Source organism: Nelumbo lutea, chromosome 5 (genome assembly GCF_056320005.1).
Source record: "Nelumbo lutea isolate HS-2025 chromosome 5, American lotus-T2T, whole genome shotgun sequence".
NCBI lineage: Eukaryota > Viridiplantae > Streptophyta > Magnoliopsida > Proteales > Nelumbonaceae > Nelumbo > Nelumbo lutea.
Window position 1 is genome coordinate 33,973,213 of NC_142688.1, and position 72,089 is coordinate 34,045,301.

Genomic DNA, 72,089 nt, shown 5'->3' on the forward strand with positions numbered 1-72,089 from the left:
ACAGCTCATAGGGGTGGGCCCACCCTTATCTGGACACATCAAGCCAACTCACTGCCAGCTTATCTTATCCCTTATCTTATCTTATCCTTATCTTATTTTATCTTCTTAAGTAAGAGTTATAAGTTTTAGTTTGAGTAGGAAATTAGGAGTTTTAGTTTAAGTTGGATTACCCTAGCTTAGCCAAATCCAACAAGGAATTCTCTTCTGTAATCTCCTATTTAAGGAGCAACGAATTGAAATAATGCATTCAGTTTTCACAGTCAAGAAAGAGAGTAAGGAGAGTTCGGGTGATTTTTTTAACAAATCACCCACGCGATTGCCGCAATAGGGTCTGCACGCAAGAGAAGGCGCAAGGAAAAGCAGAGCTTTCGCACTATGGCCGACCCGTTACGGGATCCTACGTGCGGGACCATAACAAATTGGTATCAGAGCCAAACGTCACGAGCGATATGGAGCAGCTATCTGTCAGGGTCAACGAACTGGGACATAGGTGAGCAGAAACCAGCATGGAGGTTCGTGAAGTCAGGGAAGACGTCCGGGAGATGCGACGCCTACTGGAAGCATTCCTCCCCAACAAAGAAATGAGTTCTGAGGGAATCAACAACACCAACAGACACCGTCCGGACTAGGCAGAGGCATCCAGTGAACAACAGATCGCTGCCCCTACAGCCACAGTTATTTCCAAGGACCAACGCATGGAGGATGAAACTGTAAAGTCTCCTCCTTTGGCCGGGGACGATGTGACGAACATTATAGTAGAACCTGTAGAATGCGCTCCTTTGACGAAGACAGGTGGGATTGGCGATGTTGTTGGGGCTTTACCGAAGGCCTTGGCTCGGCGTGGACATAAAGTTATGGTTGCGGCACCACAGTATGGTAACTATGCAAAAATCCAAGAAACAGGAGTGCGCAAGAGATGTAAGGTGGAGGGGCAGGATATAGAGGTAACTTTCTTCCAAGCTTATTTTGATGGCATGGATTTTGTGTTCATGGACAGCCCTACGTCTCGCAATATTGAGGAAAATATATATGGGGGAGGCCGAGAGGATATTTTAAAACGCATGGGTCTGTTCGGTAAGGCTGCTCTTGGGGTTCTCTTCTGTAAGTATACCCGATGCATTCCTGTGATCCACAACATAGCACACCAGGGCCATGGTCCAGTACGCGATTTGTGTTATGTGGATCTTCCACAAAACTACTTCTAACTATATGACCCAGGAGGTGGGGAACACTTCAATGTCCTTGCGGCTGGATTGAGTGCAACAGATCGTGTAGTCACTGTAAGCCATGGTTATGCCTGGGAACTGGAAACTAAAAAAGGTGGTTGGGGTCTGCATCAAATAATCCAGCTTTATGCACTGAGGTACGGGGCAGTCCCTGTTGTTCTTACTGTTGGTGGATTGAGAAATAGTATGCAGCCATTTGATCCATTCGTAGAGTCCCAAGCCATGTATCCGGAATACGAGCTTGAGGACAAGCTCGGAGTTCGGGAGGGGTGTAATGTTATGGTCACACCGCCTGGCAGCGCCGCACAGCAACACGCACCGTCAGTCAGCAGCGCGCACCGCACACACCACACGGCAGCGGCACCATGGCGCGTAACACGCACCGCTAGGCAGTGCGGTAGCACGCACCGCGCACACGCCCGACACCGCACGACAGTGGCACCATGAGCTGCGTGCACGCACCGCGCGACAACGACACCATGAGCCGCCCGCATGCACTCGGCAGCAGTAGCAGAGCGGGGCCCACATGACAGCTCATAAGGGTGGGCCCACCCTTATCTAGACACGTCAAGCCAACGCCGCCAGCTTATCTTATCCCTTATCCCTTATCCCTAATCTTATATTATCCTTATCTTATTTTATCTTCTTAAGTAAGAGTTATGAGTTTGAGTTTGAGTAGGAAATTATGAGTTTTAGTTTAAGTTGGATTACCCTAGATTAGCTGAATCCAAAAAGGAATTCTCTTCTGTAATCTCCTATTTAAGGTGCAACGAATTGAAATAAAGCATTTAGTTTTCGCAATTAAGAAAGAGAGTAAGGAGAGTTCGGGTGATTTTTTGAAAAAATCACCCACGCGATTGCCGCAATAGGGTCTACACGTAAGAGAAGGTGCAAGGAAAAGCAGAGCTTTCGCACCGTGGCCAACCCGTGATGGGATTCTACGCACGGGACTATAACACCGGGTGGGACACCAACTTTATAAATTGATACTTGGGTGTTTGCCTATATATCACGATGTGCCACATGTCGCAATTTCACTGGAGGGCTAAATCTACCATCATCATGTATATTAGGCAACACACTAGAGGATACATGGCGTCGGCCAAGGGTACCCCTGCCATTCCACACTCCTCCAAGGGCAATAGGGCAACTCTCATGACGAGTGATTACGGAGAATTTATTACAGTCACACATTCTCGGTGCATTTACTCCCAGCACACCTATGAACGGGACGTGGTCAGCCGATGCCTCTTTGGCTCCTCTCTACGTGATCACTGATTCACAATCTACAGGACGAGTACAATTACTCATTGCTCATTACTCCGCTTCCGGGCTATTCTAACTATAAAAGGCATCACAACTCAACGTACACCCGCACATACTCAAGCTAGCATGTACACTCCTAATACACTCCTAATGTGATCTTGGCTAATTTTACTATCAGTCTTCACCCCTAGGGAAGGTATCGGGGCCTTTGACGCTATTTCACTCTTAACAGGTGGGACCCGCAGTCTTTAAACCTTGGAAATTATTAAGCTACTCTCGACTCCAAATTTGGTAGCAATAATAATCTATTTAAAAATTCATGAAAAAATTACTTAACATGTATTTTAGATATTTTCCTTAGAAGGAAAAAGATGTTGAACACCTTCAATTTTCCCTTATAGCTGTCTTTGGTTTGAAGGAAAGGAAAGAAAAGGTAGAAAAACCTATACATGGTTTGTAATGATTTCCCTATCTTTTCCTTTAAATCAAACATAGTCTATGTATGTATAATGTCAAAAAGACATTGCCCTAAAGGTTTCCCTACCTATACATGGTTTGTATGTATGTATTTATATATGTATAATGACAAAAAGATATTATCCTAAAATGGTTTGTCAATTTTAATGAAAATCCATTTAATTGGTTACAACTATAATAATTTTAGCTTTTTCATAAAATATATATCACTCTTAATTTAATTAGAAAACTAAGAAAAGTTTCTTCATGTTTTTCTAGTACATAAGCAAAAACTAATGAGACAAGATGTGGGAAATGAACTTCGAGGTTGAAAAGACTAGTGATAATTATCCGGAGTGGCCATACATTTTTCTTTTAATTTTTGCATAAATCATTTTAGACTTTCAGTTTTATTATATTCTTAGACCTAAGTACCTAAGTGATGATAATTATTTAAATATTCTCCACTTCAACTGGTATTTTTCAAAGAGCATAGTTGGAGGTGGGTGTCATAATAAAAGCAAGCTGTGCCCTCTTTAGCTCCCAATTAATTGTAGGAGACTGAGATATCTTGATTCCTTAAGACTTGTATAAGTAATGATTTATCACCATCTTATCTGTAAATTATATTAAAAGTTTTAGAAGAATCTTATTTTATCATTTACATGAATATATGCTTGGAAATTGAATAATTGCAATCTCATCATCAAGTTGATTCTGGATGTATGTAGTCTGTCAAGGGGGCCCGTGCACTACAAGTCATAGCTTTTGTGATAAGACCACCATTATTGCTACATTATCTTTTCTCTCTACGTAACACTTGACATTTGGATGACATTTGCACTATTTGGTCATATTTTCCTTTCTTTTCATTTCTCAAGTTTGATAGAAAGTCCAAACCAAACACAACCTTGATCATAGACTTCATTGAAGGGAACAAAAAAAAAAAAAAGTAATAAGTTGAGGAAGGAATGTGCATTGTGATGTGGCCCATGTGGGTACATACCAATATACCATCATAGTAGTTGCTTGCTAGATCAATCTTCCACTTCTTATTGAAGCAGGTCTGGATTAAGAAGACTCCTAAAAAAGAAGGGATGATATTTTCAACTTTTACTGTTTGTTTGATTTTTATTTATTTTTTCAATGGTGGAATTAATTCTTGTCTCAATGGTTCCCTTTCGATAATTCCTATTCAATTATAAATACACATTTCCTAATTAAGGGGCCGTTTGATAATGGTTGAAGTTAATGAATTGAACGACTTATTGTTTTGTTTCTTAGTGACTAAGTCATTAAGCAAATTGTTCCTTAATGGCTAAAATAATATATAGAGTTGGCTTAAAGAATTTAAAATTAATTTTAATTTATATGTCTAAATATTTTATTGTATGACCTTATGTCCACTAAAAGGCATGGAACCAAAAGTCATCCAGTTCTACATGCCAATTCAATATTGCTATCAAACAGACCCTGAAACTTGAAGACGCATGCCTTCCATTTAAAGTGATCCCCTCTGCAATATCAGTGTCGGTGGTATGCCTTGTACTGGAATTCTCTTCTGAACTCAAGAATGATGAAAGTTGAATCTCTTTTCTATTGCCAGAAACAAAAGGCGGAGGGAGGAAAGTAGATCTTGTTTTAGCATCTGGTGGCGAGCTAGTTTTAACCATTGATTTGATAAAAAGTAATAACCATACACCTTGGAACATACCAGTAAGAAAATTACCCATTCCCCAAATGTATGGTTTTGTTTTTATTTTTATTTATTTATTTTTTAATTTTGGTTGTATTTGATTGCAGTGTAATTTTATTTGTATTAATACAAATTATGGGAATGTAAATGAAAATAATGCAGATTTTGGTTTAATTTTGTTTTGGGTTTTACTTTATTCTGCTGTCTTATTTTACTTCATTTGTACTGTGATCAAATAAAATAAGATAAATTTTTGAAAAACAAATCAAAATTTGCATTGAAATCATTTGCACTATCATGGCTTTGCATCAATGCAAATAAATTTGCAAAGCAACCAAACACAACCTTTTGATAGGGTATGATTTTGTTTTACTATCACGTTAGAAAAACTTAAATTATGATGCCGATAAATCTTTTTAGAAAGATCTTCCAACAGCCTAGATAGCCAAAAGGGCATATTAAGTTTTTGGGGTCTTATCTTTAAAGACAACGACCGTTTGGCAGGTGGTTTAGTCTACCAAGCTTTTAAAAATGCATTTATAGGCTATTTATCATGAAAAAAGACCAAAAACTTCATTTGAAACTTTCTGAAATTTGGCATTTTCAATCCTTTTCAGTTCTTTCCATGCATGTATCTACTGGTCTCACCAGCTTTTTGTTACCAAATGGAAAAAGAAAACCACACGGAAAGGCTTGCCAAACATGGCCTATATAAGTTATATTTATTTAGGTATATATGCATATGTAAGTATGCATGTATTATCTATAAATATGTGTGTATCTGTGTGTAGGGGGGGTGTCAATCAGGCTGGATTTGGTCTAGTATGAATTCATTACAAATGGACTAGGTCCAATCCAATCCGATGGATACTCTAGACCATTTTGGACTAGTCCAATTCAATGTTTGAACCATCCAATCTGTTCAATTGGTTTTAATTTAGATTGGTTCCAACCCATACTTGGTCGTTTGACACTTGTATTCTAATCTTCCATCAATAGACTGGGTATTGGTTCAATTTGACCCAATCCAATATAAATCTATTAAGGATGGACCAGGTCCAATCCAATCTAATAATAATTTGGACCATTAAGTCTAGACTGGTCCAATTCAATATATCTTATTGGTCTGTCCAATTCGTCCAAATCAAAATAATGTAGTCTCTATATATTTTTTAGACTAAAATTAAACCTGGATAAGTACTTGTGTATTTTTACTGGCTAAGTTGATTATGCTTAACAAATTAAGAAAAAGCGAGTTTAAGTTCTTCAAATGACATTTTAATGATTTTTTTTAATGTATAGTGAATAAATCTAATCAAGTTTGTATTCAAAATAAATTAGATTTGAATGTAACTTGAACTTTCTATTTTATCAGATTTGGATATATTCCTAGGTCCACTCAATGTATAATTTATTTCACTATTTATGGTTGATGAAGATAGAAGTAATTAGGACACATCTTCACTGGCTAATCAACTACAATCCGCTTCCCTGTCAAAATTGTTGCCATATAGAGCAAATATTTATTTTGTACAACCTCTTTATTTTGTATTTATATTATCTTTCCATAAGAAGATTGTATAGCTATAGGTAGAGATAAATCAGCCTTAAATCTCTGTAAATCAGTATAGCTGTAGGTAGAGATGAATCAGCATTAAATCTATATAAATCAATATAGCTGTAGGTAGAGACAAATCAGCCTTTAATTACTATATATTCAAGGAAATCAGAATGAAAAGGCATTGAGCCATTCAATCAAAATTCTGTCGAAGGAAAAGTTATCATGGTATCAGAGCCATTGTCTTAGAGTTTTGGAATTTCTGGTTATTCTTGGGTGACATTGGAATTTCAGGCCACCATAGGTTGCAAGTTCCATCTGGGTAATTTTCTTTAGAAATCTCATGTATTTTGGTAATTTCTTTCCGGTCATATTTTGGGTTGCTTATCTCTCTATATTTGTCTTATTTTCTACTGAAAATGGCTGGTAACCACTCTGAATTTTGTGTTAAATTTATAGGAAAAAATTATTTGGCATGGGAATTTCAATTCTGTTTATATGTTATTGGAAAAGAGTTATGGGGACATATTAATGGTACTACTCCAGCTCTAGCAGATGCTACTAAATTAGCTGAATGGAAAATCAAAGATGCTAGGGTGATGTCTTGGATTACCGGGTCATGTGGTTCTAAAATTGTTCTCAATTTACGCCCCTATAGAAGTGCTCAAACCATGTGGGAATATTTGAAAAAGGTTTATAATCAAACAAATTCAGCTAGGAGATTTCAATTGGAGTGTGAAATTGTAGATTATACACAGGGGAGTCTCTCTATTCAAGATTACTATTCTGGTTTTCAAAATTTATGGGCTGAATTTTCTGATATAGTGTGTGTTGTAGTGTCTAAAGTTTCTCTTACTGATGTATTGGCTATTTATGAAATTAGCAAGCGTGATCAGTTTCTGATGAAGCTACATTCAGATTTTGAAAATGCTCATTCTAATTTGATGAATCGTCATCCTCCCCTACCTTGGATGTGTGCTTCAGTGAATTGCTTTGTGAGGAACAACGTCTTCTTACACAAACCACTTTTGAACAGGAGAAAATGACTACAACACACATGGCATTTTCGGTTCACGAAAAAAGCAAGGGTAAAGATATGAGTAAGGTTCAGTGTTTTAATTGCAAGAATTATGGGCATATTGCAACAAATTGTACCCAGAAATTTTGCAATTATTGCAAAAAGCATGGGCACATCATCAAAGATTGTTTAACTCGCCCTCAAAATCATCAAAACACTGCTTTTCAAGCAACAGTTGGCAATTCTTCTACGGATCAGATTCAAACTGGGCCCTCAACTATGTCAGTAGTCAATCAAAACGCTCAATCCATTGTTCTTACTCCTGAAATGGTGCAACAAATGATAGTTTTAGCCCTCTCAGCTCTGAGACTCCAAGGTAATGGTAATTCTTTATCTAAGTCTTGGCTTGTTGATTCTGCCGCATCAAATCACATGACTAGTTCTGCTAATTTGCTACAAAATGTCCAGTCCTATCATGGTTCAGAAAATATTCTAGTTGCTAATGAAAATTATTTGCCCATTACTGGTGTTGGTGATATTACTCTGGTTTTCAACAATGCTCTTATATCACTTGGACTTTCTGATAATCTTCTTTCAGTTGGCCAATTAGTAGAAAATAACTATAATGTCCATTTTTCTCGTTATGGTTGTTGTGTGCAGGATCAGGAATTGGGGACGGTGATCGCTAAGGGGCCTAAAGTCGGACGTTTATTTTCTTTGCACATTTCCATTCCTAGTAATGTTTCTTTTGCATGTTCTATTGTTAGTAATAAAAATGAGGTGTGGCATAAATGTTTGGGACACCCCAATTCTACTATATTGTCTTGTTGAATTCTGGTTTATTAGGCAATAATGATAAAATTTCAAGCCTTTCATTTGATTGTTCAACTTGTAAATTGGGAAAAAGTAAAATTCTTCCTTTTCCTCTTCCCGGTAGTCATGCAGATAAATGCTTTGATATTATTCATAGTGATGTATGGGGGATTACACATGTTATCTCTCATGCACATTATAAGTATTTTGTGACATTTATTGATGACTATAGTCAATTTACTTGGATTTATTTTCTTCATTCCAAATCTGATGTTTTTTCAGTCTTCAAGACTTTTGTTGCACATGTTGAAACTCAATTTTCTACTGTGATTAAAGTTCTTCGATCTGATTCTAGTGGAGAATACATGTCTCATGTACTTCATGATTTTTTAAATGAAAAAAGGTATTCTCTCACAACGTTCTTGTCCACACACACCTCAACCAAATGGTATGACAGAGAGAAAGAATCGTCATCCCTTAGAAGTTGCTCGTACTTTGTTACTTGAGTCTTCCGTTCCTCCTCAGTTCTGGGTAGAAGCTTTATCTACAGCAGTTTATCTTATTAATAGACTGCCTTCTCAAACTCTGAACCTTGAGTCTCCTTATTTTCGTTTTTATCAACAACATCCTCAGTATGGGCATTTACATACATTTGGCTGTGTTTGTTTCGTTCATTTGCCTCCTCTAGAACGTCATAAACTTTCTACTCAATCTATTAAATGTGCATTTATGGGATATAGTACAAATCATAAAGGTTTGTTTGTTATGGTTCCTCTTCTAAGAAGCTTTGTGTTTCTCACAATGTTGTTTTCTTTGATAATCAGTTTTTCTTTCCAGCTTGTGATCAGGCATTCTTCGATATTGCTATTCTTCCTAACTTTGATGAATCGTCTTCTTCTCCACCGCCCCTTCCGACTCCAGATCTGTCACCTGATCTTGCTCTGGCTATCTTGAGATGCTCCACTAGAGTCTCCCATCCTCCTAATTGGTATGGCTCCTATCATACATCCTTTAATGCTGCTTTATCCTCTATTTCGGTTCCATCTTCTTACTCCCAGGCAGTTAAGCATGAGTGTTGGCAACAAGCAATGCAAGAAGAACTTTGAGCTCTTCAGGATAATCATACATGGGATATTGTTCCATGTCCACCCAAAGTTAAACCTATTGGGTGTAAGTGGGTTTACTCAGTGAAACTTCGCTCTGATGGGACTCTAGGGTGCTATAAGGCTAGGTTGGTTGCTCTTGGTAATCGACAGGAGTATGGGGTGGACAATGAGGAGACATATGCTCCGGTGGCTAAAATGACTACTGTGCGAACAATCCTTGCCATTGCTGCTTCACAGGGTTGGCTACTTAAACAAATGGATGTCAAAAATGCTTTTCTCCATGGTGATCTCAAAGAAGATATCTACATAACACCTCCTCTTGATTTGTTTTCCTCATCTACTTTGGAAGTTTGTAAGTTGAATTGCTCATTGTATGGTTTAAAACAAGCTCCCTGTGCATGGTTTGAGAAGTTCAGATCTACCTTGCTACAGTTTAAATTTGTGCAAAGTCAATTTGACTCTTCTCTATTCCTTCATAAAACTTCTAGTGGAATTGTCCTTCTTTTGGTCTATGTTGGTGACATAGTTATAACAGGAACATATTCTTTATTGATTACTCAGCTTCAATAGCGTCTTCAAGAGTCCTTTCATATGAAGGATCTTGGCCACCTTACATATTTCTTGGGATTGAAAGTTCAATCTAACTCCTCTGATATATTTCTCAATCAGCATAAATATACTCAAGATTTAGTTGCATTGGCTGGTCTTTAGGATTCTTCATTGGTTGATACTCTTCTCGAAATGAATGTCAAGTACCACTCGGATGAGGGAGAGCTACTTACTGATCCATCTTTGTATTGACAATTAGTGGGTAGCTTAAACTACCTGACTATTACCAGACCTGACATCTCCTTTGCTGTCAAGCAAGTTAGTCAGTTTATGCACTCTCCCCGTTATCTTCACTTGGCTGCAGTTCGTCGCATCATAAGATATCTTCGGGGTACTCCATGTCGTGGTTTATTTTTTCCCGTTGGGTCTTCTTTGCGCCTTAGTGCTTTTAGCAATGCCGATTGGGCTGGCTGCCCAAATACTCGCCGCTCTGTTACAGGTTGGTGTATGTTTCTTGGGGATTCTTTGATCTCATGGAAGAGTAAGAAACAAGATCGGGTCTCTAAATCTTCTACTGAATCTGAATATCAGGCTATGTCTGTTGCCTGCTCTGAGATTACTTGGCTTCAAGGATTGCTGACTGAGATTGGATTTCCTCAATCTAATCCCACTCCTCTACATGCAGATAATACCAGTGCTATTCAAATTGCTACTAATCCAGTCTACCATGAGCGCACCAAGCACATTGAAGTTGACTGTCATTATATTCGAGATGCTGTAAATACTCGAGTTATTTCTCTTCCACATGTTTCCACAGCTTTGCAAATTTTCGATGTATTTACCAAGTCTCTTACTCGACATCGCCATCAATTTCTTCTTGGAAAATTGATGCTTCTTGATCAACCAGCATCAATTTGAGGGGGGATGTTGCCATATAGAGCAAACATTTATTTTGTACAGCCCCTTTATTTTGTATTCATATTATCTTTCCATAAGAATATTGTATAGCTAGTTGTAGGTAGAGATAAATCAGCCTTAAATCTCTGTAAATCAGCATAGTTGTAGGTAGAGATAAATCAGCCTTAAATCTTTGTAAATCAGTATAGCTGTAGGTAGAAACAAATCAGTCTTTAATTACTGTATATTCAGCTATATATTCAAAGAAATCAGAATGAAAAGGATAACACATGAATATATGATACTAGATCTCCTATACTTAGGCTTTCATGCTAAATTGTACATTAATCAATGAGAATCCAAAATAATTTACCGGGTGATTTTGATTGGTTAAAGTAAAACTCTAAAATGTGAGAGTAGCTATTGATTCCTAAGTACAAGAGCTTAACCAATCAAAACCATCTGCTGAATTTTGAGAAATTATCATTGGTTAGTGTACGACTTAGCATAAAAGCCTAAGCGTAGGAGATTCAGATTGAATATATATAGCATCATCTGTGAGGTTGACAAACAAAAAAATTGGTTAAGTGATGAATCCGTGGAGCTTATAAAGGTATTTTAATGATTTTACAGGTTTCCTTTCAATCAATTTCTGTCTTTCAGGTTTGGTCTTTAAATATCACATAACACCATGTACTTTTTGTATTGGGTTAAATAAACAACATAAAGTACTTAATATTCAAAATAACAAATTATAAAAGTCATTTCCAAAAATCTAATTTTAAATTGTCCCGTTGGTTTTGTCTTGTGACTGAAGTAAAAAATTATGCTTTTTTATCAGCTATCTTTATTCTATTAATTTGTTGAAGATGGATCCAAAACTGAAATTGTTCACACAATTACCATATACATTAATTAACTAATTAAGATGATATTATGATGAAGCTTCATTTACTTATACCATTATTTTTTTTCTTTAAGTTATGTCTTTTATATTGGCAAGAATCCAATTCATGACGTATCCATGCAACTAGCATTTGATCACAAGTAGCCCAAATATATATATTTTTTCGCAACTTCAAATTTTCAATAGATCTTCATTGCACCACAAACATCATAAGTAGATATTATTTCCAGCATAGCCAAGTAGTTGTCTTTGAGAAAATAGTTTTTACTTTTTTTTTTTAAATTATTTTTTTAAAGATGGGTCATCTACATCTGATATGATATCCTTTTGGGATGATCTCATCTCTCTATCCATACGTAGCTAAATTCAACAGAACAGTTTGCCTAGAGCTATATCTATTTTGCTTTGCTTCGATTAGCTACTTCTTCTTATGATGTTTAAGTGGAAGCTTTCCATCGAATATTCAATTCCAGAAAGCACTTTAATATGACAAGGGATCAGATGAGAAAAACAAACTCTTGAGGATGATTTTCTTTTCTTTTCTTTCCTACTTAATTAATTCTATATTTTATTTTAATTAAGGGATTGAAATTAAGTTGTCTTCAATCTTGAACTCAAGATAAACTCACTCGATGTGTTGCTACAGTTCCCTTGAACCATTCAAACAGAGATTATGACCACAGTATTTCATTGTCTGAGCATGAGAATAATAAATGAGATCCATTCAACCCAGGTAGATTTTAATTTAATGTTGACCAAACCTGTAAAACGTTTCGAGTTGAATTCTTGCGGGAACCGAACAGAAATCAGGTTCTTCTTTTCTGGTACAAAAAGATCAGGTCCTCTAGAATGATCAATGAATTGACTTAGACATGTTCTGAACCTTACAGCAGTACCAACCAGAACAGCAGAACCCACTCCAACAAATAATTGTTTTACCAAATGATCAACCGAGAAGAGGCTGTAATTGGTGAGACCCGTAGTATCTTTTCTCAGGTTATTGGCCCTGTACACTATGCACTGCCACCGCACTAAAGGACACAAGCTTTACAAAACAAAAAAGGGGGATTCATTTCAGGTACGGAGTCCATTTATCTGTTGGTTCTTAGAACATGATGAAGATTCATGGTGGGTTTCTCAGTGTATGTGGGTACCACTTTTTTTAATTCTGTTTTCTTCTTCTTCTTCATCTTTTCTTCTTTCAGGAAAAAATGGGCCACCAAAGCTGGATTGTTGCTGAAAGTTCTGAAAACATGTATTAATGATCAGGAATAATAAGTTGCTTAATGGGTTTTGCTCGGTCATCAGCATGGTTGCCAGTTATACTCAATATAGGAGCTACCCAAAGGGATATTCCCCTTTTGGAAATAATCTGGTGAATCACCTGTAAACCATCACTGTAAAATCATTCTCTTCCCAATCCAGGTTTCTCTTACCCTCCTTTTCTTTCTCTGGTTCTTTCTTCTTTGAATTAATAAAAGAATAATCTCCAGCTCAGTGCAACCCACCAAAGCAATAGGTCTGCAAAAAGGGTGGGTTCTTGTTGTTTCCACTGGCTTAAACAATACAAGATATTTTATGTAGGACTCTTGTTTTTTACTTGAATTATTTGTGTGATTTTGATGGGCCACATTTTTTCTTTATGCTTTTTTTTTCTTGTTAGGTAAGTAAGATTTTAGTTAGGCTAGATCTTATCCAATAAATATAAAATTAAGTGGGCATTTAAAAAAGTGTTGCTTTTGGCTGAACTTTATACAAGTTTAACTGTTTAAGTACTTCTTGTCCATTACAATCCCCCCAAAAATTTCAGGTTGATTCTTTATCTTCTTGAGTGGGACAAAATATTTACATCCTAAGAAAGAGGTAAATGATGTCATAGTCACTCAAGCTAAGGCTTGGATGACTGTTATTGTGCAGGCCACGGGAGCCATGACATCAGTATACATCTTTTCCTCTCTAAATGTTCCAATTAAAAAAGAACATGTTGTATGGAATTGCACTTAGGATATCTCTTTCATTTTTTGTTCTCTTCTTTCTTTTTTCAATATATGGTAGTTGAAGTGGCGGGATTTAGGGTTCCATGTGATCTGTCATTTCATCTCTTGTTCACTTGCCAAATTTTAGCATAGAGAAGGCCTCTGCCGTGGACGACAAGGTCCTTTTCTTTGGTCCAGATCTCCTGTACTTAACACCTTATACTAAGGCGTATGCACAGGGGAGGGGGTTGATCGGTCAAACTCTCACTGGAAGAACTTTTACCACTCAGAACCATCCCCTTGAATTAATCCTGCAAAATTGATGAATTTCAAATCCTTTGGGGTTGGATGGGTGTCATTTGAATTCCATGGAACTTGTGACTTTGCAGAATTTGTTCCATTTCCACTCATGAAATTCAAGCTGAATGACCCAAAAAACAGTTTGAATGCTTGGAGTTCCAATCTCCTCACAGAATGGTCCTCACAGCACATTGCAGAGGCACATCAGGAGCCTCTCCCATACTTGTATGTTTTCATTCATGGGGAGATTGCAAGTGCTGTGAGGAGGAAATCTGGATTGGAATGTATGATCCTATTTAGGGATTGCTTAGTCCAGAAGAAAAAAAGGAGAAAGAAACTCATATCCAATCTAGAGATTGACTAATTTCTAAACTATGTTGTACTATGCTTTTGGGAGGGCAAGTTCTAACTTCTTAGCTGAGAGTTTTGAGACCCATTAATGGTGGGTCCAAGTTCTCCCAGTGAATTATTGCCCTTTTAATCTTTTATTCAGATTCAAGGTCGACTCTGTTGCTACCTTGCTTCTGACCATGCAAGTATCCTTCTAGTGGCCATCAAAGGGCTAACTTGCTGCAGATCATTTGTCTAGACCTTCACGTTCCTCATTGGTCCTTACTGTTCACACTAGTGCCTTCTTCCTTCTTATTTTTTTGCTAATAAGTTCTTCATTAGGAGGATGGAATGATGATAATTAAAACAACACTAAATTGTTATTTAGATGCTTTCCTTTAGGCAGTTGATGTGGTAGGACCAAAGGATCCACAATTTCTAACTACTCTCTTCTTCACCTGCCATTTTCATTTATTAGAAAGCTTTACCACATGGCCAAGGTAGAGTCTCTTTACCTTTTCCGCTTCTCATTAAAAACTGGTGAAAAGAACGAACACCTTAACAGGCTCCAGTTACATGGAGAAGTCCATATTTAGAAAGGCATAACTGTGATAGGGTGTACCTAATGATCCTGACTGGACAGGGAAGCCCTAAACAGTGATATGTTGTTTCTATTGTAGGAGGCTGAACTCAGTAATGGGGCTGAGGTGGAAGAAAAAATTGTCCACGTGGCTAATATGGAGGGCTATGAATCAAACCAATGATTTTGATTGACCACTTAATCCTTGTAAGAGAGAGAGAGAGAGAGAGAGAGAGAGAGAGAGGGTGAGAATAACCAAATATATGAGCACATGCCAATGTTTTTTGCTGAATATTAAGTAATCCAATTTTCCTCCAAGAGTAGAAGAAAATGCCCTTTTATATTCATACTTAGCAGCCTAGTGGTACAAAAAGCCTGTAAGGTTCACACTATTTATTGTGAAAGACTAAATCAAAAGGTGGTCCCTCTCCTACCACAAGGGCTGATATTGATTGCTGTACAAAGTAGAATTCCTTTATACATAATGTGAAGCATCAATCCAACAATAATAAATAGAGAGCCCCAACCCATCCCCTATTTATATGCATATCATCACTCTCCACTTCTCAAGAAATGAGTGGGCAAAAGATGATAGATAGATACCACACACACACCTCCTTGTTTGCTTTTTCTTCGATGATGGCATTGAATTACCATGTCCCCACCCTCTCCACTTTTTATTTGTTTTCTCAAATATTCTATTGTTCATGTACTCATTTATGTTCACTTTCATTCTACAGTCATGGGGTATGTGAGAATACCCATGTACTAATGCTGCTTCATTCTTCTTGAATCATGTGAGGTCGGTGAGTGTGAATTTTTATTTTTTTTGCCAGGCAAAAGAGGTCAATCTAATGAGATTGTACCAGTAAGTTGTCTCTGATCATTAATTTACTTGTTTTATTTTATTTTTACTATTATTAATATTATTCTACTCTCTCCTCTCAATAAAATTGAAGCCATGCTTCAGATAATATTCCTAATAGTAATACCCACATTTTGATCTTAGTAATAAATTAAGCTTTACAGCTTACAAGCATTTGAGAGTCAACATAAACAGAGAGAAAGAGGATCAGACCACTCAGCTAAGCTATTACTGCAAAGAAAAGTGCAGACCAAGTGGGGAGTACAATCATCTCACCCAATGGAAGATGCCCTAGGTAATGAACTGCATGTTGGAATTGATCTATACATGCAAGGTTCCAAGATAGTAGGGTTTAGTGAGCAGTCTGTTTGGGTCGGGTGACATACAAACCAGGTTAGGACCCGCCAACCAGAGACCCGGAAACCAATAATTAGCAAGTCCCATTTGACAGGCCAATCTAGAATTCTGCATAATGAGAAGAAATGCCCAGGTCCAGATAGTTCAACGACTCGTTGGGCCCGGAGCTGCAGGGGGCCTGACATATTGATTGTTTGTGCAATTTAAGAACAATGACAAGGTCCAAGGGCCACCAGCATGCCCATTGGGCAGCTTTGTTGGGGTACCCATTCCCATTCCCATGGCCATCACATAGCATGCATGGATGCACTAAATTTATATGGGAAGCCCAACCCAGATGCATGATTCATGGGGACATGCACAGCTTGGTCCAAGTTATTTTATAAGGGAGATAATGGCATTCAAGATGGGTGGGAGTGGTTTCATTATTTTGATGTAAATGATAAAGTTTGGTATATATTGTAGTAGTTTAAGAGAATTACTTCATTGCTTACCTAAGTCTGCAGAGAAAGAGAAGAAATACAAAAGGAAAAAAACAAGCAAAAAATTACTATCTACCAGCTAAAAAAAAAAGAAAAGAAAAAAGAACCTTAAGCTAGAGGTCAATTGCAATCTGTTTGAATAAAGAGGCTGATTGCAGAGTCGTCAGGTTGATTGATGTTTAAAAGATAAAAAGGAAAATCACTCAGATTATTTCATAAAAAAATACCACCATTTTCATTCCCACTTTAGTCTCTCCATTAAATGTTGTGTTTATAAAAGATTTCTTCATGACTTGGGCCATTGGAAAAGACTTGAATTCAATTGTTGATTAATTTAGATGCCAGTGTTGGGCTTGGGTTTTTCTCATGATCAGATTTGGTGCATTTTGGCAAAAAAATTGGTTGATGTTTAGGACTATTCCAGTGAAAAAGAAAGAACAATCTCAAACCCTAATTCAAAACATATATTTGTCAAGTTTCCAAGCTGCAGGTCCCTGAATTTAATGCCTAAGCAAACATGGTGTGACCCATGAAAAGATCCAACACTGTCTTGTTTGCCATCGTTCCTAGTTCTTAATTTCTTTTATTCAAATTAAAGGAATCAAATCACAAGAAAACATGAGAGAACTCCTGTAACTAATTTGCTGTTGATTTCATATGGTTTGAAATTATGGAATATGCAATAAGGGACAGATCCAGCTGTCATTCATGGAACATCATGAAATGACCATGAAACATGGATTTGTGTTGAAAAAGTGAATGTGTTGTGTGAAAGAATGTGCCTTTCAATCAACCATATACATGGCAGGTAGCACCCTATATATTCTTTTCCAATAGCTCCAAAGTTTTCTGTACTTGTTCCTTCACCTAAACCCCAGCTGTTGATGTTGTCACTTGTCACGTAATAATAGATCGCTCTTCAATCAGGCTAGGCATTTCATCGAGAATTAGACCTGCAACTTGGATTGGCTTGGGCTGGGTGACTCAGAACGGCCTGGTCATTCTAGATTCTACTCAAATCACCCCAGTTAAGGTTTCTGAACTGGGTCTGGCCGTCTGGGTAGTGGGTATGATCTTCTTTAGCTTTCAGCATTTTCTCACAATAGACATGATTCAAGTAATACGTACAATGATACAAATATATGCATTTATGCTTCAATGAAATGCATCTGCAACTCAACTTCTGCCATTAATTTGAGCTTGGACTGACACAAGCCCGATGGGTTTTCAGTTGATTTTGTATTCGTTTCTTCTACTGAATGATCGATTTCGAATGGCTAAAATTAATGTGACCAAAGTGAATTTTTAGGCAGTGAAGATCGTAGGATGCGGAGTGAAGGGTGTCAATTGGACTGGATTTGGTCTAATCCGATCCGGTCCAATGTGAGTCTATTATAAATGCAATCCAATTCAATGAATGTTTTGGACCAATTTGGATCAGTTTAATTTAATGCTTGGACCATTCAATCTGTTCAAATTCATTTTGATTTTAGATTGGTTTCAATCCAAACCCAATCTATTAACACATATTCTTATCTTATATCAATGGATTAGATATTGGCTTAATCCAACCCAATTCAATATAAATTTGCTATGAACGGGTCAGGTCCAATCCAATCTAATAAATATTTTGGACTAGATTGGTCCAATCCAATATGTCTTGTTAGTCTGTCCAATCCGTCCAAAATGATTTTGGTTTGGACCTCGTCCAATCCAAAACTGATCCATTGACACCTAGTGATTAGAGGGTGTTTTATAGTGTGGATGAGAAATTTGTGGGTGTAGACTGGTCCACACTACACCCTGTGGTAGGGATCAATCCACACCACACCATAGTTCACGGCAACTGTGGACAAATTGTGTGGACTAGACCAGTACACACCCCCAGTGGCATACTGTAGGCGTTGTGTGGACCAGACCACACCATATTTTTTGATTCCATGTATCTCATATACATTTATGAATGATTTATACTAACATTTTAAAAAATGACTCAGACATGGAACTATTTTGACCATTGGTTTCTAGGTCAATGATCCAACCGTCCAGTTCGAACAACGGGTCGGCGGTTCAACCGCTTGGGTCAAACGGGTTGTTGACTTTTTCAACAATTTTTGGCCAAAAACCGGGTTTGGGGTAAACGAAACTGCTTGCCTAGATGGTTCCTAGGCCGAACGGTCCAACCATTTGGATCAATGGCAGTTTAAAAATCTTGATATACACATTTAATCATAAATATTTAATTTTTGCATTTTATATGATAAATATATTAAAAAATGCATCAGTGAATTAATATTAACTAATAAATATTAATTTTTTATAAAAATATTAGTAAAATAATTAGATTTAAAAAAAAAGTATTTTAAATATTTAAAACATATTATTTTATTAATAAAAACATTAAAATTTTAAAAATTAAATAAAATAATTAATATTTTATTGATAAAAGTATTAAAATGTGAAACACACATTAGGGTTTCAGACTTTGAAGGAGAGTGTGAAGCAGGAAATCAAAAATAGAATATGGACGGGCCTTAACCACAAATTTATGTCATGGATGACCGCTACAATGAGCCGAACAGGTATTCATCCCATGCAAAGAACCAAAACTACTAAATGAACACGATATGGAACACCACCCAAATGGTGAGCCTTGAGGAAATTAATATCCACATGTCCAAATGGCCAAATACACTCCCTAACCCGAGGAAGCTTGGTTTTTTGCGTATAATTTGAAACGGATTTCAACTCTTTTTACGGGGGGAACGTCAGGCCGCATACCAAGAAATCTGTTTGAATAAGCCCTTGCTTTTGGAGCTTTGGCTGTGGAAAACAGAATCAAGCTAAAACGACGTTTTCAATGGTAAGAGTTAATTTTCAAAACATTATAAAATGAAGTCAAAACACTTTTAGACGAACAAAGTTTAAGACCTGTTTGGAAGGGCTGAGTTGAAGATACAGCTAAGCTGACTCAGCTACATTAAAGGTTTGAAGTGATTAGGATAAACTATTCAAAAGGGTTGAAGCGGACAGCCCCTCAAGTGATTGACAGCCGGCGGATATGGGCTCTTTGGATTTTTCACCAAATATAGATTAGATTGTCTGTGTGGGTCCCCTTCTGAAAGCCAAACGCCGCTGAGCTTCAGGCCTCTCAAAGGGGCATTAAAAAAAGGTTTGTACTTTTTGGGTTTTGAAATAGGACGCAAATATATCCAATCCAAATTTGATTTCAAATGTGGATTCAGTTTCATTAAGAGTGACTCGAATTCAATAAAATGGAGGTGGCTCCATATTCTCTCATCTGTATAACAAATTTTTGGATGAATGGCAATGCTTATAGTTTTATTATATATATATATTTCGTATCAAGTTCAAAATATAGATACAGGGTGTACCGATACTGTTTTTTTTTTTTTTTATTTTTTTTCGAATCTGGTTCAGAGGGGCCGGTCTACCCGCCAAACCACTTGTCGACTCGAAACACCCATGTAGGGGCAAATAGGAAGGCTCCAATACAATATGAATCAGCCTGGATGAATTGCAATATCAAAAGTTAATTTTCAATTAAAAATTAAAAGTTAATTTTTGATATTACAATATCAAAAAAAAAAAAATAATTTTCAATTTATTTTGTTGATGAATTGCAATATCAGAAGTTATTTTTAGTTCATTTTATGAATAACATATAAAATTTAATCATTTTTCATTTATATAATTCAATATCTGATTATAATCTGAATTCAATTTGAATCCAATGGATAAGATCCTATTTGAATTCAACCTGTATATGAAATTTGGGTCTACCCATATTTGATCCAATTCAATCCATTGACAACCATACTTTGAATGTAGAAATCCTAAAACTTATCCAAACACAACCCCAAGATTTTGCAAATTGCCATGTTCCTTTTTTTGGTTGATAGTAGGAATCAAATTTGTCTCTATTAGAGCAAATCAGCTAACATAAGCCACCCCTCAGTAGGAAGTCTACCAAAACAGTATTATATGGGAAGAGATGAACTGTGAGCTGGTGGTATACAATTAAGACATTTTTCTAAAGGCTATTATGCACAATGCAAAATCTTATATATTATATTTCTTAACTTTCCTTCTATTTGCATTATATATATTTGTATTTATATTGCCACCAAATTAAGCTTAAGCTTTTTTTTCTAAAATTTTATTTGACTGCAAATTAATTATTTAATTGAATTTTCTTTTGATTAGAATTGTCCTTGGGTCAATGGTGTGTGGTTGGTGGCTGAAAACAATGTTTTGTCAAGGGAATTTATAAATCTCAAAATTGACGTTCACACGAATAAAAAGTCTTCATTACGATATTACCAACAATACATTAATTCGTCGCATACTTGCATGATCTTAATTAAATTTAAACTAATATGGTGGTGTTTGGTTTAGGAAAAAGCAATTGCAATGGTCTGATGATTTTTATAAAAATAGCAATGTTTGGAGGTGTTTTAATTCCATTGCCGTTTTCTGAGAAAACGGTACCATGTTGGAGCCACATCATTGCAATGGTTGCCTAATGCAAAAGAAAAAAAAAATAATAATAAAATGACTTTCTTTGAGAATCAATGCAATGCATTTTTTTTTTTCCATTTTTTGAGAAAACAGTTAACCAAACAAAATATTTAACATGGAATTTGAATTGCTGATGTGGCTCCAAAGTAGTGGCAATAGAATCAAACTCCTTAATTATGTCTCACTGTGTATCTGCTACTCACAAATTGTTTTTACATCCATACCCACATAACACTACCACTGCGTATTGGTTTCCATGAATGACGAGAGATATTGTGGATGCTCAGCTGTAATTACTCGTGGGTAGGGATGTGGGAACGAACCCCTTATATCTAATAGGGGTAACCAAACCATAGACATTTTTTAAAATCAAAATGGTCCTATCGGTTTTTATAATACTCCAAACTGAAATCAAACCGGTACCGCTGGTTGACTGGTTTCAGTTCTTTGGATAAATTATTATATATTATAAATAGATAATTGTAAATATAATATATGTATCACATAAATAATACGTGACATAAATTAAAATATATAGAATATATAAATATATATATCGATCAATTCACTTAACCGTTGATTTTTTTTCTAGGTTAATTCAAAAATATCGAACCAAAACCAAACTGATTAATTTAATTAATCGCATGTTTTTCAATTCAATTTTTTTGGTTTTTTTATGAGCACCCCTAATATCCATGTATAACATATAACCAGGACAGCTTCCTTTGTTGACTTTGTTGACTTGTTCAGAGAGAGAGAGTTGTTCTAGCTTCTTGGGATTCAGTTTGGATCATATAGTAAGTGGGCTCTAATGGGCTCTAACATGAAGCCCAACCAGGTTTGTACATGGTGAATCAACCTTAAATCCCCGGACTCAAACCAGCCCATCGACGACTGACGATTGCTAAGTGGCAACTGGGCAAGGACCTAGAGTTAGGGCCATCCCATGCAATAAATCCTATGTTTTCTTTTTTAATAAATCCTATGGTTCTTTCCCACACAGTCACACACAACAGTGAATAGTGTCCTCTTTTTTTTTTTTTGTCCTTTGTGTGAGGAACATTTGGCAAGTAAAGGGAGTCTAGGGTCCAGTACCATCTAATGAGCCCTCTAGGCACTAGGCACAAGCCCACGAACTTTTGTCTTTATATAAAGAGTAAAGAGTAAAAGACACTAACTAAGAAACAGCATCTTTTGACCACTTAAGAATATTAGAAAAGTGAACAGACTTGAAAATAAAGGAACTGGAACTGATATAACAGCTCAAGAGTGTCGGGACATAACTGGATTTATTCACCAAAAGAAAAAACTAAAGCCATTCGGGCCGGGTCCGACCTAGAGAAAGAGAAACAAGCTTGGGCTCACTGTCTGGCCCTGGACTGGACCTAAGCTAGTATAGGGCAGGCCTGCAGGGTGGGCTGGACAGGCTTTTTACTTACCAGGCCAAGCTCAAGCAGACCGCAGAGCCCACACCATTGCCCTATCCCAATTCCCAAGTTTGTCACGGCAACTAGGGACAATCGCGGTACGAAAGAAAATGTAGAAGAGCCTTTTTTTGGTGTGGTACTCTAGTATACCAGAAAAGCTTGTGCCTGGTGCATTGGAAGTTATGTTGTTGTTTGTAGTTTGTATTTCAGTATTTGTACCAGCTTTATTACCCAAAGTCCCTTCTCAGAGTTAAACAGCTTTTGTCTTCCCTCTGTAAAACGATTCAAATCATTAATTTAAAAACCAAAAGTGCCCCCACGTATTTGGCATCTGGACACTCGGGAAGTGTTTCATGTCCATAGCCAGTGATATTATGGAGTCTATCATGTCATCATGTGGAACTTTGGAACCCCACCATGACTGATACTCAGCCCTGTTTGTTTGCAGTGCAAATCAAACAAAAATTATGCACCCGATCAGTTTTGCATCCATTTGTTTCTAACTATGATTTATATTTTTTATTGGTATAAAATTTGAATTTTTTTTTATTTCATTTGCACTCACTAGCACTGCAGATTTTGTATTCTAAAAACTGATGCAAATTTTGTATCACCTTACTCTTATCTCGTTTTTCTTTCATATAGAAGAGGGAGCACATCATCTTATTTCTTGTTGGGGCCTCACAACAACTACCATAGTATCAAATAACAAGTTATTTGAAATAGCAACAACGAAAAATCTAATAGAAACAAAAATGGTAGAATTCAAGCAAAGACGGATAAAGACAAGCACCACAAAGACAAAAAATTTACGTGGTTCGACCTTATTGCTTACATGCACGGGAGAAATGAAATCTGTTCTTTACTATGAAAGAAAACTGAAACAATACAAGTACTTTGCAGCTTGCGGCCCAAATCAACCCTTATCCCTTGTATACCCATTTTCCCTTTTTTCTCAATCCGAAGAATAAAACAAGAGAAAAAACATATTCTCTCACCAATAGCACTTTGTATTTTTTCTTTCACACATTTTCTTCCAAAAAACCTTAATCCTATATACAAAAAAAAGCTTTTATATGTAAAACTTATTTAATCTAAAGAGAGACCACACCAACCGTTAAATTAAAATTAATCCAAGGATTGTAAAATAAGACAATCCCAACACTTTCTACCTTTTTTTTGATAAGTATCTTGCTTCCTATCTCACTCCCAAACAATAGCCCTCTTGTACCTCCATTTTCTTTCATGTAAAGTGGGCACAATTTAATTAATCCTATTTCAACTTACTTCCTAGTTTACTTCTCACAAATGAAATTTGCACCGCAAACAAATTAAGTCTTCTTGCTGCATTTTCATATACAAATAAAAGTGAGAAGGGAAATGTTGTAAGGAACCAAAAAGATATTTTAGAAGAGATGCTTAGATTTCATTTTCCTTGGAAATTCTATCATATGGATGTTGGATTTTTTTTTCAGCTATGAGAATCCAGGGGATCCAAATTGGATTCAATATTTGACTGATATGTATATTTTACTTTTGTCATGTATTTAGTTATATCAAAGGATGCAAATGAATTGGATTAAATTTGAATTAAGGTATATTTGAATTGATCTGATAGGATTTGATTTGAATTTGAATCGTATAGTAAGTTGGATCTTCGGATTTGATCTGACCTGACTTGTTTTCTTTAAAAATTAATAAATTATTAAAAGAAAATTAAAATATACTAATTTAAATAAAATAAAAATAAAAAATACAAGTATTTCTTTTTATTTTTATCATATAACATATATATATATATATGCATTATTTTATATTTATAAATAATAATACATATCAGAGTAAATCTTCTTGAATCGGATAGGGGGTGATCCGAATCCAATCCAATTTCTGATTGGATCATATTATCAGATCCGATCCAAAGATCTGGACAGGAGTGATTCGAATTTGACCAAATAGGATCAAATCTCGGATCTAATAAGAATTCGGTAAATCTGTACAAAACCAGTATAAATATCCAAAATTATATATCCTAATCTAATCAGATCAATCAATACCCAAATTTTAGTTTTAAATCTGAATCAATCAGTAACCGAAAGGATATGCAAATCCATTATCCATCACGAATGAATGGGATGTTGTCATTCCAATCAGATAAATTCATATCCGATCATTTGAAGATACATTGCTACCTTGCTGATTGGCGAAGCTGTATTGATGAAAAGGTAGGAGCATGCCCCCCGGTAGTAGAGTAGTTGTAAGAAATAACCAATTTTGTTCACATGGTTTAACGATATTATTACATTGGCCGGAGTGATGAACCAATTTCTCAACCTCTTTTTTCTTTTTCTGTCAAGACAAACCATGTTGCAATAAGGAAAAGAATTCGTTGTTGCCCATCAAAAAGAAATTAAGAAAGATAATTTGTTGAAATTCCAGCAGGTACAATGGGTACGTCTTGTCATGAACTGGACCAGAGGTCCAATTTCAGATGGCCCTCATCCACAAACACATTTCCTGTGAGTCTGTGACCCCCCGATTGGTTTTGAACATGTACACTGGCTGACTGGCGTATTCAAAAATCACTTGGGTCTCAGGTCGGACGGAGTCGAAAAAAATGTGTTCTCATCCACAACCAGGCAGCCATTGTGAAAATCTCTCTCTCTCTCTTTGCAATTGATAGAGAGATCGAAGAACTTGCGTGTTCAATTAGTCCTCGATCCATTTGTATTCCTCAGTTGGTGGGCCTAAAACGGGTAACGTCCTTTCATCTGTTTTTTATTTTGAAGCCCACGTCCTTTCATCTATGGGGTTTATCAAGTAAGACTTTTTGATTTGAGCTTTGGGAAGTGTACTTTTGTCATTTAAATTAAAATTAAAAAATAAAAATAAATGAACGAGCACACGACCAACCAGGAATCCAGAAATACCATATCCAAAAAAATAGGAAAATTATGGTGATGACTTCAAATATGTAAATCACTAACGCTGCATTTAGAGGTGTAAAACGGGCTCTGCTGGTCCGGTCCGCCCCTGTAAAGTGTGGGTCGGGTTGATCTGTGAGCTGTGCTTTGGGTCAGATTGGGCTGTGAATTGGGCCAAAGTTTTTTTTTTTTTTTAATTTTAATTTTATATGAATTTTGGTATGTACAATTGCTTATATATACAATAATTAAATAAAGTAGTATACGGACTTAATCTATTAGGCACAATATAGTAATCACATTCAATAAGCATTTATAATTATTTTGACAATAGTTAGAAGTGGTTTTTAATCTTTTTCATGTGTAGGCTGGAGGCATTTTAGGGGATAGATGTCAAAAAATTTTTTAAGTGCTCATTGAATGTGCTTACAGCAATGTACCTACCTAATCCAGATTGCTTAAAATGCCCCTACAACATTGAATTTTTATTTGCAAAAAGGGAGATAAATCCTTAAAATAAGGAATGCCAAATGCAGCCATCTTCTTATATAATTATATCAATGAGCTTTGATAAAGTCAAATCATCATCATCATCATCATCCTTGCCTTGTTCCAATTAGATGGGGTTTGCTTCATGGGTATTTTTTCATTAATATATTGTTTTTAAAGTCATATCCACTATTAAATCATTTTTCACTAATTTTACCTATCTACTTTTTGTGTATCCTGAATTCTTCTAGCTCTTTCAATGTGTGAGAAATCAATTCAACTGGTGCAATTGGTGATCTTCTGTGCATGTGTCTAAACCATCTTAGTATATTTTCTTTCATTTTATCATATATTGAAGCTTTTCTTAGGCTATTATAAATAATCGCATTTCTAATCCTACTCTTTCTAGTTTTCACTTTTTTTTTGACATGTTCTAATTTTTACTTATTCATCTTAGCATTTGCATTTTTGTCACATTCATTTTTTAAACATATTATTTCTTAATTACCCAACACTCAGCTTTATAATATAATTGGCCTTACAAGTTTTTATAAAATCAAATAATAAAAAATATAAATGAAATTAACCTTCTACAAAATAAAGCAAGAGTAGCTAAGCTAAAGAAAGGATATCTATAAGAAAACCAAAACTTCAAATTCATGCCATCGGTGGGGTAGCCCGATAAATGAAATTAACCTTCAAATACCATCAACACCATAACCATGGTTGGAATGATAGCTTTAGAACCATGGTTGGAATGTGATGTGGGGTAGCCCGGCCCAGGCCACGAGCACCAGACTTGGGGCCGTGATTTGACACGACGGGGGCTACCCTGCTCCCCTCATACGGAGCCAACAGCAGAGCACCCAGCGTCTCCGCAATGGCCACTAACTGCCCTCCTATGCCTCCATTTCCACCTACCTCACTGCAGCTCAAGTATAAATACAAGGTGCCCCACCAGGTAAAGGATCCCTTGAATTCTAGTTCTAACTCTACTCCTAAGAGAAGGACTGAATTCCTGGGAGCCTAATGCCTATGAGTGCCCTCTTCCAAGCCCTCTTTGGCACCAAATCCAATTCCTTTTGCTCTCATACTAACTTGACCATTGGAGCCTTTGTCTCGGGTTCCCACATGAGGTTTCTGACACTTCTTGTCTTGCAGAATCTCAGATTTCAAGAGACTTCACCACTTAGTCAACAGCCCTTAGCCATAATCCCTCGGTTCCTATAGTATTCAAAGGGAATAATCCGCCTCGACCTCAACGTACCCCCTTTGAATTCTCATAGCCTTCGGCTAATCTTCAGAGCTCAAGAGAGAATTTACCTTGTTGCCCTCGGCCAAACCAGGTAGCAAAAGAATGAATTGAGAAGGAGACGACGAGAACTCTATAATTCTAAAATAAGCGTTGGCGGGCTGAGTGAATAAAATTCACACTTGCACTTGTTTGGTGTGTATTTATTTTTATATTTATATTTAGTTTGTGTTTTATTACAATTGATGAGATCACAGATTTGAGTCAGGTAATCGTGCATTGGGCACATTAAGGGTAATTCATTTTACTCTCCTTTCTACGCCCAATAATAGGGATCACTAAATAATATGAATGCTCTCACTAATCACCAATCAATTCATAGTTGAGGCATACCTACGAGATAGCCAGTGACAGTGAGCCCTCAACCATAGCCCAAACTGTTTGTATGGAAAATGAAAAAGAAGATAAGGCTCAGTTTCAAAAGAGTATAAATACAAATATATATAGTGTAAATACATACAAAATGATACAAAAATGCAAGGTTTTGCACTCTATATATTTGTATTTGTACTCCCAAATTGAGCCTATGATTGTGTTTGGTTTAAAGGAAAAAGTAAGGAAAAGAAGGGAAAGTTAAGGAAATGTTTACAAACCTTGTATAAGTTTCTCTTCCTTTTCATTCAAACCAAATATAACCTAAAATAAAAATCGATGAATGAACAAGGTCCCATATTTTGTGATGGTTCGAAAATTTCAAAGTGGCTGAAATGGGTTTGGCCGTGAAGAGAAGCTCCTTGCTTGCTTGATCTGATTTGCTGATCTGTTGGTAAGGTCTATTACTAGAGGTGATCATAGGCTGGGCCTAGGTTTGCACCAAGTCCAGAAATTCTAAAGTCAGGTTTGGGCCCAATTCGGCCTGGGCCTAGGCCTGAAATGTAAGCCTCAACCCGGTCCTAAAATTTCTGTCTGATCAAGCCGGTATAATCATTTGGTGGTAGCAATGAACCAGGCCAGACTTGGGCTAATCATTTTCACTTTTCAACCCGGGCCCATGCTATAACCCTTCTTGCACTTGCAAAGCCTGGCCCAGCCCATGTTCACCCCTAGGCCTCCTAAATGGCCCAGAGCTACAAATTAAAGAACATGGCGTACAAGCCTACCCTCGATCTTAGTGGGCAAGTTAGTTGGGTCCCAATTAAATAAATTACACGTGGAAGATTTCCAAGTCATTTATGATTGATTAAGGACCCATTTGAGAGAGCTGAGCGGTAAATTCAGCTAAGCTGGTTCAGCAGTTTTCAAGTGCTCTGGATAAACTATTCTAATAGCTTCTAAGAGGCTGATGAAGCAAATGATGTTTCTCTTTTTAATTGATTATCTATATAGGGCCCACCCACCTCCGAAGCCAGAAGCCGTTGTACTTTAGTCCTCCCAAACGGACTCAAAACAGCCTTACTAGCAGGTCATTGGCTCATCTTTTCCAGGCCCAGTAGAAAGGGATGTATGGGTGTTATGTTGGTGGCAACATTTTAAGAACCGATCAGGAATCGGAACCATTTTGGCCATTTGTTTATGGGTTAGTGGTTTGATCATCTGGTTCGAATAGATGGTTCATTTTAACTTAAAAAATAAAAAATGGTCAAAAATTATTGTCCAAGTTGAATAGGTTGACGGTTTGCCCGCCTAGGTCAATGGGTCACTGAATAAGTCAATGAGTTTTAGCCAAAAACCGAGTTGAAGGTGAAATGAAATCAGTTGTTTGGATGATTTCTAGGCTGAACAATGGTTCCAAAAAACTGGTTGGTGGGATGTGGGAGTAGACCTGGCAATTGGGTTGGGTAGGTCGGGTTCGGGTTGAGTCAAGATGCTTTGAGTTGGGTCAGCTAATAATGCTAGACCTTAACCCTAAAATGTTTGGGTTAGGATTGACCCATAGGTCATTTTGAGTCATCCCTAAAAGTAACTGAACTTTTAAAAAATAAAGAAAAATACCAAAAATTAAAGAAATTGACCTTGAAATTCTCAACATAAAATAAAAAAACTTAACATTCAACAATTCAAAGAGTAAACGATAAAGAGTAAAGACTAAAGGGTGAAAACTTATAACAATAGGTAAATAGCTCCAATTAGACCTAACAATTGGATCAACAAGTCCATGACCCAACCTGATCCAATTCAATTTTTTTTATAGATTGGATTGAGTCAGATCATTCTCAAATTCAGGTAACTAGATATGATTCATGTGTAAATTTCTCAAAATGAGAGAATCTTAAAAAATAGGACTTACTCCCCACCTCAGGTTTATAGAAATAGCCTGGGACATCTGAACATGTATATAAAATAGTAAAATACATGGATTTGGCTTCATCTTAGAGAGATCATAGGGGTAATAAGACCTTTAGGTGGACTAAATGGAAAAGCACCTACCCTCTATATCATATCAAAGTTAACTTTGATGCCTCAAAGGGTAAGGATGGTTGTACGTCGATTGGTTGTGTTGTTGGAAACAGGTTGGGTGAAGCGGTCCAATGGAGAGCTAGAGTTGTTGGAGGTTACGATCAATGTAGGTATGTAGCATTAGCTTGAGCAGTTAGGGAGGCCCTTCTTCCTTCTTCTGAGTGCAGTTCAAAGCCTCAGCCCTCAGGCTGTCTCAGTTTGGAAGGAGTAGGAGTAGAGTATAAAATCTTGTATTTTATATTATTTTGTATGCATTTATACTGTATGTATTTGTATTTTTACTCCTTTCAAACTGAGCATCAAGCAACGTGTGGATTGAAGAATATTCAAAGTTTGTTGTTGATTGCTTCTTCCAGAGATCTTCCCCTCCATGGAACATAGAGAATTCTGTCATTAAAGATTGTCCAAGTATTGTTAGAGGGAGGGAATGAGGGTCAAATTTTCTCATGAATATAGGGAAACCAATAGTGTTGCGTAGTGATTATGGTTTTCAAACCTTGTTGACTCGCATGTTTGAATCATTTGGCCTGAAAACCATTCAGACAACTGGTTTTATTTCATTCTTAACCCGTTGTTTGACCAAAAACCATTGACTTGGTCAGCAACTCACTGACCTAGGCAATTGAACTATTGACTTGTTTGATCCAGAATTATTTTTTTTTAATTTTTATTTTTTAAATTAAAACAGACTGTCCATTTAAACCAGACAGTTGAACCACTGACCTAAAAACTGATGGTCAAAATGATTTCGATTCCAAGTCAGTTTTTAAAACGTTGGTAGTGACTAGCAAATGAGGCTGAGTGTGGCCTCATTGGCTACTCCTGTGTTGTGTGGCCTCTCTCTTTTCTTTACCAAATATAAATAAGCAGCACCGTCCTTACGTATACTTAATGTTTTGGATGTATATATTATTTATCCTATCCACGTGGTAATTCTTGGAAGCATTTAGATAGTTTTTTTTTGTTTAATTTGTTTGGTAAGATTTATTCTTTAATTTTGGAGATTAAGTTCGATTTGATTTATAATTAAACAACAGTACATTTTAAGGTCTTGAACCTTTGTGTGTGTGTGCGTGTTTTTTTTTTTTTGTTTTCTTTAAACAAAATCTAAGTTGAAAGACCCTTGTGACATTTTCAATTGGGCAAAGCCAAATTGATTCGAGCTCAAACATTATATTAGGGTTATGTATTGTTAGATAAACTTGTATTACTTTTATCTATTAACGTTTATTATAGACTAGTAATTAAGCACGTGTATTGCTTAATAAAAATAATTTTTATTTTAACAATTGTTTTTATTTAATATGATTCATATATAACATTATTTAGAAATGTTCCCAAATGTTTTCAACAAAATTCTGTATTTTTTTCGGTTTTGTGTCCTATCTTTTTTTTTTTAAATATTTATTATTCAATTCATCATGAGTTTCTTTGAAAAGTTGGATTATTGACCCACCATCAAGATAAGAAAATATCTTTGATTTCATATTAGTTTTAAATTATATATTTCATCTACATTATATAAATAGTTTTTGCTTATCACACTTAATTTTTATTTAACATAATTATATAATTTTTTATATATTCTTTTGATTACTTGTACTTTTTTATTTTTTAAAGGTTTTTATTTTATTGTTATACCATCAATGACCTAAACCACTAACACACCACTCAAAAAGGAAAATAGTTTGATTTCTACATTGAAATTAAATATTATATTACATTTCCATCATTGATAAAATTATTTCTTATGTATAATACTTATTTGTTCAAATAATGAATGTATAATATTAGAGATGTATCCAATATTTTATTTTTTTATAAACATATAACATTATATACGTAACCAAAATTTCTCTACTTTTTTTATTTTTGTGATTATTTGTATTTTTCTATTTTTAAAAATTTTATATTTTGATCATGACATCATTTCATTTCTAGTTTGATTTTAAATTTGACATTCCATTTTCATCATTAATAAAAATATTCCTTACGTTTCATACTTATTTTTTTTAGTATAATGAATATACAATATTAGAGATATGTCCAATTTTTATTTTTTATTTTATTTTTGTATTATAATTTTATTTATTATAATTTTTTATTATTTAATTATGCCATTATTTATTAACCCATTTGACCCCAAATGGTTGAATTGCTTACCTACCATCGAAGGGAAGAAAATCATTTTTTAAATTAATTTTCAAAATATTTATTTTTACATTATGAAAACTAATGTTGTGGATTTAATTAGTAGAATTTAATGATGAGAAAAAAATATCTTAAATATAGGATTTAATGAGAGAATATACATTATATATGAGATTTAATGAGAGATAATAGGAAAATAGTCTTATTTTCAATTGGTTTTAAATTTTATATTCCATTTCCATCATTAATAAAAATATTTTTTATTTATAATACTTATTATTATTTAATATGCCGAATATATGATGTAAAAAATGTTACTATTTTTAATTTTTTTACACTTTATCTATTTTTGAATTTTATTATTTAATTGTAGCAATATGAATTGACCAATTTGACCAAAATGCTTTAATTTCTTAAGACCATATGAAAACACTATTTTTTTTTTTCTAGATAGGTTTTCAAAGTATAAATTTTTGTGTTAATGGGATTATTAATTTATTATGTATGGATTTAATTAATAGAATTTAATTATGAGAAGAAACAAAAATGCCTTATATGATTCAATAAAGGTGAATGCAAGTTAATATGTACCCTAAGTACTGGATTTAATGAAAGGCAATTGAATGTATTGAGAATCTTAAAATTAACTCTTTTCAACTCATTTAATATCAATAATTGATTATCTTATTTGCCCTTATCTTTATTAATAAATTTAAATATGGAGAGTTAAATTTTGTCCTTAGAAAATTGCAGAAATATTCTCGAGGCTATTTATATTTTTTAAAGTAGTATAGATATACATTTGCCCTAAAAAATAAGAAAAAAATTAGAATAAGCATTTCGGAGAAAAAACAACCAAGTGGGTGTAATAGCTCCATATTTAACTTTATATTTTTAAAAGTTGAAAAAAAATCATAAAATTTTAAAGAGTTAGGAAGCAAATGAGGGGTCCGACGTGGATAACTACATTTTAAAATAGTATAGAGATGTAGTCGTAGATTATTTGAGTTGATGATCCGAACTACTTAGATTTCTTTTGGTAAACGAACTGGATTCTTGATGAGATTTAATGATCTGAACTAATTAGATTTGATTCTTAATTAGAGGACGTGAGATAACCTGAGTTGTAATGCTAGAGTGGGATCCATGAATGCATGCTGATACTGGTGGTGTGGTCATTTTCCTCTCTGTGGACGGTGGATCGAGCATCTATTCCCACTACCCGAGTTCCCTGTGTCGCTTCCCTTCCGAAGAAGTCAGCAATCTCTATCCCAAATTAGGGTTCTTCTATTTCTAGTTAATTTGCTATTCTTTCTATTTCTAAATGGCGCTGGCCCTAGTGGAGCATAAAACACGGAAAACGAAATTGGATTGCATGTCTCATTTGCGTATATATATATATATATATATATATATATATATATATATATATATATATATATATGTTTCTTTGAAAAGGAGTATAGCTGGAAAACCATAACAAAATTCCATCTGAATACTTCACCATAAAAAAGAAAAGAACAATTCAACTCAACTCAACTCATTGGGAACCACAGAGCACTCCAAAGTAGCACAAATTTGGTATAAAGAATTGTATGTATGTGAATAACTGGTATCAAGGTTTTGGGATCACTTTGTACTATTTAAACAGCTGCCACCACTTCTGCTGCAATTCATGATTTAACTTTCTTTTCTTCTTCTTGTTGGTGGCAACTTATTCCTGGTAAGATGAATGCACTTAGTGGACATAGTACTGTAAAGAAGACAAGCACCAAAGAACTGTACCTGTGATGAGTTGACATATATCGTATATCTATATATGCTGCATCAGGCGTTGCTCCCCAAAGGGGACATGCCACTGTTTTTTTCAAAATTCAGTTGATGTGAGTTCTTTATCTACTTACCAACCTTGGATATTTCTTCAAACCACATGTAATGTAAGAAGGGCAAATAACATCAATGGAGGGGAGGTTCAGTTCTTGCAAAACTGTCTTCACACAGTTCTCACAGCCCTTTTCAGCCATGCATTAGGAACATCTCCATATTTGTATATTTTTTATTTATGGGGAGATATTTCTAATACACAGATAAAAAATAGCTGTGAGAAAGAATGCGAACACAATTTTGTAAGCACCAAATCCAATTTCACATCAAAGATGGAGCCAAAGCATTTGGGTCACTAGACTAGCTTCTTATGACCCTAGTTTTGGCTTAGGCTAAAATTAAGCTCAGGTTTAGCTTCCTATGAGGCCTTACAAAACTCCATTACAACAAGGCTTTATTTATTTATTTATCATTAAACTAGCTTATATAAAAACCAAAACATTTATACAAATCCATGGATAGAAAAAGCTTAAGAAGATTTTGCTTTTTTGAGTTAAAAACATGTGCTTCCCTAGTAAAAATCCAATGTCCATATACAAAAGTAACAAAGCAGAGATTTCCTAGCATCATTAATCAGTTCCAACAAGCTTGATAAGTGTATATATACAAAGTTACAGCTGAATTGGATAAACATATAAGCTCATTTTGGAAAGAATACAAATACAAATATGCATAGTATAAATATATACAAAATAACATAAAATATAAGGCTTTGCACTCCAATCTGAGCCATATATACACATGTCAATACATCTTTGATTTATTATATGCATTTTAGAAAGCCCAAGTTACTGCTAGAAGAAACTGATCTAAGTACCCATTGACCCCAATTTAAGGGCAGAAGCTTTTTCTTTCTTTGATAGATTCTCTCTATGCAGCCTGGGGCATGCAACCTTTATGAACATAAAATAAGTTTGGTAAAAAATAAAGTAACCCAACAAAAGCTAGGGTCCAGGGTACGTGGCCACTGCTGTCATGTCCATGCCACTATCAAAGGATCATTTTTCTATAATATTGTCACCAATTTTCATTTCACCATCATCATCAGCATATCATAAAATATATAATTTGCATTCACCAGTCTTGCTAGACATCAGGATTGTAGCTAGATGATGGATGGAAAGAAGCCTTATTTGGTCGCCATTCTCATACAATCGATATATGCTGTCACCTATATTCTATCAAAGGCTGCATTCAACGGAGGTATGAATTGCTTTGTGTTCACCTTCTATAGACAGGCTATTGCCACTGTCTTCTTAGTCCCTGTAGCTGTCATCTTTGAAAGGTAATAAGCAACTTAGTTCTTTCTTCTTTGATTCTTTCAATTCTCCCCACCTCATAGTGGTCCATCTAGGATCTCATGAGCTCATCTACTCAAGACTTCTCCTTCAAAGGGATCTAATTATTGGGTTTCTTATCTTTCAGAAAAAGGGCTCCATCACTTTCTTTTATGGCCTTCTGCAAGATTTTCATGCTTTCTCTGTTTGGGTATGCTTAGTATGACTTCATTTTATATTCGTACTCTTCATCACTTCCATGGATGATTCTCTGTTTGATCTTGGAATTTTTTTTTTTTTAATAGAGCTTTTGATATTTGAGTTTTTGACCCACAGGATTACTCTCTCTTTGAATTTATATGGTATTGGGCTCGTTTATACGTCTGCAACGTTGTTGGTTGCAACAACTAACACACTCCCTGTCATCACCATCTTATTAGCTGTTCTACTCAGGTACTGTCTTCACTCATAAGATTTGGAGGGGATTAGGGTAAATTATAGATTGCCACCCTATACTTTGGGGTAGTGATACTTAGCACCCCCAAACTTTCATTTGGCACCAGAACCCACTGTGAACTTTCAGATTATTCCAACTCTGCACCACATCTCAAAGTACAGTATCTAGCTATCTATCTCTTGTTGCATTCGTATTTTTGTTTTAAAAAATTTTAGTGTTTTTACATTTACTTTTTTGTATTTCCCTCTTTTTTCTTTTTTGTGTTTTATGCAATTTTCTGTTTTCTGTATTTTGTTGTATTTTATTTTTCCCTTCAATTTTCATTGTATTTCTTGCATCTGCAGTTACTTAATTTGACTTTGTTTTGTATTTTATCAATTTCTTTTAGAAAAAAGGTCTCATTAAATAATATTAGGGCCTTTTCAAATAGGTGCCAACCAGCTGGTTGGTAGGGTCTTTTGCTGGTCATAGCGGTGTTGGGATTGAATTCCACCTACACCCGGGTTGGGGATGGGTTACCCCTTCGTAGATGTGTAGCCCTTCAAAAGAAAAAAAAAAAGTTTTAAACATGCATATAACGGTTACATAAGAATCTTGTCCAAAGTTGATGGAATGCTAAAAACAAGCCGCTGCAGCCCCACATTGGGAACATCTCCCTTGTTATGAATATTCATGGAGAGATGTTTCCTATGTACGACACCCTGTAATGGTAGCTGATCCACCCTAATTATTACTATTTATCAATTATTGGTTGATATTCTATCAATGTTTGTAATTTCAAAAATTTGTATACAGGATGGAAACCGTTAAGTTGAGGACCTTCTCAGGAAAAGCCAAAGTTGTAGGTATCATACTTTGTATGGCTGGTTGTGCATCACTTGCCTTATACAGGGGCCCATATTTGAAACCCTTGATCAATACTCATCTCTTGGAACATCACAACAACGAGGAAGATTTATCTGTTTCCCACACAACCAAGACATGGGTAATAGGTTGTTTTCTCTTGCTCCTTGCCAATATTGCTTGGGCTTTGAGGCTTGTATTCCAGGTATTCATCATTCTGTTCTCTAGCTAGTCATTTCTTCAGTTGCATTAAGTTGTTCTTATCCTTCATTTTATACAAGAAAAATTCTTCATGTATGAATGATGAAAACTTAAATTTTGCTTGGACATAGGATCGGATTCTGAGAGACTACCCTTCAAAGCTTCTATTCACAACTCTAACGTGCATTCTAGGCTGCATTCAGTCATTGGTTGTTGCCTTTTGTATCGAGAGAAATCCTAGTCAATGGCAGCTGCATTGGGACGTCGGACTTCTTGCCGTGGCATACTCTGTAAGATTGTAACCAATTCACAAATTAATTCTTTGTGTTTACATATTATCCACTGTTACAGTATATCCAAGGCCTATTGATTAAACAAAACCACCCAAAAGTTAGTTTAATTAATGCGCATTAATTAATCAAAAAACTTTAATGAATTTGGTTTTTTATTTTTTGAATAAAACCCAAAAATGGATTTGGGTGGAAGTAATAAGAAATGGTATAATATTGAACCAAATGGAATGGTGGAATAGGATTCATGTAACCAACGAAAAAAGTCACGCAATCATTTTTAGTTGTTTATCTTTTTCTTTTAGCTTTATTTCTTGTCTATGAAGTATGAAGATCCATAGCTATGGTTTTTCTGCAGGGAATTGTGGTTACTGGTGTTGCTTACTACTTGCAGACCTGGTGCATTGAGAAAAAGGGGCCTGTATTCATGGCCATGTCAAACCCAGTATCCCTCATCATCACCACCTTTTCCTCCTATTTTCTTCTAGGCGAACTAATCAGTTTGGGAAGGTAGTTTAATTTCGTTGATGAAATCTCTAATTCAAGAATTTGAGCTTTAAGCCAGCATCAATTGATAGATATAATTTGTCTAATCTAAATAGCAGCATTGTTATTGTTTGTAGTGTTTTGGGCGAAATCTTGTTGGTTGGAGGCTTTTATAGTGTCTTGTGGGCAAAGAGCATGGAACAAACAGATGACATTAAGGATTTCACAATTGAAGAGGGAAAGGATTGCTTAAAGGTGGAAGAGGCCACATAAGCAAATTGGCGTACATTAGAGCAATGGAGAATTCAAGGTGGTTTTTCAATAATCAAAGCAATTATTATTTTTCAGATCAAATGCCTTTTCCTTTTTTCTTTACTTTTAGGGTTGTGGTTGTTATTTTGGGTTGATTAATTTATCTATATCTATCCTATTCATAAAAATGTGAATGAGAAGGTATTGGCTTCTGGAAATTTTCTTTATTGAAATATCCCTCCTCTTGAATTTAGTTCATTTCCATTGAAAGGACAGAAAATGTAGTTAAAAGAATACCATTAAGTACATTCAATCTCGTTAAGGCTCACATTTAAGTCATTGAATAAATCACATTCTCTCTTATTGAATCCACCATTTATACTTTTGTTTATCATCATTAAATTCCACTAATAAATCCATACACAATAATTATTAATAGAATGAAATTTTATATTTTTAAAATAAACATAGAAATGAAATCATATTTTTCATGTAGGTGGTGGACAAGTAATTCAACCATATGGGTCAAATGAATAATTTCACGATGTCATAAATAAATAATACAAATTTAGAAATATAAAAAAATACTTTTGTTTATCGTCGGTAAGTACTTTAACCATTTGGGTCAAATGAATAATTTCATGATGTTATAAATAAATAATACAAATTTAGAAATATAAAAAATATAGAAAAAAAAAAAGAAAATTTTGGAAAAATTGGACACGTTTCTATTATTATATATTTGTTATATTAAAAAATAACTATGATAAAATAAACATAATTTTATTAATAATGGACATCAAATGTACAACTTAAAATCGATGGAAAATTAAACCATCTTCCTATATAGGGGTAAGTTAGTGGTTAACCCATGATATATAATTAAAAATGAAACAATTTTGGGCACATCTATAATATTATATACTAATAATATAAACAAAAATAAGTATGCTAAATAATTATTTTATCAATGATATAAATGAAATGTAAAATTTAAAACCATTTTGAAAATGAAACCATTTCCATATCTAGATGGTAGGTAGGTCAATGATCTTATAATCAGGTCAAATGGGTTAACTTGTGATGTCATAACTAAGTAACAAATGATATATATACATATAAGTTCAAAGAACAATATAAGCTTTGTATAAAGCATTTGGATACAATTCTATTGTTATATATTCATCACATTAAAAAGAACAAATGTGGAAACAAGAATTACTTTTATCGATGATGAAAATTGAATACATGATTTAAAATGAACCAAAAAAGAAAAATGGTTTTTCCATCCAAGTGGTGGGTTAGTGGTTAAACTATCAATGTTAAATGGATGTTTTTATTATAATAAAATACATAAAATTCTAGAAAATGTAGAAATTTATTGGTAATTTTGGGTACATTCTATAATATAATATATTCATTATATAAAAAAGTGTGATTAATGAGAATTATTTTCATTAATTATAGAAATGGGATAAAAAAATAGGATAAAAAATAAATAGCATTAATGTCTAACACATGACCCGACTAACCATATCAAATAGTTCAATAATTTAATTAGCTAGGTCATTGTAGGCAATGGTTTGGTAAGGATGCAAGCAAATCAGATTGGATCTGGTCAAATACAAAGATTCGATCGGATCTCATAAACATTGATTTAAACCTGAATCCATTTAAGATGTCAGATATTCAAATCTGATACAATCCAATTTAATTTTTTAAAAAAGTAATAAATTATTAAAAGAAAAAGAAAAATATAACAGTTGAAATTAAAAAATAAAAAATATAAGTATTTTTTAAACTATTTCCATCATATAAAAAGTTTACAAAAATGCAATATAAATAAATAATAATTGATATATATTATATATAAATAACATATATACTATATATATAAATAATTGATTTGACCATAATATTAAAAACCAATGTTCAAGCAATATATTGGAATTGCATTTTCTCTTGGTAAATAAGTAATTTTTTATTATCTCATAAATTAAATAATAAAAATAAAATATATTTTTTATAAATTTTATAAAAAAAAGTTGAACATACATTAATGTCTTAATCATAGTCAATTTTCCTGGTTAAATAGGTTAATGGTTCAATCAATAAGATCATTTGGTTGCTGACTATTATCCTCATTATCATTTGATATTGGCATGTGAAATGTGGGTACACTTTTACTAGTATAAAGAAGAATTTGAATTATTTGTGCACAGTTCTCCACTATCAATTCCTATTGAAACTAAATCAGGCCCAGCCCGTTGAGTCGAACTTGAATTTATCCCGAGCCTATTGTCAAAGGTCAGCCCAAACTCAAAAGGCCCATCCCTCTAAAAAACAAATACATTTTTTTTTTTAATTTTTTTCAATGGATTTGAAAACAAAACATCAAATTTTCAAAAGAATGACATTTCTTAATGTCAAGCGCTCCACATCGTATTGAAATTGAACGGTCGTAGCATCTATGGAAAAAGAGAAAGAAGATAGAAGATTAAAACTTGATGTATGAAGAAGGTACCTATTTTGTGGATGGCTAGAATTTTTCAAATGGGATGAAATAGGGTTGGTTAAATGGGTAAACGTGGGCAGGAGATTTGGACTCTGACCGTGCAGTTTGCTTGACCCGACAAACACGTCTTCTGGTAAGGTCTACTGATAGGGGTGATCATGGGCCGGCCCCAAGCTCGCATCAAGCCAGCAATTTTAGAGTTCGATTTGGGCCCAATTCGGCCTAGACCCAGGCCTGAAATGTAAGCCCAGACCTGGTCCTAAAATTTTCCAACCTGATGAGGGTCAAGGCCTAGGCTAAGTCAAAACACAAAAGAAAGTTCAAATCTAAATTTGTGGGCTGGACCAGGCTGGGATGGAATTGGAAACGATCAGCCTATCTACCACTCAAATTTATTCCATGTCTCATTATTCTGAGAATCCATGCATGCACACAATACCACGTGGCTTTAATCATTATCCTTCTTTATTTTCTAATTAAGCAAAGTGATTGGTGGCAGAACATGAGTGGCCTATAAGGTGCCTGCTGGTTGGTTGGTAAAATCCAATCTGTGCCCTACAACTCCCACAGCACATATTGGAAACATCTCCTAACGATGCATTAGAAATGATGATATCATCATCAGGAGATATTTTCAATACGCAACAGTGATATGCTGTGGGACATTGTGGGGCACCCCCTGTGAGGCGCAGATCTGAAGTCGAAAGAAACTTGCATTTGTGTTTCGGTGTTTGTAGGCCCCATGGAAAATAACAATTTTTGAGTGGATAATTTATTTAGGTAAATAATATCCTCCGATAAATCATTTTGTGATTAGCATAAAAATTTACTAGCACATGATGGGATAATATAATAATACTTTTATGAATAAAAGTCATTGTATAACTTTATTTGAAAAAGAAAAGAACACTCGTAAATGCATTTATTCTGAAATAGGAGACGATACCGATTAAAAGCTAGCTTGAGTGGGATCTATGCTGATACTGATGATAGACTACTTTTTCCTTTGTGGAGTAACTCAATCCACAAGTTAGAGTTCTTCTATTATTGCTCCAATTCCAAAATGGCATTGGCTACTATAAAACACTGATAGGGATGATGTGGTCCTTTTCCTTTGTTGAGTAACTCAATCCACTACCTGTGATTTCCTTTGTCCATATGCCTCCTGTCTCCATTCCAAAGAAGGGATAAATCTGGCACAAATTAGGGTTCTACTTTTGCTCTAATTCCAAATAAAACGATCAGTAAATTTGTTGAGTCCCTCCAGCAAACCAAATAAAACGACTGCGTGTGTTTGCCATGTAAATTCTGAACCGGTGTTATGCTGCACTCCAGTCCAGTTTTGCAAGATTTTGGGTAATGGTCTTAATATAATCATAAATCAATGTAAAATTTAAGTTTTTTCCTCAGTATTCGGTGTAATGTTAGTATGATTTTTATGGATGTAACACTTTACCTTGACTATATTCCACATTCCACAGTGTAAAAGTGCATTTGCACCGCAAGCAAACATGGCCTAAGCAAAGGAGGGAGTATAGCTGCGAAGCCATAACAAAAGTCCATCTGGTTAATTAGTGGTTACTTGCTCCCACCCACCCCCCAAAAGCTAAATAAAAAGGAAAACAAAAACACAAAAGCAATTCTATCAGAGCTGTACAACACAACACTTGTACAAAATTTGTCATAATCAGCATTGAATAGCTGGTATCATTCTATTTCCTCCTAATTTTTCTGCAAAATCCCACTATCCCAAGGACAAAGCAACCTTTGTTAATTAAATAAGTCCCCAGATATAAAATAAAAGAGTGGTTATTCATTACTGAGTTGAACTTCTTTGGAAAATAGGTTTTGGGGAACTTTCTACTTTTTATGCATCCACCAACTTCTGTAGCAATTCATGATTATACTTTGTTTCCTTGTTGGCAGTGAATGAGAGTCATAACGCGTGGGTTTTATTAAGTGAATACCACACTTAGTGGACGCAAGTCTACTAGACAAGCACCGACAAAATTTACGACAAAGTGGAATATTCAAAGCACAAGGACAAACATGGACCCCAAATTTGAGACTAACCCATGCGATTTCCGTCTGGTTGGGCTAACCCACATATATTCGTTCTATATGTATCTTCACTTGGGTCATTAGACTAGCTTCTTATGACCTTAGGTTTGGCTTAGGCCTAAAATTCTTGCCCAGACTAAGCTCAGGTTCGTCTTCCTTTGAAACCTTAGAAAACTCAATTACAACCAAGCTTGATAAACATATAAAAGCATATTTATTTGCCTCTTACACAACAGCCATTGGTTTAGATGACTTCTAGAAGAACCAGATCCAAATTCCCACTAATCCCAATTTAAGGGTTTTCATGCCAAAGCTTAACACTATACGACCAAACTAATCATTTTCAACCAAACTCTCTCTCTCTCTCTCTCTGCACCATACAACCTCTATAAATTTAATAAAATAATTCTGTTGCAGTAAAGAACAAAAAAAGCTGGGGCATAAGATATGTGGTCACTGCTATCGTGTCCACTAAAGGCTGTCCAGCGCCAGCCATTTTTCTAAATTGTTGATGCTGCAGATCGAGGGTTGCCAGAGAAATACATTTAACTAATTTTCATTTCATCATCAGCTTCAAAGGCGAATTTGCATTCACCAGTCTTGCTATCTAGGGGTATCAGGATTGTAGACAATGGAGGGAAGGAAGCCTTATTTGGTCGCCATTTTCATACAATTGATATATGCTGGCATGTATATTCTATCCAAGGCTGCATTTAATGGAGGTATGAGTAGCTTTGTGTTCGTCTTCTATAGACTGGCTTCTGCCACTGTCTTCTTAGTCCCTCTGGCTGTCATCTTTGAAAGGTAATAAACAACTTAATTCTTCTTCTTCTTCTTTCTTTCTTTCCAACTCATAGTAGTTTCATCCAAGATTGAGCTAGCCCATGGTCATATGTCATTTCTAATTGGTTTTCTTCTTCTTTCCAGAAAAAGAGCCCCATCACTGTCATTTGTGGTCTTCTGCAAGATTTTTTTGCTTTCTCTGTTTGGGTATGCTCAGTTCATAATTCATGTTTGATCATAGAAAATAAATATAAAAGCTTTTGATATTTGAGTTTTTGAATCCACAGGGTTACTCTCTCTTTGAATTTATATGCTATTGCCACCGTTTATACATCTGCAACGTTGGCAGTTGCATCAACTAACACACTTCCTGTCATCACCTTCCTATTAGCTGTTCTACTCGGGTAAGTTTTAGAGGGGATTGATTATTATCTATCTATTTTATCTTTGGTTGGTTGGTTGGTTGAGGATTGAGGGAAAGTTTTGTTTACAGGGTGGAAACCGTTAAGTTGAGGAGCTTTGCAGGAAATGCCAAAGTGTTAGGTATCATGCTTTGTATGGCCGGTGCTGTAACACTTGCTTTCTACAAGGGCCCGCATTTGAAACCCTTGATCAATACTCAGCTCTTGGAACATGATATCAGTGAAGAAGAATTATCTATTTCCCACACAACCAAGAATTGGTTAAAAGGTTGTTTCATCATTCTCTTTGCCAATATCACCTGGGCTTTATGGCTTGTATTGCAGGTATTTCGTTCTATTATCTAGGAGGTTTTTGGTACATATAGCGGCCTTGCATTTTGGGTTGATCCAAGGTTCAAAAAATCGACCCGAATCAGCCTGTGTCAGGAGCACCCCGATATGCCCCTACAGAGGGTGTATCGGGGTTTTGACCAGTGCAGGGGGTGGAGGAACCTTAAATCGGTCCTCCTGAACCGAATTTGAAAAAAGTTAAAAAAAAAGTACTGATACTGCCCGATACACCCCTGCCAACGTATCAGGCGTATCAATATTTAGAACCTTGGGTTGATCAATACAAATTTGTGTAAGAGAGATTTTTCTACTTAAAATGTTTTGAAAACATTTCGAATTGATCAGTACAAATTGTTATTTATAGGTAAAATGCATTTTTTTCTAGTTGAAATGATGTTCATATTATGATATGGCAATGCATATTTCTCACAAATTTGCATTTATCAACCCAAAATGCAACAATGCAATGCAACTTAATAAACACCCTCCCTAGTCATTTCTTTTATTAATTTGTGCTTAATGCTTTAGTGATTTATTCTACATCTTGATTGTAAAATGAAAGAAAACAGATGATGATTTCCTAAATATCACTATTTTATCATATTCAGCTGCACCTGAAATGGTTGACACACATACCCCCCTACCCCACCAAAAAGAAAAAAGAAAAAAAAAGAGAGAGTATAATAGCATTGCCTGTTACTTTCAACTTTGCTTTCCAATTGGAAAACATTTTCCATGGAAATCTTTTGTTTTCTTTAATTTTACAAGCAACCAAATGCAGCCTCAATGTCTAACCATGTATGTTGTTTGCTTGGAGACAGGACCGAATTTTGAAAGACTACCCTTCAAAGTTTCTATTCACAACTCTAACATGCTTTCTAGGCTCCATTCAGTCATTTGTTGTTGCCATTTGTATAGAGAGAAAGCTTAGTCAGTGGCAGCTGCATTGGGACGTCCGACTTCTTGCTGTGTCATACTCTGTAAGACTGTAACCACTTCACAAACTCTTTTGTGAACTTTCTTTTGCTTGACTACTTTTTATTAAACTATTTTACCTGTTTCTAAATGAATATATGTGCATTTTAATCGCCATTGTTATAGGACCTCCCATGTTAATTACCTATTGATTATACTATAAATTACCTAAATTAGTTTAATTAATTTCATTAATCAGAAAAATACTAAGAGAATTATTTATTTGTTTTGCATAAAGGTGGAAATAATAAGAAAGGATTTAAGCATCCATAATTTAGCGGATGGAAATGGCACTCAATAGAGCAGAATGGTGAAACAGCATTCATGTAGTCAACCCTATATATTTGATGATGTCTTTTTTTGTTTTTCTTTTCATGAAAACAAAGCTCTATAATCATTTTTAGGAGTCTCGGATCTCCTAAAAGCAAAAATCATACAAACACCCTAAGAACATGGCATCCAGCTATCTATATATTAAGAATACCTCCTATTCATATATGTTAAATTCATGGGAGGATAGTTCCTGATGTATGACTGGGAACAGAGCTCTCAAAGTGTTTATACGCTTTCTTTTTTTTTTTTTTTTTTTCAGGAAATCCCGTTTCCATTTCTAGCTGCTAATCTTTTTCTTTCACTTTATTTTTTCTGTTTTCAGGGAATTGTTGTTACTGGTGTTGCTTACTACTTGCAGAGCTGGTGCATTGAGAAAAAGGGACCAGTGTTCTTAGTCATGTTGAACCCTGTAGGCCTGATGACTACAGTCTTTTGCTCATATTTCCTTTTAGGCGAACTAATCAGTTTGGGAAGGTGGTTTAATTTGGTTGATGGAGTCTTATTAGAGAATTTGAACTTTAGGCCAACTTCAACCGATTAGATATAATTTGTCTAACCGAATTAGCATTGTTATTGGTTGTAGTGTTTTGGGTGCAATTTTCTTGCTTGGAGGTCTTTATAGCGTCTTGTGGGCAAAGAGCAAGGAACAAACAGTTGACAAGAATTCCATTATTGACGATGGAGATGGAAAGCATTGTTCAAGGGTGGAAGAGACCACATAACAACTTGGAGGCCTTTTTTTCTTTACTTTGAGTGACCAGTAAGAAGACTTTTCCTATTCTGCTAGAATACATTTCTAATTTTATATCTATTCCGGATTGAAATCAACTCAGGCCCAGCCCGTTAAGTCAAACTTGAACGTATCCCAAGCCTCTGGTCTCAGACCTGCCCAAACTCAAATGCCCTCTCTACTATTCGACTGCATCAAGCCCAAAATCAAAAGGCCCAGCCCATTGGTTGAACTTATTTGTGACGCTCTTTGAATTTATTTTCATTACTGACCTGCCTGTGTTTCAGTGGTGGATCGGATCGAGGTTCAAATTAATTACATTTTTGTAGTGGGCCATGAGAACACTAGGCTCAGTTTGCAGAACAATAATGGATGTAAGAGTCTTTTTATCCATCTCATAAAAGAGATATTAAGGGCAAATTTGAGATTTAAAAAAAAATTAAATCAACATGCTGACAAATGTGGATAGAGGGTTGATGGATGGGAGGTTTTTGTTAGGAGAGATTTAAGTCAAATTTAAAAAATTAAGGGATGTTTAGGTGAAATCTTAGAGGAGGTTTAAGTCTTTTACCATATTTTTTGATGGATCTAGGATTGAGATAGCTTGACCCCAAAAATCAAAAGATTGAGATTCGAACTCAAGACCTCCCTTACTAAACGGGTGCTCTAACCAACTGAGTTATAAAAGCATTATTACTTTTATTTATTGCAATAGCAAAACAGTTCCTTTTATGTATTAAACATGTTCCCCATATACAGGTAGGACGTGTTACGAGGTTGGTGCAAGGAGCTTTATGTGAGGAACAGATTTAGACTCAATTCTAACTAGAATTAGACTTGGCAAAAAGTTGATCCAACCTGCAAACCCGATCCAGTCCAACCCGAAAAAACAGGGTTAGGGTCTCATATTTAACTACCTGAATGTGGAGATGACCCGACTTGACCTGATCTGATAAAACCGGGTTGGGTTGGGTTGAGTCATGGGTCAACCTGCTGACCCGATTGTCAAGTCTAATTGGGATTATTTATAAATTGTTAGAAGTTTCCACTCTTTAATTTTTTCTATTTAGTCTTTACTTTTTATTATTTACTCTTTAAATTGTTAAATGTTCAAGATTTTTATTTTATATTTGGAATTTTAAAGTTAATTCTTTTAATTTTGACATTTTCCATGCAATTTTTCTTTATTTTTTTTTTTAAATTCAATTATTTTTTGGGATGACTAGAATTGATCCATGGGTCAACCCTAACCCAAACATTTAGAGTTAGGGTCTAGCATTTGACAATGCAACTCAAAATTCAACCCAACCTGAAATCAACAAGTGCATTGACCCAACACAAACCCGACCCACCCAACCCAATTGCCAGGTCTAACTAGAATAGAAACTGGATTGCCCCATAGGTCCCAATTTTACTGATTAATCAGGCAGTTCCCCCTTCAACCTATGAAAGATATGCTAAAGCCATCATTTAATCAAAACTCGGAAAGGCAACCGGTTCCCAATTTTCACAGTCCCACTGTCTAGTTTTAGCCTTAACCAAGATGTCTAGAATCTTTTACATGCCAAGATGGATGAATGCTGAATGCGTTTCACCACCCTTATTCATCATTGGGTTAATCAACTCTTGGTTTGTTGGCCCTGTAGACAAGGTGAGAACCCATTTGGGGAAAAGATGTTTCCGACTTTTTGTCTTTTAGCATTCCTCGAATGAGAAGACTAGTGCTACTAGGGTAGAGCTCTGATATGGACGATGAATATATGAAAAGCATAGTTTTCAAAACCGCACCAGACCGGATGATCAGATCAGAAAAATCATAAATCGATCACTTGACCGGTTTCGTTTTACCCTAGAACCGTCTTCTTGGTCAAAAACTGTTGATTTGGTCAGTAAACTGCTGACCTGGGAAGTTGAACCGTTTGAACGGTTTTTTGGCTATTTTTTATTTTTTTTTAATTTTTTATTTATTTTATCAAAACGGGCCATCCGTCCAGTTCGAATGGTCGGGCACTGGACCCCTAAACAGTTAGTTGTCTGATTCGATTTTAAAAAAATTGATGAAAAGCATGGATGACCCACCGAATAAATGGGCTTAGCAACTATCACCAAATGAAGTGGTTTCCATGTCATTTTCCTTTTGGACTTAGTTTGGAAGTAGTGCAATTGTACAAATACAAATATGTACAGTACAAATAGATACAAAATACAAGGTTTTGCATTCTACATATTTGTATTTGTACTCCTTACAAATTGAACCTTGAGGCTCACCTCATTTTCTTTGTTCTTTGTATGTTTTCACTTAGGAGCAAGGTTTAGCTAAACATTTTAGTTGTTCAGCAAGCTGTAGAACCAATGATAAGGTTTAGCTAAACGCTTTAGCTGTTCATCTTTTATAATGGGGCCCATTAATTTATTACTGGCATGGAACTTAGTCATTGGTTCCATAGCCCGTTGAACAACTTAAGTGCTCAACTAATCTGAATTCTCCATTTAGGGATATTGTAATCTGTAGCCTTTTAATTCAAGGGTTCTCTCCAGCGAGACCTGATTCCAAGTGGAGGCAGGGTTATGAAGGGGGAGCGACATGGATAGATTCAGTTCGGGAATTGTCTTTTGGCTTGGTAAGGGGAGGGAATTAAACAAGAAAATGAGATAGGGGTAGAGGAAGTAGGATTTGGGGAAAATGGTCCGAAAAGGTTTAGATTTATTATAATTTTTTTAAACAAAAAATAAATATATATATCTTTTTTTAATTTTGGGAGTTAGAGGAGCATTAGAGAATGATCTTTACATTTCATTTCAAGTTTTCGGGGGTCAAGGACCCACTTTATTATATTTTTAACCCAGCCTCCGCTTATATAATGGTTCCAACAAAAAATTTGGAGGGGGCAGGGGGCAAGACCCCACCAATATACTTGGCTCCGCCCGTAGATGAATTGGATAAAGGGGCTAGAATTCTGAAAGGGGCTAGAATGACACCCAACTCATTGTAGTCAAAATTCTTCGAAATGGGTAGCTAATTTTGCAATTGCATGAATGATAAGGGAGGTCATAGCAGAATCTCACAGCATGGCCTGTAAAAATTAATTTATATAGTTGGAATTGGTTCTGAAACGATATATCAATATCATGCTACTTCCGTTAATTGCTTTTCTTCAATTAAATTTTAACCTAGTTCATCCTAGGGATAATAATTTTTGCCCTAGAATTTTTTCATAGAAATGGTTACTTCTCTCAAGTAGAGGTGTAAAGTGGGTTGTGCCGGGCCAGCATGGCATAGCCCGTGGGCCGTCATGGCCCATGTCGCCTTCCCCAGTTAATAGTTTGGGGGTCGGCCCGGCATGGTCCATGGCCCAAGCCCGTGTAGGCCCGTGCCATGTCGTGTTGTGCCGTGGGTCAGACTGGCCTGTGGGCCAAGCCTTGGCCCAAGCCAGACCATGGACCGGGTAAAAGACCCAGTATATAGGCGGTTTCTCCAAGATCTTTCATGGAGAATTGCTGTGAAAGCCATACTTTCACCGAAGTTGACATTCTTACATCATTCCCAATGAGTAGAATGTCATCTACATACAGAACCAAGAAGGTAACCTTATCCACTGTACTTCCTGTAGACACAAGGTTCATCCGGATTCTGCTCAAAGTCAAACGATTTGATAGCAGAGTCAAAATGGATGTTCCAACTTCTAGAAGCTTGCTTAAGTCCATAAATGGATCTATTAAGTTTACATACCATGTTTTCCTGACCTGTAGCAATGAAGCCTTGCGGTTGCTGCATATAGATATCTTCAATAAGATCTCCATTCAGGAATGTAGTTTTGACATCCATCTACCAAATCTCATAATCATGGTATGTTGCTACAACTAGCAGGATCCTAATGGATTTAAGCATGGCCACAAGCGAAAAATGTTTTTTCATAATCAATGCTCTCTTTTTGAGTGTACCCTTTCGCCACCAGACGAGCTTTGAAGGTCTCAACCCTACCATCGGGGCCATTCTTCCTCTTGTAAATCCATTTGCAATCGATTGCTTTTACCCCGAAGGGTGGATCTACTAGAGTCCAGACTCCATTGGTCTCCATTGAGTCCATCTCTATTCTCATGGCCTCCACCCACTTCTGGGAATCTATATCCAACATAGCTTCCACGTAAGTCACGGGATCCTCTTCACTAGTCAAGGTTTCCACCAAGTAACTATCCTGGTCATAACCATAACGAACTGGTGGCTTAGATACCCGAGTGGATCTTCTAGGTTGGTCACTACCTGGAACTTGTGGGACATCTCTCACTGCTCCTGAGCTCTACTCATCAAGAACAACTTTATAACGATGGGTGTCCAGGATGTAATCGGTTTTCAAGAATTGTGCATTTCGACTGCAGGACACTTTCTGCTCACTTGGGTCATAGAATAGGTAACCTACAGAACCTTTTGGGTAGCCTACAAACAGGCAACGGCTGGTCTCGGATTTCAACTTGTCTGCACTCATTCTTTTAACGTGTGCTAGACAACCCCAAATCTTCAAGTGTCTAACACTTGGTTCCTTTCTAGTCCAAAGTTTATATGGAGTATTCAGAACCGATTTGGTTGGAACCCGATTCAGCACGTAAATCGCATTCTCTAATGCATAACCCCAAAAGAATGTGGGTAACTCTGAGTGTATGAGAAGCGACTGGACCATATCCAATAAGGTCCTATTCCTTCTCTCTGAAACACCGTTAAGTTGTGGTGTAGCAGGGGGAGCTAATTGTGATACTATCCCATTGTCCTTTAAGTAGTCCCTGAATTCGTCAAAGAGATACTCGCCACCTCAATCTGATCGAAGGGCTTTAATTTCTCTTCCTAACTGTTTCTCGACCTGTTGTCTAAATTCTTTGAACTTTTCAAAGGATTCAGACTTGTGTCTCATTAGGTACACGTAACCATATCGTGAAAAATCATCTGTGAAGGTGATGAAATACACATGTTGATTCTATGTCATAACACTCAAGGGACCACATACATCAGTATGTATTAGGTCAAGTGTGTCTGTACATCTTTCAAACTTACCGTTAAACGGCCATTTCGTCATCTTGCCTTATAGGCAAGGCTCACAGGTGGGAAGATCTTCTATAGTTAGAAAATCCAAAGGACCATCCTTTACCAACCTAGTGATTCGGTCAACACCGATGTGGCCAAATCAGTAATGCCACAAACACGTGGGATTAACTGTATCACGGGCTCTCTTCTTGGGGATTTCATCCGATGTAGTTTCGGTTATGTTAGTTTCTAGAGAAGAATGTAGAACATAGAGACTGTTCTCCAGCTCCCCGTATGCGATGAATCTGTTATTTCTTTTAATAGTAATCGTATTACTAAAGAAGACAAAATAACCGTCTACACATAGTTTTGAGACAGAAATCAATTTTCTCCTTAAATTTTGTATATAAAGACAATCTTTCAGTACAATTGTTCATTCTCTAAAAAGTAACTCCACGGTTCCTATGGTCGCGACTGCAACAGTTGTAGTAGTCCCCAAGTAGAGTGTGACTTCTCCTTCACTCAGCCTTTTGCTTACCTTGAACCCTACAGTGAGTTACACGCATGAGTTGAAGCCCCGGAGTCAATACACCAGAACGTAGAAGCTACCAATAAATTGGTTTCTATAACACAAGTTTCAAAATTACCTTTTTTGGATTCCAGGTAGGCAGGACAGTTCATTTTCCAGTGGCTGGTCTTCTTGCAGAAGTGATAGGCATCCGATGCTTTGTCTTTCTTCTGCTTCTTACCCTTAGTGGCCTTTTTCTGAGGTTTCTTTGCCTTCCTCTTTCTCTTGCCTGTCTTGCTAGTTTCAACAAGCATAGCTACAGGCTCATCCTTTCTAATAAGTTATTCAGCTCTTTGCAACATATTGCTGAGCTCTTGCAAGTTGACATTCAACTTGTTCATATTATAGTTCATAATGAACGGATTTAAGGAAAGAGGCAAAGAATTAAGGATAACATCTATCTGGGTCGCAAGGTCCAACCCGGATCCAAGAGCCTCCAGTTCGTTGATATATCCCATCATTCGAAGACAATGGTCGTGAACTTGTTGGCCCTTGGTCATTTGTGCGGTCATGAACTGTTTCAAGACCTTTAGTCGAGTAGAACGATTCTACTCTTCATACATCATCCTGAGACTGTCCAATATGTCCTTGGCTAGTTCAATCTGATCGAACTGCCTCTGTATTGGGTTGTCCAAGGAGGCAATGATATAATACCGGGCAAGGGAGTTTTTCTACTCCCATTCCTGATAGTCTCTCCTTCGGGCCTCAAAAGCCCTGTCGCCCAGACGCTCCGGGGCAGGATTCTTTGCCACTTTGTCTAGCTTTTCAGAAGCTAGGACCAACATAAGGTTCCTGCACCAGTCGACATAGTTTGGGCCCTTAAGCTTATTGTCGTCAAGAAGCTTTGCAAATGATCCGTTTGCCATTTTCTGATAAAAGAGCAAACATCAGTCTACAACCTAATTTGATTCATGTTCATTACATAGATATGGATTTTAATCTATGATCCATTTCCATTTATTCATCTCTGAGATTTCCCTCCTTTCTCTGTGACGGAGACTATGTGTTGTCTCTGGAAATGTGGGAAATCACATAGGGTGCATGGAGCCAACTGTTTCATCTGCATAATCCCACCACCTTTCTGTGAAGGATCATATCCACTCATCATATGAGCTTTCCCTTTGGCCTCTGTCAGACAAGGTTCAGAGCCATTTTCAAGTAAACCTTTCTGTCTAGTGAGTGCTTACCCATCATATTCGTGAACGCCAATGTACCGTGAGAGAGTTCCCATTTTCTGGTGAAGCCCCTCCAACATCGGTCTATGACGCTCCTATCATCTTATGAAACACTCAAACAAACCCAACAGCAAATGGATATCCCATTTTCTAGTGCGTTTCCTCATTACTGAAGGACCCATCCTCATGCTAATGATGGAAGGCCTTTAGAGAGTTCATCATATGAATCTCCCTATCACATGCACTCATATCAGTTGGAGGGAATAGTTATTACGCTCTAGTTTGATTTAGGTCAAACCAAAGTGGCTCCCATTGATTTTCATAAAGTCAGATTTCGATGGGCCTTAATCGGCTAGGGTTCCGCACGTAACCTCTTGATGAGGTGTGGGGCCCACCACTGAGGGAGGTCATCCAATGACCAACAGGGACACCATGGCAATGATGTGCATTCAACCATGGTGTGCACAAGAGCCACTGTCGATTGAGCGTGGGCCAAGCACTTATGGCCCATGTACGTAGCACATCACACATCCATACATCTCATGCAGGGATAAACTGATCGAATCAATTAATCATCTGTAAGGTCCATTGGAAGCCCGTTTTAAATCCATAATATTAACCATTAATATTATCTAGGTATATGGGCTGAATTAGGGTTACCTAGTTTGGCCCATATAGCTTTAACCTTTGAAGTGGGCTTTTGGTAGTTTTAACTATTTAAAACTGGGCCTTTATAGGTTGGGCCGAATTAACCATTTAATTAAATATCAATCCTCAGGCCCATTAGTGGGAAAATTAGGGCTGACTTTCAGCCTTGATTAAACCCTAGATTTGGTCCAAATAGTTTGAAATGGGTGTAGGGTTTGATCTTTAATTAAATCTTTAATTCAAGAAAATAATCTGAAATTAAAGAACTGATAAAACAAAAACAAGAATCAGTCAAATAGGGTTGTTCGCACAATCCATCATGCAAAACAGATGTTAGATCACAGATTGCAGTTTCACAAACTGCAAATCGCAGGTAGCGAATGTCCCATCTGCGAAATCTCCTTCCATGCGCTGCCATCTTCGATCCAAAATAAATAGAAATAGAAAACCTAATTTCTATTATAATTACATCAGATCGAATGCCTAATACATTGAGTCTAAAAATAAAAAAAAAATTATTTACAGACCAAATGTAATGATTAAATCAAGAAACTACAAATCTTGCTGGTTCCTTGCGCAAACCAAGAACTCGATTTGCTCTTATACGAACAACCCATAAATCAAGAAAATCATAAAGAACAGTTCTAAATAATAATCAGATTTATATAAAATTAATTTCAGATTATTCGCCCGTTAATTTTGGGAACAAGTTTCCCAAAACCCATATTTGCGCAAATTGGGTAGAACGCCTTCTGCCATTTGCGTAGGTTCAGATCTGAAACAAATTGGTTCAAGATTTGAATCAGGCTCTTATACCACTGAAGGGATGGGATATCCATCACATGGACACCCAAAAGTTGCGGAATGGACTGGGCGAATTTCAAAAATTTCTCTCATTTTGTAGGGAATCGAATTCCCTATTTTAGAAAAAACATATTTTTCAATGATCAATCTAGAACCATTAACCAAACCAGATCTGAACCAAAAGGAGTAAGAGGGAGGATGTACCTGATATAGAGAAACAGTATCTTCCAATGGAGGTGTTCACGCCCAAGGAAGGATCCAAAATCTGCTCCCACTGAAAATGGCGCAGTGTAGGATGGAGCAGAATCAGCAATGTTCTTCCAAAAGAACTTGACCCTTCGCAAGAATCAACAGGGTGACTTGTGAATACAGCTCCAATAAATCTTTTCCCCAAAAGATTGGTATTAAGATCAAATCTTGATTATTCCTATAGAGAGTAGGAGATCGAACTACTGGAGGCAGTGGCTGTAGGAAGGAGGCAACAAGAGAGTATTCGCAAGGTACAAAATTCTCTCTTCTTGTGATTTCAGCTCTAAAAACAAGAGTTTTGGGTTGCATGTCAAAAGGTTGCCGCCCCCTCTTCCTTTTATAGACTTAAAGGGATCAGCTCCTAATCCCATTAGGAGTTATTGATCCAAATCATATTTGGATTAGAAGTCCCTTTAAGTGATAGGGGATAACCCTTATCTTATCTACAGATCTGATCATCCATCTCCTAATCTAATTAGGAGGCTTCTAGATCTAAATCTTATTTAGATCTTGGACTCTCTAAGTGGATAGGGTCTAGGCCCAATCCTATCAGCTGATCCATCTCAGAATTCACCCCTTTTAATTGACTGATCAAATCAGCCTAGTTCAAAATGGGCTTGAGGCCCTTTTAAGGTTATGTACTCACTTAGCCTTCCAAACTGCTGCCCAATTGGGCTTCCTTGTATGCCGTGAGACCCAAACATTGATCTACACATCAGCCATATAGGTTCAGCCCGGCCTTTGTTACAAGGCCTGGCCGAATACACTGTTATAGACAGTGCACCCCCGAAACCCATCTTATGGGCTCTATGGGCCCAACACTTACCCTAAGTGGTTCCTGGGCCAAAGCACCTTGTAACACCCAGGGACTGTGGGCAGATGCAAGATTAGCCCATCAGGTATTATCCTCAATGGTCTTACACTTAACCTCTTAACCCATAATGATCACACACTGCCTAACAAGAGAGGACCTCTCCCTCGGCTGAAAGGAATAGTGTTGCACTCTCTGCTTATATGAATCCTGGGAATTAAAACCTTTTGCAAATCATTTCGAAACCATAATATATATACTTTCATATAAAATATATTTTGCAAAACAAATCTCAACGATTGAAATCGGCTGCCGACAGTCTTGGTTTCCATCAGTGAGAGTGCATCCCCGATCATTACCTTTGTCCGACAAAGGGGTTGATCCTGTCACTACGATCATCCACTCAGATGAATTCTCAGACTGTCCCAACATACCCAGGTTTTGACCCCCGCTAAGGATCTCATTGATTGGTATATCAAAGACAGCCCAATCCGACACCTAGTGCAGTATCATAATTGAGTCTAGGGGTCGGGTGTAACTTTTTAGTCTTGCCCATCAATCTCCAAGGTCTATGGCAATACTAGAAATCTGGTCTAGTTCCTAGATTCAATTAATCCTACACTGTATGTGCTTAGGGTCTCACCCTGGCAGCTGAGACAGACCACCGCAACTGACTTGGTGGCACCACAGTGTCAGCCTTGTCAGGATAGGTCTCCCTAGACCGACCCACTGGCTGTGAACATTCTAAACTAACACGAGTCTCATTAAGTGTCCAGTTTAAGGGTATTACATAGAAACATACCAAGGGAACATGAATCAAATATGCACTTTTATTCATTTATAATAAACTTATAAAGTACATCATCTTGATTGAAGCTAAGGGCATACAAAATTGTCTAACACCATACTGGGCCATGCCGGCATATGGGCCACGGGCAGCATGGCCTGCTTGATCGTGTTGTGCCGGCTTGGCCCATAGACCTAAAACCTTAGGCCCGACACGCCACAGACCATCATGCAGGGCTTGGCACAGCCTGTAGGTTGTCATGTTGGGTCGGGCCGCGGGTGGCATGCAATCAAGTCAACTATGAATTTTAGGGGTCAGTCATCTTAAGTTAGCTTTGTTAAGGCCTTAAATTGACCAATATCACATTCATACATTCATAAATTTACATGTTAGGGAATGAAAAACAGATGAGAATAAGTTATGCTTAGATTGTTGAGGTAAAATTGAAAATTGAGTAATTTCTCATAGTTAAAAAACACAAGATTCATACCTTTCTTTGGTATTTTGCATCATATGTAAATACATTAACAATTTCAATCTTTGGCTTTAAGAATTTTGAGACAAATATTCAATTATTAGATAGAATTTGTGTAGTCCAATGCAATTATGTACTTATTTAATAGGGAATTTCTTACAAAACATGTTTTAAGAACTGAAATTTCAGTTATTTTGAATTAAAATAAAAAATGCAATTAAAAAAGGGCAGCCTAGTGCACTGAAGAGGCATCCTTGCTCTTCTACATTGGAATTGGAATCATCTACCAACAAAACAAGTTCTAACACCTACATGCATCTCGCTATAAAATCGGGGCCCATCATAAAAGTGGGATCTATCATATATGAGATATGAGATGGAGGATGTCAGATGATGTTGATAGGCATTGGAACGCATTTTATTCACACTTGATCCGGACTTTGTACATACAAAAAGGAGTTGATCAAATCGGCGCCCCACAACACATCCCAAGCTTAGGTGTAAAACATACAATGATAAATTACTCTAAAAAAAGCTGTTTTCAACACCCCACAAACACATCCCAAAACATCCCAACGCTGATGTGATTTCTACAAAGAAGTTGTTTCCAAGCAAAAAAAAAAAAAATGCAATTGTTGGAGATGTATCAAGAAAGACAAACGACTTCCTTGAAAACATACTGATGAAGGAAAATTTGGCCCGACCTCTTTATTATGAGACATGTGGCAGAAACGACAGCTCGGCAAAAGGGGTCAAGCCTAGGCGGGAACAAGGGCACACTTCGCCCAACTGACCGCCTTGTAACAGCTCGGGATAGACTTCGCCGAACTACCTTGTAACAGCTCGGGGTAGACTTGGCCGAACTGCCACCTTGTAACAGCTCGGGGTAGACTTCGCCGAACTACCACCTTGTAACAGATCGGGGTAGACTTTGCCGAACTGCCACCTTGTAACAGCTCGGGACACACTTCGCCGAACTGCCACCTTGTAACAGCTCGGGACACACTTCGCCGAACTGACCCACCTTGTTGCAGTTCGGGATACCTCCGAGCTCAAGACCGCCTCGCTCAGCACTTCGCATCTTCTAGGCACCGAAGCCAAACAAGTCGTACCATGCCTGGCACCAGGGAATTCCGTGCCCGAGGGCGCCACGCCTGACTGACTTGGGATCTGACGTTTTGGCAGCAGCACTCTAAACGGCCACCTGCCACCGCCACTGACGCCGCCATCTCCAGTTAGACGGTTAGGCAATGACGGTTCTGTCTCAGCAGAAGGGACGACAGCTGAGTTGACAAGCGCAAGAGTAATCATACCCGATCTGACAAGGGCCTCGGGACGAGTACGCGAAGCGACTATAAGAGCCCCCTTCCCCCCCGACAACGGAGGTATGCAAAAACTTTGCGCTATCTGGTATTACCTTGCTTTTGAAAGATTCTAACTTGAGCTTCGGAGCCTCTACACCGGGTTCCCCCCGGAGCTTTCCCATCTCTCCCGTTTCAGGATCCCTGCTACCTCGTTCGAAAGCAAGGCAGCGGATAGCTAAGACCAGCCGGATCGCGCTCCATCAATTGGCGCTGTCTGTGGGAACACGCTTCAAAAAGCCTCCCTCCAAACTTCGATACCCCCTTTCTTCTTCAAAAATCCCAACACTCATGGCCTCCTCCAGCAACACCGGACGCGGCACAGAGACAAACGCCACCGGGGAGCAACTTCAGGTCCCCGTAGTGTGCGTTGGACAGTTCACCATCCCCCTTTCGGCGGATGGGATCCCCATCTTGAACACGCCACAAGCAGTGGCACCCGTAAACCCTCCTACCACAAACGTCCCCTTTCCTCTTCCCATTGAGACAACTTTCACTGAACCAACTGCCGTCCCCCTGGCAGCTAGCCAAGACCGGTTGGAGGACCTGGTGCAGTGCATGCGGGCAATGCAAGCCCAAATGCAACAGTTCCAGCAACACCAGCTTCACCAGCACCAAGTGCTGCACATCTCCCAGTATCACTACCAACATTAGTTCCCCCAATTGCCACTGAACCAACCACTACTTCCACCTCGCCACCCTGCTCCGAGGCCGGTCAAGGCCTCCCCGCAGGATGGGCGCCCCCGCCAGGCGAAGGCCTTCCGGCCCCAAAACCACCCCAACAACCAGGCCTCATCCCCAGGCCGAAGAGAGAGAAATGTCATCCCCGCCTCGCAACCCGCGGGTGGGTCGGGAACCTCGCCCGCGAGGTCGGCACCCCGACGCTCCAAGCCCGAGCTCCCGCTCATCGAAAATCGATTCAGCGCCCTGGCGGCGGACTACCAGCACTCCAGGCCCATCGAGGTCAGTAACACGGAGGCCAGCAGCGCCAGCACAAGGCCTGCTCAACGGCGAAGGCGCCGACGAAGCGGCTAGACCGCCACCCGCGCCTTGTCGGAAGTCAGAGGCAAAGCCAGGAGCTCGGACGAGGTAGGGGCTACCCCGGCTCTCTCCGTTCCTTCCCCCCTCGCATCGGAACTCCTGGCGGTCCCCTTACCCAGAGACTTCAAACTCCCACCTCTGGACAAGTACGACGGGTCCTTCGACCCCAATGACCACGTTGACGCCTTTCAGTCGCAAATGCACCTCGCCAGGGCTAGCGAATCGTGCATGTGCATGGCCTTTACCACCACCCTCAAGGGGGTAGCCCGCACTTGGTACAGGAACCTGGCCCCCTGGTCGATAAAGTGTTGGGCCCAGTTCGTGCAAGTCTTCACCATGCACTTCGTCACCAACCGACGGTGCCCCGGAACAGAGGAAAGCATCTTCGGAGTGGTCCAAAGAGAAGGAGAGTCTATTCGGGGCTACATCAAGCGGTTCAACGAGGCATGCTTGCAAATACCACGGTTGGACCCCGCAGTACAGCTCGCGGCGGCCAAAAGTGGGGTGACGCACAAAGAGTTCAAATGGCACATGGTGGCCAACCAGCCCGCGACCGTGGCCGAATTCCTCAAACTCGCGGATAAGTTCATGAGGACTGAGGAAGAGATCAACAAACGAACCGAAGGCGGGAACGAGAAAAGAAAGAGAGAAGGCGAGCTCCCCAACCTGGTGAGTAGAAAAAACCCGATCCGGGAGCCGAAGCCGAATCAGTCCTTCCGGGCCCCCTTAGCAGTTCGGACAGACTACACGCCGTTGAACACAAGGCGGACAGAGATCTTAATGACGATCAAAGACGCTCCGTACGTTAAGTGGCCACCTCTCCTGAAGGAAAATCCGAACGATAGAAACAAGAATTTGTATTGTAGTTTCCATAGAGACCATGGTCATAGCACCGAACAGTGTAATAACCTCCGGGACGAGATAGAGGGACTCATCCGTCGCGGATACTTGAGAAATTTTGTACAGCACAACAATAACAATAAAGCAGGTCGGCAAGGGGAGCAAGAAAAGGATGCACCCGAGTCTAGCAACAGGCCTGCCGAACCGTTGCAGAAGCAGCCTCCGGAAGAGAGGCTAGTTCGGGGAACCATCCATGTAATAGTGGGAGGATCCGTAGTAGCGGGGTGTACCTCGGCAGCAGCCCGGACTTCAGTTCGTGAAGTGGCCCTCGAAGAAAGGAACCCCCCAAAGAGGCCAAAGACCGAAGAGTCAATCTTTTTCACGGAGGACGACGCGCGAGGAGTCCACTACCCCCATGATGACGCGCTTGTCATTAAGCTAAGGATTAGCGATTTCGAGGTCAAGCGCGTGCTCGTAGATTCGGGCAGCTCAGCGGACATCCTCTTCAAATCGGTATTTGACCAGCTGCAGTTAAAGAGGAGCGAGCTGAAGCTCGCGAACACTCCCCTGGTAGGTTTCAGCGGAGAGGAAGTTAGGCCCCTCGGGAAAATAACTGTCCCTGTGGAAGTCGGCACATGGCCTTGTGCGGTCAGACTCAACCATGATTTCCTGGTAGTCGCGACCCCCTCCCCATACAATGCCATAATAGGGTGGCCGATCACGCATGTCCTACGGGCGGCGGTCTCCACCTACTATTTGGCCATGAAGTTCCCTACGGACTTCGACGTAGGGGTAGCGCGGGGCGACCAGCTCGAGTCCCGCAAGTGCTACGTTGCCGCCCTAAAGGGAAAAACCAAGGCGGCCGATGACCTCGAGCTGGAGTGGCCGGCGGAGCAAGGTGAGGAGCGAGCTTCACCCACGGAGGAAACAGTCGCAATCTAGGCTTCAGCTACGGACCTAGCTCGCACACTAAGCATCGGAGCTTCCATCGAAGATCCCCTACGAGCCGAACTGGTAAGTTTTTTACTCCAAAATTTAGATGTTTTTGCCTGGTCCGCAGTCGACATGCCCGGCATTAGCCCCAGACTGATAACTCACAAGCTTAATACTGACCCTGTAGTCAGACCCGTTAGACAGAAGAAATGCAACTTAGCCCCAGAACGCTGGAGAGCGGTCGACGAGGAGGTTGAGAAGCTCCTCGCAGCAAACTTCATAAGAGAAGTCCACTACCCGAGCTGGGTGGCCAACCCGGTGTTGGTAAAAAAGGCAAGCGGCAAGTGGCGCATGTGCGTCGACTATACTGACCTGAACCGAGCTTGCCCAAAAGACTGCTTCCCCCTCCCTAGAATTGACTGCCTAGTGGACGCGACCTCGGGAAACGAGTTGCTAAGCTTCCTGGACGCCTACTCGGGCTACAACCAAGTTAGGATGGACCCATCCGATGAGGAAAAAACCAGCTTCATTACCGAGTTCGGCCTGTATTGCTACAAAGTCATGCCCTTCGGACTAAAAAACGTCGGGGCAACTTTCCAAAGACTTGTAAATAAGCTATTTCGGCCCCTGATTGGTATGAAGATAGAGTGCTATGTAGACGACATGGTCGTCAAAACTCAGTTTTCACAAGAGTTAATACAAGACTTAGATTCTATTTTCCAAATCCTGCGACACTTTAGCATGAAGTTGAATCCCAACAAGTGTGTCTTCGGCGTCACCTCGGGCAAGTTTCTAGGCTACATTGTCAATCAGCGCGGTATAGAGGCCAACCCGGACAAAATAAAAGCCATTCTAGATATGAAACCACCTCGGAAAGTAAAAGAGGTCTAGAGGCTAAACGGCTGCATAGCCGCTCTAAGCCGCTTCTTATCTAAGTCAGTAGACCGCTGCCTACCCTTCTTCAAGGCAGTCAAAGGCAAAGGGTTCGAATGGACCTAGGACTGCCAGTTCGCGTTCGACGAACTAAAAGGTTACCTCGCCAGTATACCAACCTTAGCCCGGCCCGAGGTGGGCGAGGTCTTACAACTGTACCTCTCGGCGAGCGACGAGGCGGTCAGTTCGGTACTAATAAAGGAAACAGACCGGGTCCAACGACCCATATATTATGTTAGTAAAATTTTGTAGGGAGCAGAGGCAAGGTACCCGGAGATAGAAAAACTAGCATACGCCCTAGTAATAGTAGCTCGGAAACTCCGCCCATACTTCCAGGCTCATACAGTCATCGTCCTAACTGACAAACCTCTCAGACAAGTTTTACTCAAACCCGAAGTCTCCGGTCGACTGACGAAATGGGCCATCGAACTCAGCGAGTACGATCTCTAGTACAAACCGAGAACTGCTATCAAGGCCCAAGCTTTGGCAGATTTTATCGCCGAGTGCACTTTTAGCCACAAAGCCCCACAGGTCGAGCCCGAGGTCCCCATTTGCGGCGAACCCAGAGCTCCTGAACCCATAGAGTTCGAACTCCGTGAAGTAGCATCCAGTGTGGCATCTCTCCTGATCAGGCGAAGAGCGAATTGGGATGAGGAGCCCTAGATCCTTCACGTGGATGGTTCCTCGAACCGGCAGGGCAGCGGAGCTGGAATAGTCTTGTGCGGCCCGAGCGGCACAAAAGTAGAGTACGCGCTACACTTTGAGTTTGCGGCATCCAACAACGAGGCAAAGTACGAAGCGCTAATCGCCGGGCTAGACCTAGCGCGAAAGTTAAAGGCAAAACACTTGGTCATCTGCACGCGATCTCTCCATGATCGCATATTTGGCCAAAGTAAAAGAAGCCCTGCTCAACTTCCGGTCACACATCATCAGGCAAATCCCGAGGTCCGAAAACACTGAGGCCAACGCCCTGTCCCGGTTAGCCAGCACGAGTCACAACAATATGAGAACTGTGTACATAGAGGACTTACCTCGGCCTAGTATTCTCGGGGGGACAGAGGAGGTCGCTCCCATCTTAGAAGCAGAGCCGAGCTGGATCGATCCACTCGCGAGCTTCCTGATAGACGGAACCCTCCCTGTAGAACGCAATGCCGCCAAAAGGGTGCAGCGCCAGGCGGCCAAATATGTCATAATAGACGAACGGTTATACCGACGGTCGTACACGCTCCCCTATTTGCGGTGCATGCGACCTACCAAAGCCGAGTTTGTACTCCGCGACACTCATGAAGGCCTGTGCGGCGGACACTTGGGGGGCAGAGCATTCGCCCAAAAGGCACTTCGACAAGGATACTACTGGCCAACGATGAAGGCAGAAGCTGTTGAGCTCGTTAGAAAATGTGACAAGTGTCAGAAGCACGCTAACATCCACCATCAACCTGCCTCCGACCTCAAATACCTCGCCAGCCCGTGGCCCTTTGCACAATGGGGCATCGACCTCCTTGGGCCATTCTCACCAGCAACAGGCGGGAAAAAATTCTTAGTTGTTGCGGTAGATTATTTTACGAAGTGGATAAAAGCCGAACCTCTGACAACTGTCACGGCCCGAAACATACATAACTTCTTTTGGAAGAACATAGTATATCGGTTCGGATTACCTCGGGTTCTAATTTCCGACAACGGCAAACAGTTCGAGGATATCAAGTTCCAAGAGTGGTGCGAGGACATGGGGATTCGGCAAAATTTCACGTCAGTCGTGCACCCACAGGCAAACGGTCAGACAGAATTAATGAACAGAGCCATCCTGCGCGGACTGAAAGCACGTCTGGATCGAGCTAAGGGTTTGTGGCCCGAAGAGCTACCAAGTGTCTTATGGGCTCACCGAACGACCGAAAAAGCAGCCACGGGAGAAACCCCCTTCAACCTCACCTACGACACTGAAGCGGTGATCCCGGCGGAAATCGAAATACCAACGTTGCGATTAGAAACATACGACGACCGGACGAACGGAGACGAGTTACGCACCAACCTCGACCTACTGGACGAGGTAAGGGACCTCGCGCACATCCGAACAGCGACATACCAGCAGCAGGTAGCTCGCTACTACAATAGCAGAGTAAAGCGACGAAGCTTCCGAGTTGACGACCTGGTCTTCCGGAAAATTATGGTGCCCGAACCCGGCGTCGGCAAGCTTGGACCTAATTGGGAAGGTCCCTATAAAGTAAAAACAACGCTTGGAGGCGCATATGAACTCGAAACCTTGGAAGGCAAACGAGTACCCCAAACGTGGAACATCGTGAACTTGAGGCGATACTACCTATAAACCACCTAGCGAAGTGGACGAAATCAGGCCGTGCCACAAGGCAAGCCGAGGAACTTCAGCACATTATCAGCTCGGCAAAAAATCAGTTCGCGGCATAAAAGACCGCAGAAATTTAATAACCCGGCAAAGAAACAGCTTGGGAAGGATGAGCAAGGGGAAAAAGACACTCCATTACAAGAAACAATACATTGGCAAAAAAAAAAAAAAAAATTTACATGCCTGGAGCCACTTCTTCGCCATTGGAAGGCACTTCAACACCCGAAGGCCCTGCATCTCCTTCAAAGTCCGACTCGCCATCGGCAGTATTGGCCATCTCCTGAGTTATGCGCGAAGTGGTTATGGCACTTACATCAAGGTCGGGGTATGTATTCCGGATCATCCACCGGCTCAACTTAAACCCCCTCCTGTAAGAGTCCACCATCAGATCGTCAAAACGCGGGGAGGCAATGTAGTCTTCAATTGCCTTCTTTTTGGCGTCTTCAATGCCTTGGGAGAAAATCTGTGTTCTCTCCCTAATGTCCTCCTGAAGATACTCGACTTGATGCTGCAAATCCAACTTCAAATCCGCCATGTGCTTGACAGGTACCCCCATGGCCTCGGCGTCACGCTGAGACCTCGCCTGTCTGGCCATCGCGACGTGAGCAGCCTTTTCAGCAGCGTAAGCAGCTGCCTCAGCAGCCCGGGTATTTGCCTCTACAGCACGGAAGGTTTCTTCAGCAGCATGAGCAGCAGCCTCAGCAGCTCGCGCCTGTCGCGAGCTCCTCTCCACTTGGGCAGCCAAGGCATGAATTGAAGAATTCACCTACCAAAAGAAACAAGTGAGCAAATAACAGTAGAAGCAACAGAATAAAAAAGAAAAGACGGAATCTCACTTACCACCATGGCATGTGTTACGGCGCGGCAAGCGACCTGATTCAAGGGAAGATCGGTCCACGCCGCGACCTCCTCAGGGAAAGTAGCATCCCTACTCTTCTGAAGAGCGTAGTTCGGCATCAACACACTCCTAAACTCCCCTTGAGCTCTCGAGCCTGAGGGCCCAGCCCGCGTATGAGCAGACCCGGAGTGAGGAGCACTTGAGTACGCAGGAGCGCCCGTATGAGTGGTTTCAGCGAAAGGCGCCCCGGCAGTCGCGTGCACCGATGGAGTCACTTCGGGCTCCCTGGGCAGATCCTCTGTCGTATGGTCTGGGGCTTGGGGCTCCTCATCCAGGGGCAGCTCGTTACGAGTTCGCTTGGCGACCCGCTTCCTCCTCTTCATACCTTGGAACAAACGCCCGCCGCGAGTTCTCTCCGCATCCATCACACCTGCAGAACGAGTTCGACATCAGAAAAAATGAAGGAACACAGCAAGCAAGAAACCGCATAGCTAGAAACCTACCCGAACTCAGGCCGGCTGCAAAAAGCTTAGCCTCCGTTAAGTAGTGGTGGCACTTTAAGCCTTGTCGTGCCCACTGCCGGAGACCCTTCACCGTCTCTTTATCAAGAATTACGCCCGAGTCGGGAGCGGCCTCACCCCACCCGGTCTGAAAGGGCCATCCTTGTGCACTTCGCACGCCGAAGTAGTCCCGCTTCTACGCTAGGACCTTGTTAGGGAGATCGTGCAGAAGCTTAAAACCCTGGCGAGGAGTAAGGTAATACGCCCGTCTCCCCCCAGGAAGAGGACCCTCCTGTCTCTTGAGCATCAAGATAGAGGAGAATATCTCTAAGTCCAAGGGGAAATTCTACTCGCAAAAAAGGGATATCGTCCCCACCAGGTTCCGAATAGAGTTCGGATGAAGCTGGCCAATGGTGACACCGAAGTGGTTTATGACTTCGACGAGGAGGGGATGGAAAGGAAGTCGCAACCCTGCGGCGAGCTGCTCTCGAAAAATCATGATCTCGTCGGGACCGTGTTCCCAAGGAAAGCTACCCGAAGGAATGAAATATGTGTACCCCCTAGGAAGATTGTAGGACAGAAGTATGGATTGAAGCCCCTCAGGCATCATGGTCGAAGGACCAAACCTGTCTAGCATCCGACCTCGGCGGGAGGTAGACGCCAAACTGCCCGAAGCAACTCGGCCCACTAGTTCATAGTCTTCAAGCTCCACCTCGGGGTCACTGAGGCAGTCTGGGAACACGACTCAGTTGGTGGAACCTACGTCGGCCCTACTCGAAGAATCGTCTGAGCTATCAAAGCTAGACATTGGGGAAAAGATAGATTCAAGAAAGTACTCACCGGAAAGTTTGAAGAACAAGCTAAAGAACCGTGAAGACTGTATAACTAGCCTTGACGCGAGCTGGAAGAGACTTAGATGTGAGTTGGAAGGTTGGACGCGAACTCGATAGACAACCGCAGAAGTGACAAACCAACCGGGGTCCCCCACTATTTATAGCTACAGTAACCAAGAATCGACCGTGCAGACTGAAGACGATCCAACGGCCCACGTTCTTACCAACCTTGCAACCCTTAAAGTCGAGACGTGATTGGTGCACGTCTTTCCGAAAAAAGTGAAACGTCAGCACGTCTTTTTGAAACCGACGTCGCTTCGACACGCGTCTTTTCGAATCTGACGCGCCGCACGTCTCCCTGACAGTCGACGGCGTACGTACAACAGTGGCGTGCCTTTTTGAAATGACCTGCTGTCACATCCTAGCAGCGCGAGTTGGTTTGAAATTTAAAACGCACGGTCACAACCACCAGCATTCTTGAGTAAGGCACGTTTCCAGCCTTCTCGAAAACCGAAAAAACCCTAGCAAAAGCGTCTCATACAGTGAAGGTTTGAAGGACGGGACAAATCTACAACCACCTCGTGAAAACTCCCCGCACCATGGCAAGGCCCTCGGCGCAAGGAGTGGGGGGCAATTGATGAAGGAAAATTTGGCCCGACCTCTTTATTATGAGACACGTGGCAGAAACGACAGCTCGGCAAAAGGGGTCAAGCCTAGGCGGGAACAAGGGCACACTTCGCCGAACTAACCCACCTTGTAACAGCTCGAGGCAGACTTCCGAATTGCCGCCTTGTAACAGCTCGGGATAGACTTCGCCCAACTGACCACCTTGTAACAGCTCGGGATAGACTTCGCCGAACTACCACCTTGTAACAGCTTGGGGTAGACTTCGCCGAACTGCCACCTTGTAACAGCTCGGGGTAGACTTCGCCGAACTACCACCTTGTAACAGCTCGGGGTAGACTTCGCCGAACTGCCACCTTGTAACAGCTCGGGACACACTTCGCCGAACTGCCACCTTGTAACAGCTCGGGACACACTTCGCCGAACTGACCCACCTTGTTGCAGTTCGGGATACCTCCGAGCTCAAGACTGCCTCGCTCAGCACTTCGCATCTTCTAGGCACCGAATCCAAACAAGTCGTACCATGCCTGGCACCAGGGAATTCGTGCCCGAGGGCTTCACGCCTGACTGACTTGGGATCTGACGTTTTGGCAGCAGCACTCTAAACGGCCACCTGCCACCGCCACTGATGCCGCCATCTCCAGTTAGACGGTTAGGCAGTGACGGTTCTGTCTCAGCAGAAGGGACGACAGCCGAGTTGACAAGCGCAAGAGTAATCATACCCGATCTGACAAGGGCCTCGGGATGAGTACGCGAAGCGACTATAAGAGCCCCCTGCCCCCCGACAACGGAGGTATGCAAAAACTTTGTGCTATCTGGTATTACCTTGCTTTTGAAAGATTCTAACTTGAACTTCGGAGCCTCTACACCGGGTTCCCCCCGGAGCTTTCCCATCTCTCCCGTTTCAGGATCCCTGCTACCTCGTTCGAAAGCAAGGCAGCAGACAGCTAAGACCAGTCGAATTGCGCTCCATCACATACGATTTAAGCAAATCAAGATTTTTGCCCTCACCATGAAACAAATTTTCAATTAATCAACCACGGTAATTCAGTCACATGAACATTGAACAACCAGAAGCATTGCTAGACTTTCATATTTGATTAATACTTGGAAGTTGTAACGAATGCATGATAAATACACAATCAAACCAAGTGCCCCCTTACAATTTTGCGCTCACAATAAAAATGGGGACAAATTAGGTGCATTCTTCCTCACAGAAACGTCCAAAAATTAAAAAGGCACATTCACACACTTTTTAAACAAGTATAGATATAAAGATATTTCAATCATATACAGCTTTTCCCACGTTATGAAATCTGAAATCATGCAAGCATAAAAAGCAAGACCCCTCTTCTTTTTTGGAATACCAAGCAGGCCCATTTAATTCCCTTAATTGGATTTGTTTGAAGCAAAGGTTGGGATCAATGATTATCAACCAATAACTTTAAGCAAGCAGGAGTGATTATTAGGTGGCTTTCGCAAGTGGAATTCGCTATCCATTTTCACTTCCCTAAGAATTAATGGGAGCAGTCCCAAGTGGTTCAGCAAGTCAACCAAGGAGATTTGCAAGTTCTAGAGCAATTGGGTTTGATTTCAAACTTTCTTTTCCCTATATATTAGATCAACTTTCTTCCTCTTTTCCCTTTTTTCCTTGGTGATGATTTGATGACAACTCTCTCATTTAGATAACAATAGAAAGGCCACTGTCCACCATTAATTGGATAGTCTTATCATAATAAAATAAAGTTTTCTCTTTTTCTTTTTGGATGCTGATTGGGTCTTATTAGAAAAGAACTAAAGTGATAATGGGTAGTTTTTTCGGATGCCGATTGGATAATGCAAAACCAAAACTGGCAGGTTATAGATGTGCAACTCGGACAGGCCCAACCCCAGCCTGCACTGACCCACTTCCTATTTTAAATGAGCTTGGATTTTTGGTCCATAGGTTGGATTTGGGTATTTTTATTTTTTGGGCTGAGTCCAGGTCTAATCCAGTCATATACATGGTCTAACCCGAGTTTATCAAATTTCAGTATAAATTGAGCCTGTGATAGATAAATGAGACTTGATTCTAGACGGTTTGAGCTTGAGTCATCAGTTCAATTCTTGGAATTGGGCCTGGATTGAGATTAAACCCGGCATAGCTTGCTCAACTTGCACACTAATGTAAGATTATTCAAGCTATAAAAACTGTCAAATATCTAAGACCCATAAAGCTTATCAAGTCATTGCCAGACCCATAAGTCTGGCAACACTACTATAAACAATCACCCAAATGTCTTTCATTTAAACGGGCCCCAAGAAGGATCCCACGATTTCTACTCACCACCATCCCTTCCAAAACAGTAAGTGAGTCGAGTTACAAATTTTGGGATTTTTTCGGGACTCCAGGTGGATGGGTGGAGTACAGTATAGGGAGTTAGTACATGGAGGGATAGTGTATGTTATTTTTAGGGAAAATTCCCCATTAGTATACTGTATTTTGAGCCTGGTGTCACTTTGGTTTCTGAACTTTAAAATACGATAATTCAGTATCCAAAATTTTAAAATATGCCAATCCCCTGTCTACCATTAATTAGCCGTTATGTGGTATCTGAAAAGACACAAATACCCTTCAAGTGTCATCTATTTTTTTTATCAATCATTAAAACGTTGATAAAAAATGAATAGTCCCAAATCCTTGACTCTTCTATCCAAGAAAGTTTTGGGGTCACCAGAATGTCCACTAAGACTCGACCCCAACTTTCTTGAATAGAAGAGGCAAGGATTTAGGATTGTTCATTTTTTGTCAATGTTTGAATGTTTGATAAAAAAAATTAGATGACAGTGTTTTTTCAAATGCCATTTAACGGCTGAATAAATGTTGGTTAACGGCATGTATTGGATTAATGCATTTTGAAAGTTAATGTACTGAATTGTCACATGTTAAAGTTTGGGGACCAAAGTGGCACTGGGCCCAAAATACAAGGTACCCTCTATAGTTTTATAGATTTACTAAAACTTACCCTATAGTTTGCAACCTATTTACTAAGAAGTATTTGTTTTACCATTTAAAAATAGTGGCAAGATCATCTAAATTGAGTGGAAAATATTAAAGTGCATGGGCCCATGATTGTGGAATATTAGAAATGAGGTCGCTTTAAGCTCATTGCCTGTTTCTCATCTCCAACAGTTTCTGAGTTCATTTCATGGTTTCAACCCTCCTACGACCAACAACAAAGAGAAAAAAAAAGAAATACTCTTATCTCCTCTCATGTATATTATAGTATAATTCTATGTTTATGGCCTCACTTATCTAATTGTTTGTTGCATGTCCCATCATTAATGCTGCATCATATAATATTAATTATATCTTTATCTTTTACTTGCACACGTGTATAACATATGCGTTAAGAGTGGTAATATGGTTTTTTAAATCAAATAGGACATCAAACCGGTCATAGATCGATTATCGGGTCAAATGGTCCGATCGTTCGAACTGAATGATCAGCACGTTCTGATAGAAACCACACCAGAGGCCAGCAAGGATGGCGCGTCCACTACTGCCATCAACTCCCCATTTTCCACCAACACCGCCAATTGTGTTCAGAAAATCACCCATTTCCAATTCGCTACCGTTAATAGCTTCGTTGGCCTCCGGAAAATCACGAGAATCACCATTCCCTCTCCCTAACTAAATCTCTCTCATCCAAACCAAATCCCCGCAGATTCCATATCTTCGCTAGCAAATCCAGCCTCAAACTCTCCGGTCGCAACCTCAGAGTATCCGTTATCGGTGGAGGCCCAGCAGGCAGCTTGGCTTTAATGGCTGTCGTAGAGGTTTCCACCGCTCAATACATGCTGTCGTAGAGCTTTAATGGCTGTCCAGAGGGCTGAACGGTTACCAGTTTTTCCGGTCTGGCCGTTCAGTCCGGTTTCAAAAACTATGGGTGGCAACGAGTTGAGTTTTTCATGAGTTGTTCGAGCTCGGTTGGCTCAGTTTCAATCGAGCTCAAGCCCAATTTACAGGCTTGATTAGTAAACAAGCAGAGTAAAGAAAATAATATATAATAAAAATATTATAATTCTTAATTTTTTAAATATCAAATGAAAATACTTTTTATATATAATTCTTTATTTTTATAAAATATTTTTCTTCAAATCAAGCTCAAGCCAAGCTGAGCCAAGCTTATGAGTTTTTGACTCGAGCTTGAGCCTTATACAACCTTAGCATGCCGAGTTTGAGCCTCATACTATTCGGCCCAGTTCGACTCAAATCCACCCCTAATATGCCCTTAATACTACTTTTCAAACCATAAGTTGATCTTTTCTATACTTCAACTGTGCTTGGATCAAAAGGATATTTAAAGGATAGATAAATTGGTCAATGACAAGGATTAGAATGGAATCAAATAGGGCTACATACAAGACCAAGCTAAGCCAAGCCTAGTCCAATTAACTTATATATAATGGAATGGTTTCAGGCAGGATAACCTTGTTCTATCCACTGTTTTCAAAACTGGACGGTTGGACCGAAAAATCAGGAATCGGTCACTTGATCGGTTTTGTTTTCCTCCAAAACTATTTTTTTTCCTTAAAATCGTTAATTTTGGTCAGTAAACCGCTGAATTGGTCAATTAACTGTTTGAACCATTTGAATGGTTTCGATCGTTTTCTTTTTTTATCAGAATGGGCCATTCATTTAGAATGAATGATTAGACCGTTCAAACCGATAACCGGACCCCTGACTGGTTCAATCAATGGTTCGTTTTTAAAAACCATGATTCTATCCCAATCTATTGAAATTTTTTAGAAAATGCTAGCATTGTGGAGACCAACAAAGTCGTTTTCTTACTTCATTTAAATTGAGATATAAGATCAACAATTTAACTTTATCAGCACTTTTTTTTTTTTTCAATTCAAGATTATGTGAATGACATGTAGTCAAGCCCAAACTTACTTTGGGCCTCAAAATTAAGCGCAGGTGTGACCTTGGCCCCATGAACCCTCTGTCTAAAACAATAACAACAAATATGATGAAGTGGGTTGGCTACCTTTCTAAGTCAAAAATTTAGAGATTAGCAACCTTTCACTAAGCAATTGGCATTGTGGTTGGGACCCCATCGGTCTATCAGTTCCCCTCATTGTCTGCTATTAATGAACCAAATTAAATTTGGGCCCCAAAGCCTTGCTTCAATCCAAAACGACAAACGAGCCTCTATTTGTCGTAATACAAATTAAAAATTTATTTTTGTTAATCTATGTTAAAATAAAGATCGAGACTGGTGCCAGGTGGGTTGAAACCATTTGACGAATATTTCTAATATACAAGGCTATATATTCCCCTTATTTAACTAGGTTGTTTTAATTGGCCACATCATCTCTCTACATGGCTATATATTTGAATACGATGAGGATGATGCAGTCGAAGATAAAAAGAGAGTGCACGTCATCCCTCCATCATAAGCTGAAATTAGTGGCCGTATGACAAATCAAGCAAACTTTTCTTATCTTCTTTACAATACTCACCAAAGGCACACTCTCATATTGTAAGGTCATGGAAAAAGTTGTAATTTTGTCTTTGTATGTAATGTAAGATATCTTTGTGTCTTTTAAATATGGATGCCTGCCTTCAGTTGATGCAATATAATGTTCTTCGACAAAACAACATGGCACTGTAATAGTAATTGGATGCAATTTCAGCCATGCTTAATTGGGTTTAGGTAAATGCTAGCCCGACCCATAACAACACCCTAATTATCATGAGCAGTGGAAAGTTAATATGTTAACTTAAAGGCTGTTTGGTTGCAATACAAATTTATTTACATTAGTACAAATGCATGGGAGTGCAAATGTA

General features: G+C 38.8%; 2 protein-coding genes across 3 annotated transcripts; both read left to right on the forward strand.

The window, feature by feature from the left end:
• Nucleotides 1-34,477: 34,477 nt before the first annotated feature.
• On the forward strand, nt 34,478-37,532 carry LOC148851593 (WAT1-related protein At5g64700-like). Of its 2 annotated transcripts, none has more exons than XM_088943826.1 (7): nt 34,478-34,793; nt 34,934-34,996; nt 35,122-35,238; nt 36,038-36,290; nt 36,418-36,576; nt 36,935-37,086; nt 37,200-37,532. In XM_088943826.1, exons 1-7 carry the CDS (start codon nt 34,618-34,620, stop codon nt 37,333-37,335), a joined length of 1,056 nt encoding a protein of 351 aa, XP_088799952.1. In that variant the 5' UTR covers nt 34,478-34,617; the 3' UTR covers nt 37,336-37,532. The 2 variants fall into 2 exon arrangements, with proteins under 2 accessions (XP_088799952.1, XP_088799953.1); XM_088943827.1 differs by having other exon boundaries at nt 34,478-34,711.
• Nucleotides 37,533-41,977: 4,445 nt separating this feature from the next.
• Nucleotides 41,978-45,561, forward strand: LOC148851594 (WAT1-related protein At5g64700-like). Its single transcript, XM_088943828.1, has 7 exons — nt 41,978-42,694; nt 42,818-42,880; nt 42,961-43,077; nt 43,167-43,419; nt 44,247-44,405; nt 45,056-45,207; nt 45,317-45,561. The coding sequence occupies exons 1-7, from the start codon at nt 42,522-42,524 to the stop codon at nt 45,453-45,455; spliced, it is 1,056 nt and encodes a 351-aa protein (XP_088799954.1). The 5' UTR covers nt 41,978-42,521; the 3' UTR covers nt 45,456-45,561.
• Nucleotides 45,562-72,089: the final 26,528 nt, after the last annotated feature.

Coding starts and splice junctions, on each gene's coding strand:
- LOC148851593 (XM_088943826.1), top strand. CDS start 34,618: ATGATGGATGGAAAGAAGCCTTATTTGGTCGCCATTCTCATACAATCG. Junction 34,794..34,933: donor GTAGCTGTCATCTTTGAAAG/GTAATAAGCAAC, acceptor CTTATCTTTCAG/AAAAAGGGCTCCATCACTTT. Junction 34,997..35,121: donor TTCATGCTTTCTCTGTTTGG/GTATGCTTAGTA, acceptor TTTGACCCACAG/GATTACTCTCTCTTTGAATT.
- LOC148851594 (XM_088943828.1), top strand. CDS start 42,522: ATGGAGGGAAGGAAGCCTTATTTGGTCGCCATTTTCATACAATTGATA. Junction 43,078..43,166: donor CTATTAGCTGTTCTACTCGG/GTAAGTTTTAGA, acceptor TTTTGTTTACAG/GGTGGAAACCGTTAAGTTGA. Junction 44,406..45,055: donor TTCTTGCTGTGTCATACTCT/GTAAGACTGTAA, acceptor TTCTGTTTTCAG/GGAATTGTTGTTACTGGTGT.